The sequence below is a fragment of the Ranitomeya variabilis genome, chromosome 2 (genome assembly GCF_051348905.1).
Source record: "Ranitomeya variabilis isolate aRanVar5 chromosome 2, aRanVar5.hap1, whole genome shotgun sequence".
Lineage (NCBI taxonomy): Eukaryota > Metazoa > Chordata > Amphibia > Anura > Dendrobatidae > Ranitomeya > Ranitomeya variabilis.
Window position 1 is genome coordinate 644477932 of NC_135233.1, and position 72089 is coordinate 644550020.

At 44.5% G+C, this 72089-nt stretch overlaps 1 protein-coding gene across 2 annotated transcripts; it reads left to right on the forward strand.

The window, feature by feature from the left end:
* The first annotated feature begins 19699 nt into the window (after positions 1-19699).
* MPC1 (mitochondrial pyruvate carrier 1) lies at positions 19700-50818 on the forward strand. Of its 2 annotated transcripts, XM_077289145.1 has the most exons (4): positions 19700-19881; positions 35756-35759; positions 37214-37310; positions 45130-45266. In XM_077289145.1, the coding sequence occupies exons 1-4, from the start codon at positions 19811-19813 to the stop codon at positions 45264-45266; spliced, it is 309 nt and encodes a 102-aa protein (XP_077145260.1). In that variant the 5' UTR covers positions 19700-19810. The 2 variants fall into 2 exon arrangements, with proteins under 2 accessions (XP_077145260.1, XP_077145258.1); XM_077289143.1 differs by lacking the exons at positions 19700-19881; positions 35756-35759 and adding an exon at positions 50420-50818 and having other exon boundaries at positions 37160-37310; positions 45130-45262.
* The last annotated feature ends 21271 nt before the right edge of the window (positions 50819-72089 follow it).

Genomic DNA, 72089 nt, shown 5'->3' on the forward strand with positions numbered 1-72089 from the left:
TGAAAACCCTATCAAAAACACCATCCAGAAATTACTTTAAAACTCTGGCATTAACTCATAACACCAGAGTGGCAATTCCTGTTCACAAGAGCTTTCCAGACACAGTAACGAAACTACAGCTGTGAACTGGAACAAAATGCAAAAACAAACATGGACAAGAGTCCAACTTATCTAGTAGTTGTCTAGGAGCAGGAACAAGCACAGAGAGGCTTCTGATAACATTGTTGACCGGCAAGCAACTAACAGAGCAGCAAGGTTATATAGCGACTCCCACATCTTGATGGGAACAGGTGAACAGAGAAGATGAAGACACCAGTTCAATTCCACCAGTAGCCACCGGGGGAGCCCAGAATCCAAATTCACAACAGGCCACTGTGCTCTGCCTGGGGCCCCATATGCTGCCTGGGGCCCCTGTGCTCTGCCTGGGGCCCCATATGCTGCCTGGGGCCCCTGTGCTCTGCCTGGGGCCCCATATGCTGCCTGGGGCCCCTGTGCTCTACCTGGGACCACTGTGCTCTGCCTGGGGCCCCATATGCTGCCTGGGGCCCCTGTGCTCTGCCTGGGGCCACTGTGCTCTGCCTGGGGCCCCATGTTCTGCCTGGGGCCACTGTGCTCTGCCTGGGGCCCCATAGGCTGCCTGGGGCCCCTGTGCTCTGCCTGGGACCACTGTGCTCTGCCTGGGGCCCCATATGCTGCCTGGGGCCCCTGTGCTCTGCCTGGGGCCACTGTGCTCTGCCTGGGGCCCCTGTGCTCTGCCTGGGGCCCCTGTGCTCTGCCTGGGGCCCCTGTGCTCTACCTGGGGCCCCATGTTCTGCCTGGGGCCCCTGTGCTCTGCCTGGGGCCACTGTGCTCTGCCTGGGGCCCCATGTTCTGCCTGGGGCCACTGTGCTCTGCCTGGGGCCCCATAAGCTGCCTGGGGCCCCTGTGCTCTGCCTGGGACCACTGTGCTCTGCCTGGGGCCCCATATGCTGCCTGGGGCCCCTGTGCTCTGCCTGGGGCCACTGTGCTCTGCCTGGGGCCCCATATGCTGCCTGGGGCCACTGTGCTCTGCCTGGGGCCCCATATGCTGCCTGGGGCCCCTGTGCTCTGCCTGGGGCCCCATATGCTGCCTGGGGCCCCTGTGCTCTGCCTGGGGCCCCTGTGCTCTGCCTGGGGCCCCATGTTCTGCCTGGGGCCCCTGTGCTCTGCCTGGGGCCACTGTGCTCTGCCTGGGGCCCCATATGCTGCCTGGGGCCCCTGTGCTCTGCCTGGGGCCCCATATGCTGCCTGGGGCCCCTGTGCTCTGCCTGGGGCCCCATATGCTGCCTGGGGCCCCTGTGCTCTGCCTGGGGCCCCTGTGCTCTGCCTGGGGCCCCATGTTCTGCCTGGGGCCCCTGTGCTCTGCCTGGGGCTACTGTGCTCTGCCTGGGGCCCCATATGCTGCCTGGGGCCCCTGTGCTCTGCCTGGGGCCCCATATGCTGCCTGGGGCCCCTGTGCTCTGCCTGGGGCCACTGTGCTCTGCCTGGGGCCCCATATGCTGCCTGGGGCCCCTGTGCTCTGCCTGGGTGTAGGACACTGGTGACGTCACTTATCTCCGGACATTAGCTCCGGACATTATCTCCGGACATTAGCTCCGGACATTATCTCCGGACATTAGCTCCGGACAAAGCCACGGAAGTTGGCACAAATTGCAGGAAGTAGTATTCTAGGCAATTATATATTAGATGGGCATTTCCTGAAGGAAATACATGGTGCTTGAACAGCGCTACCAGCTTTACAGCAGCACTTTTCACACACGGGACTGGGGGGCGCGCTTACTTTTGCACCCGGGGTCGGGGGCGCGCTTACTTTTGCACCCGGGGGCGCACTTACTTTTGCACCCGGAGGCGCACTTACTTTTGCACCCGGGGGCGCACTTACTTTTGCACCCGGGGGCGCACTTACTTTTGCACCCGGGGGCGCACTTACTTTTGCACCCGGGGGCGCACTTACTTTTGCACCCGGGGGCGCACTTACTTTTGCACCCGGGGGCACACTTACTTTTGGGGCCGCACTTACTTTTGGTGGGCGGGGCTCCTCGGCCTCCGATTTGGTTGGTGGGGCCCCTCGTCCTCCGATTTGGTGGGTGGGGACTCTCGGCCTCCGATTTGGTGGGCGGGGACCCTCGGCCTCCGATTTGGTGGGCGGGGTCCCTCTGCCTCCGATTTGGTGGGCGGGGACCCTCGGCCTCCGCTTTGGTTGGCGGGGCCCCACGGCCTCCAATTTGGTGGGCGGGGTCCCTCTGCCTCCGCTTTGGTGGGCGGGGTCGCTCGGCCTTCGATTTGGTGGGCGGGGACCCTCGGCCTCCAATTTGGTGGGCGGGGACCCTCGGCCTCCGATTTGGTCGGCGGGGACCCTCGGCCTCCGATTTGGTGGGCGGGGACCCTCGGCCTCCGATTTGGTGGGCGGGGCCCCTCGGCCTCCGATTTGGTGGGCGGGGACCCTCGGCCTCCAATTTGGTGGGCGGGGACCCTCGGCCTCCGATTTGGTGGGCGGGGACCCTCGGCCTCCGATTTGGTGGGCGGGGACCCTCGGCCTCCGATTTGGTGGGCGGGGCCCCTCGGCCTCCGATTTGGTGGGCGGGGCCCCTTGGCCTCCGATGTGGTGGTCGGGGCCCCTCGGCCTCCGCTTTGGTGGGCGGGGTCGGGCCCCTCGGCCTCCGCTTTGGTGGGCGGGGCCGCTCGGCCTTCGATTTGTTGGGCGGGGCTCCTCGGCCTCCGATTTGGTTGGCGGGGCCCCTCGGCCTCCGATTTGGTTGGCGGGGCCCCTTATCCTCCGATTTGGTGGGCGGGGACTCTCAGCCTCCGATTTGGTGGGCGGGGACCCTCAGCCTCCGATTTGGTGGGCGGGGCCCCTCGGCCTCCGATTTGGTTGGCGGGGCCCCTCGGCCTCCGATTTGGTGGGTGGGGACCCTCGGCCTCCGATTTGGTTGGTGGGGCCCCTCGGCCTCCGATTTGGTGGGCGGGGACCCTCGGCCTCCGATTTGGTGGGCGGGGACCCTCAGCCTCCGATTTGGTGGGCGGGGACCCTCGGCCTCCGATTTGGTGGGCGGGGACTCTCAGCCTCCGATTTGGTGGGCGGGGACCCTCAGCCTCCGATTTGGTGGGCGGGGCCCCTCGGCCTCCGATTTGGTTGGCGGGGCCCCTCGGCCTCCGATTTGGTGGGCGGGGCCCCTCGGCCTCCGATTTGGTTGGTGGGGCCCCTCGGCCTCCGATTTGGTGGGCGGGGACCCTCGGCCTCCGATTTGGTGGGCGGGGACCCTCGGCCTCCGATTTGGTGGGAGGGGCCCCTCGGCCTCCGATTTGGTGGGCGGGGACCCTCGGCCTCCGATTTGGTGGGCGGGGACCCTCGGCCTCCGATGTGGTGGGCGGGGCCCCTCGGCCTCCGATGTGGTGGGCGGGGCCAGGCCCCTCGGCCTCCGCTTTGGTGGGCGGGGCCGCTCGGCCTTCGATTTGGTGGGCGGGGCCCCTCGGCCTCCGATGTGGTGGTCGGGGCCCCTCGGCCTCCGCTTTGGTGGGCGGGGCCGCTCGGCCTTCGATTTGGTGGGCGGGGCTCCTCGGCCTCCGATTTGGTTGGCGGGGCCCCTCGGCCTCCGATTTGGTGTGTGCTCTGCCTGGGGCCACTGTGCTCTGCCTGGGGCCCCATATGCTGCCTGGGGCCCCTGTGCTCTGCCTGGGGCCCCATATGCTGCCTGGGGCCCCTGTGCTCTGCCTGGGGCCCCTGTGCTCTGCCTGGGGCCCCTGTGCTCTGCCTGGGGCCCCATGTTCTGCCTGGGGCCCCTGTGCTCTGCCTGGGGCCACTGTGCTCTGCCTGGGTTTAGGACACTGGTGACGTCACTTAGCTCCGGACATTAGCTACGGACATTAGCTCCGGATAATAGCTCCGGACAATAGCTCCGGACAAAGCCACGGAAGTTGGCACAAATTGCAGGAAGTAGTATTCTAGGCAATTATATATTAGATATCAAAAAACCTTAAAAACAGAGAGTAAGGGAAAGAATGTAAATAGCCTCCATCAATGGCAAAAACCTGCCATGGAGAGAAACAGAAACAGCAGCTTACACAAAGTTTAGATCAGCAAACCTGTTGGAATATTTGTACAGCCAAAGAAAAATCACAATATGATAATTAAATGAAAGCCCAGGTTTGACCATAAAGCAGGAGGTCAAAGCAGGCTCATAGTGCTGACTAAACGGGTAAATGGCTGTAGTTGAATCTTATAAGGCAAAAGTGAGGGCAGCCGATGGAGCACACATGGTAATAGGGAGGGCAGGAAAAAATACCCGACGTGTGTCGCCTCTCAAGGAGGCTTCGTCAGGGGTAGCCATTTCCTGTGTAGTGTACCTATTTATACTATAGATCTATTAATATAAGATGAATTGCAGCTGTGCTGCTTTACCAAAGAAGTGTGGCGTCCGTCAGGCCGGAAGTTCCCTGATGATCTGCACGCTGTGTTGCTATGTGCCGTGCGTAAACAAAATTCATGCGCAGTGTCGTCAGAGTCAACCATACCGCCCACATTTGTTTTATTGAATGCCGATACCTTAAGCGATGTTAAACCCAGTAACGTGAGGCAGTGGCTGAAGCACATGCGCCAGTACAACAAAGCAACCTATACAATGGCATGCAGACGATACATATAGTCTATCCCAGAATTAAAAAGACAAGCGAGGAATGCTGTGTAATATATATAAAGTATATTGCAGCAATGCTGCTTTGCCCAAGAAACTTGAAGCCCATCGGATCGAAGGTTCCTTGATGGTCTATATTCTAAGTTGCTATGAGCTGTACATACAAAAAAATCATGCGCATGCGCAATGTAATCAAAGGCGCAACAGATGCCCACTTTTGCATTAACCCGCATCAAAGAATGCACAGAGCCATATTAAGCCCAATGGCATAAAGTAGCAGCAGAGGCACACGCATCAATAACAGCAATTTCGCCTATATATTGGCATATAAGTGATGCACGTGCCCTTCCCAGTATTTCCAGGACCAAAGGCAACGCGTGAAAATAGTTGCACAGAGAAATATTTATTTATAAGAGTCACCAAAAGAAAGTGGTGCCATATTGCCTCATTCATATGGGGTCTGGCAATATTGTTCAAAGCCATGTTACCCAATATACCCACTAACTACATCTCATATAAATGCACAAAGCATAGTGGTGTTTCTAAGGGGTATACAGACGTCAACAGTGACAATCTGTGAACCCACAGAAAGTACAACAACAACATATGAAGATCTCAAAGAGGGAGCTATTGAATACTAGCCTATCGATCAGAGTAGTTCATTCAAAATGCAGATATGTCTATGTGTGGCCATCAAATATACATAAATGAAAAACTCAAATAAGATCTCTATTATAGGTATCAAATACACCTGATAGCTAAGATCGCACAGCATAGGACAATAAGTTGGAGTTATAACACAATAAGGTATGATGAATACATGGTAATACAGTATCAGAACAGCAACAACCTTGCCATACACATATGCCGAAAAGGTTTATACTGGAGTGGAGTGCGAGGCCGTGTGTGGATATGATTATGAAACAAAGGAAGATTCGCTAAAGGCAAGGAAAAAATTATAATAGTGACCCTATATTGCTGTATCGTGCATGAAGGAAAATATTGCAAAAGCAAATGAAAACCCAAAGCATAACATGAAGATAACTACGGAAAAGAGATGGTATGCTTTCTATATGGCAGAATGGCATAACAGAACCAATAGAACCAAGCCCAAGCAGAATCCACCAAGTAGAATCTTCTTACGTTTGTTTGTAAAGCCCAGTGAACAATAAATCCTCATTTAAACCAGACGGAGTTAAACTATTGAGCTTGAAAATCCATTTAGACTCACGTCTAAGCAATTCAAAGGTAATATTACCACTCCTAATGTCCGGATTCACACCATCCAGGTAGGCCTATTGTGTCCGGTATTGGTGGGCTGCTGGAACGCCCTTGCATCTATCTTGACTTCTTCTTTCAATTCAGTGGTCTTCACTCTTAGGTCTTATGTGAAGGATTCCACTTACTGTATATACTCGAGTATAAGCCGACCCCCCTAATTTTGCCACAAAAAACTGGGAAAACTTAATGACTCGAGTATAAGCCTAGGGTGGGAAATGCAGCAGGTACTGGTAAATGTCAAAAATAAAAATAGATAACCAATAAAAGTAAAATTAATTGAGACATCAGTAGGTTAAGTGTTTTTGAATATCCATATTGAATCAGGAGCCCCATATAATGTTCCATAAGGTTTATGATGGGCCCCATAAGATGCTCCATATTAAAATATGCCCCATATAATGCTGCACAAATGCAGATTATGGCCCCATAAGATGCTCCATACAGACATTTGCCCCATATACAGTAATGCTGCACAAACATTGATTATGGCCCCATAAGATGCTCTATAAAGATATTTGCCCCATATAAAGCTCCACAAATGTTGATAATGGCCCCATAAGAAGCTCCATAAAGATATTTGCCCCATATAAAGCTGCACAAATATTGATTATGCCCCATAAGATTCTCCATGTAGACATTTGCCCCATATGCTGTTGCTGCGATAAAAAAAAAAATCACATACTCACCTCTCGTCGCTCAGGCCCCCGGCATTTGATATATTCACTTGCTCCCTGTTCCACCGCCGCTGCGTCTTCCCCGTCCTCTGCACTGACTGTTCAGGCAGAGGGTGGCGCGCGCACTAATTGCGTCATCGCGCCCTCTGACCTGAGCGCCAGTGCAGAGGACGGGGAAGTCATAGCGGTGGCTGGCAGCGGTGGAATGCGGACAGGTGAATATCATATACTAGCGAAAAGAGGAGCATAGATACTCAGCTTTGTAAGAAAATACTAAATTTTATTTGAATATACAAAAAATTATATCATAATTATATCATCAGGTGAATATCGCGCACTGCGTTATACTCACCTGCTCCAAGCACGGTCCCTGGTTCCCCGGCAGCTTCTTCCTGTATTGAGCGGTCACATGGTACCGCTCATTACAGTAATGAATATACAGCTCCACCCCTATGGGAGTGGAGTGGGGTCCATATTCATTACTGTAATGAGCGGAACCATGTGACCGCTCACTACAGGAAGAAGTTGCAGGCGCCGGGGAACCAGGGACTGCGCCAGGGGCAGGTGAGTATGATTACACAGCTGTTGCTCCATCTCCCCTGCCGACCCCTGGGTATGACTCGAGTATAAGCCGAGAGGGGCAATTTCAGCCTAAAAAAATGGGCTGAAATTCTCGGCTTATACTCGAGTATATACGGTACCTTATCCAGCAGCTAGAGGATCTGATTTTGCCCCCTAACACTTGATTGGTTACTTTGGATGTAGAGTCATTGTGTACATGTATCCGTCATGACTTGGGTATTCAAGCTGTCTCCTTTTTTGTAGATCAACAATCGACTGGTGACAGAAAGCATGACTCTTTCCTTTTGGACCTCTTACTGTTTGTGTTAGATAATAACCACTTTGTGTTTGACCGAGTCCATTACAGACAGGCCACAGGTACCGCAGTGGGTGCACTGTGTGTGCCCTCGTATGCAAATTTGTTTATGGGGTGGTGGGAGATTACCCGGGTGTACTGTCTGGAGGTGTTCTCCACTCATGTTGTCAGATGGTTTCGTTACATTGATGACACTTTGTTTTTTTGGAAAGGCACCCTGGGAGATTACCCGGAAGAAGGCTCATTCAGCCGAAACGTACGTAGGGATTCTTTGGCGCCACAGCAGGTCATAGGTAATTACTTTACTTCACTGGCATTTCCCTGTCTCTGTTTTGTGACTATTCACTTGACTGATTGCTACTTTTTTGATACTTTTCACCTTTAGTAATTATTTCAGTCACATCACAGTTAACAGGATTTTTTTCATTTCAATTCCTTCTACAAATACCTTGTGACATTGTTGTTGGTGCCATCTTGTGGCTAACTCTGGTATACACATATACTGTATTTTTACCTTTTGTTTTTGGTATTTATCTAATTTACCTCAATAAAAATATTCTTTTAATACATTCTATTTGTAATTTGGTTTATTCACACCTCTTTTTTTTATATGATTTCTGTAGAGATGCTGAACGCCAATCCTTTGAATATACGACTTACAGCACAATTTTCTGCTACTATGGTGGAATTTCTTGATCTTAGGCTTTCTCTCAGCAATTCCCGTATCTCCACCACCCTATATCGCAAACCTACGGCTACAAATAGTTTGCTACAATTTTCAAGTTTTCATCCATCACACTTGAAGACCGGTATCCCCAAGGGACAATTTTTTCGCTTGAAGAGGAATGGCAGCACTCAGGATGAATTTTTGGTACAGGCCAAGGACCTCACTCAACGTTTTAGGAACAGGGACTACCCCAATAAGGTAATCTCACGGGCCTTTATGGCAGCTACAGAGGCAGATAGGACACAACTTCTACAACCCGGCGAATAAAACCCCTCAAACCCTTGGGTGTTGTCACAACTTACAACAATCAATGGGGGGATGTACATAGTATTCTATCTAGACATTGGGGCATTTTGCTCAGTGAGCCTAGACTCAAGCCCCATATTTCCTCACAACCTAGTCTGGTGGCCAGGAGAGCCAGAAGCTTGAAGGATCATTTGAGTCACAGCCATTTTAAACGACCCACTATAAGATTAAATAGGGGCGTACGTCCCCTGAGTACATTTCCCTGTGATGGTTGCAATATCTGTCCTTTCACCATAGGCTGCAATACACTCACACTTCCAATTTTTCCTTTTCAGATTGATTCCAAATCCTATTTTAACTGTAAATCTCGGGACCTGATATATGCTCTTGTTTGCCCTTGTCCCAAGATTTATGTCGGACAGACGACACAGAAGTTGAGAAGTAGGATACAGCAATATTTTTCGAATATATCCACAGCAAAGAAGGACAAGGATAAAGGCAAAACACTTTCATCTGTGGCCATACATTTTTTGTCAACGCACAATTGCCTTTTTGGAGGAACCAGGATCATGGGACTTGAGTGTGTGAATCCGGACATTAGGGGTGGTAATATTACCTTTGAATTGCTTAGACGTGAGTTTAAATGGATTTTCAACCTCAATAGTTTAACTCCGCCTGGATTAAATGAGGATTTATTGTTCACTGGGTAAGAAGATTCTCTACTTGGTGGATTCTGCTTGGGCTGGGTTCTATTGGTTCTGTTATGCCATTCTGCCATATAGAAAGCATACCATCTCTTTTCCGTAGTTATCTTCATGTTATGTTTTAGGTTTTTATTTGCTTTTGCAATATTTTCCTTCATGCACGATACAGCAATATAGGGTCACTATTATAATTTTTTCCTTGCCTTTAGCGAATCTTCCTTTGTTTCATAATCATATCCACACACGGCCTCGCACTGCACTCCAGTATAAGCCTTTTTGGCATATGTGTATAGCAAGTTTGCTGCTGTTCCGATATTGTATTACCATGTATTCATCATACCTTATTGTGTTATAACTCCGACTTATTGTCCTATGCTGCGCGATCTTAGCTGTTAGGTGTATTTGATACCTATAATAGAGAACTTATTTGATTTTTTCATCTACAGTTAGGTCCATATATATTTGGGCAGAGACAACATTTTTCTAATTTTGGTTATAGACATTACCACAATGAACTTTAAACAAAACAATTAAGATGCAGTTGAAGTTCAGACTTTCAGCTTTCATTTGAGAGTATCCACATTAAAATTGGATGAAGGGTTTAGGAGTTTCATCTCCTTAACATGTGCCACCCTGTTTTTAAAGGGACCAAAAGTAATTGGACAATTGGCTCCAAGGCTATTTCATGGACAGGTGTGGGCAATCCCTTCCTTATGTCATTCTCAATTAAGCAGATAAAAGGCCTGGAGTTGATTTGAGGTGTGGTGCTTGCATTTGGAAGGTTTTGCTGTGAAGTAAACACGCGGTCAAAGGAACTCTCCATGCAGGTGAAACAAGCCATCCTTAAGCTGCGAAAACAGAAAAAACCCGTCCGAGAAATTGCAACAATGTTAGGAGTGGCAAAATCTACAGTTTGGTACATCCTGAGAAAGAAAGAAAGCACTGGTGAACTCATCAATGCAAAAAGACCTGAGCGCCCACGGAAGACATGCGCATGCGCTTCAGCCACTGCCTCACGTTACTGGGTTGAACATCGCTTAAGGTATCGGCATTCATTAAAACAAATGTGGGTGGTATGGTTGACTCTGACGACACTGCGCATGAATTTTGTTTACGCACGACACATAGCAACACAGCGTGCAGATCATCAGGGAACTTCCGGCCTGACGGACGCCAAGCTACTTTGGTAAAGCAGCACAGCTGCAATTTATCTTATATTTATAGTTCTATAGTATACTGTAAATAGGTACACTACACAGGAAATGGCTACCCCTGACGAAGCCTTCTTGAGAGGTGACACGCGTCAGGTATTTTTTCCTGCCCTCCCTACTACCATGTGTGCTCCATCGGCTGCCCTCACTTTTGCCTTATAAGATTCAACTACGGCCATTTACCTGTTTAGTCAGCACTATGAGTCTGCTTTGACCTCCTGCTTTATGGTGCAACCTTGGCTTTCATTTAATTACCGTATTGTGGTTTTTCTATGGCTGTACAAATATTCCAACAGGTTTGCTGATCTAAACTTTGGGTAAGCCGCTGTTTCTATTTCGCTCCATGGCAGGTTTTTGCCATTGAGGGGGGTTATTTACATTCTTTCCCTTACTCTCTGTCTTTAAGGTTTTTTGATATGTACAGTACAGACCAAAAGCTTCAAGAGGTAGTCACCGGAAATGGTCTTCCAACAATCTTGAAGGAGTTCCCAGAGAAGCTTAGCACTTGTTGGCCCTTTTGCCTTCACTCTGCGGTCCAGCTCACCCCAAACCATCTTGATTGGTTTCAGGTCTGGTGACTGTGGAGGCCAGGTCATCTGGCATAGCACCCCATCACTCTCCTTCTTGGTCAAATAGCCCTTACACAGCCTGGAGGTGTGTTTGGGGTCATTATCCTGTTGAAAAATAAATGGTCCAACTAAAAGCAAACCGGATGGAATAGCATGCCGCTGCAAGATGCTGTGGTAGCCATGCTGGTTCAGTATTCCTTCAATTTTGAATAAATCCCCAACAGTTTCACCAGCAAAGCACCCCCACACCATCACACCTCCTCCTCCATGCTTCACGGTGGGAACCAGGCATGTAGAGTCCATCCGTTCACCTTTTCTGCGTCGCACAAAGACACGGTGGTTGGAACCAAAGATCTCAAATTTGGACTGATCAGACCAAAGCACAGATTTCCACTGGTCTAATGTCCATTCCTTGTGTTCTTTAGCCCAAACAAGTCTCCTCTGCTTGTTGCCTCTCCTTAGCAGTGGTTTCCTAGCAGCTATTTTACCATGAAGGCCTGCTGCACAAAGTCTCCTCTCAACATTTGTTGTAGAGATGTGTCTGCTTTTAGAACTCTGTGTGGCATTGACCTGGTCTCTAATCTGAGCTGCTGTTAACCTGCAATTTCTGAGGCTGGTGACTCTGATAAACTTATCCTCAGAAGAAGAGGTGACTCTTGGTCTTCCTTTCCTGGGGCGGTCATCATGTGAGCCAGTTTCTTTGTAGCACTTGATGGTTTTTGCCACTGCACTTGGGGACACTTTCACAGTTTTCCCAATTTTTCGGACTGACTGACCTTCATTTCTTAAAGTAATCATGGCCACTCATTTTTCTTTACTTAGCTGCTTTTTTCTTGCCATAATTCAAGTTTTAACAGTCTATTCAGTAGGACTATCAGCTGTGTATCCACCAGACTTCTGCACAACACAACTGATGGTCCCAAGCCCATTTATAAGGCAAGAAATCCCACTTTTTAAACCTGACAGGGCACACCTGTGAAGTGAAAACCATTCCCGGTGACTACCTCTTGAACTCATCAAGAGAATGCCAAGAGTGTGCAAAGCAGTCATCAAAGCAAAAGAAGGCTACTTTGAAGAACCTAGAATATAAGATATAATTTCAGTTGTTTCACACTTTTTTGTTAAGTATATACAGGTCCTTCTCAAAAAATTAGCATATAGTGTTAAATTTCATTATTTACCATAATGTAATGATTACAATTAAACTTTCATATATTATAGATTCATTATCCACCAACTGAAATTTGTCAGGTCTTTTATTGTTTTAATACTGATGATTTTGGCCTACAACTCCTGATAACCCAAAAAACCTGTCTCAATAAATTAGCATATCAAGAAAAGGTTCTCTAAACGACCTATTACCCTAATCTTCTGAATCAACTAATTAACTCGAAACACATGCAAAAGATACCTGAGGCTTTTAAAAACTCCCTGCCTGGTTCATTACTCAAAACCCCCATCATGGGTAAGACTAGCGACCTGACAGATGTCAAGAAGGCCATCATTGACACCCTCAAGCAAGAGGGTAAGACCCAGAAAGAAATTTCTCAACAAATAGGCTGTTCCCAGAGTGCTGTATCAAGGCACCTCAATGGTAAGTCTGTTGGAAGGAAACAATGTGGCAGAAAACGCTGTACAACGAGAAGAGGTGACCGGACCCTGAGGAAGATTGTGGAGAAGGACCGATTCCAGACCTTGGGGAACCTGAGGAAGCAGTGGACTGAGTCTGGTGTGGAAACATCCAGAGCCACCGTGCACAGGCGTGTGCAGGAAATGGGCTACAGGTGCCGCATTCCCCAGGTAAAGCCACTTTTGAACCATAAACAGCGGCAGAAGCGCCTGACCTGGGCTACAGAGAAGCAGCACTGGACTGTTGCCAAGTGGTCCCAAGTACTTTTTTCTGATGAAAGCAAATTTTGCATGTCATTCGGAAATCAAGGTGCCAGAGTCTGGAGGAAGACTGGGGAGAAGGAAATGCCAAAATGCCTGAAGTCCAGTGTCAAGTACCCACAGTCAGTGATGGTGTGGGGTGCCATGTCAGCTGCTGGTGTTGGTCCACTGTGTTTCATCAAGGGCAGGGTCAATGCAGCTAGCTATCAGGAGATTTTGGAGCACTTCATGCTTCCATCGGCTGAAATGCTTTATGGAGATGAAGATTTCATTTTTCAGCATGACCTGGCACCTGCTCACAGTGCCAAAACCACTGGTAAATGGTTTACTGACCATGGTATTACTGTGCTCAATTGGCCTGCCAACTCTCCTGACCTGAACCCCATAGAGAATCTGTGGGATATTGTGAAGAGAAAGTTGAGAGACGCAAGACCCAACACTCTGGATGAGCTTAAGGCCGCTATTGAAGCATCCTGGGCCTCCATAACATCTCAGCAGTGTCACAGGCTGATTGCCTCCATGCCACGCCGCATTGAAGCAGTCATTTCTGCCAAAGGATTCCCGAGCAAGTATTGAGTGCATAACTGAACATTATTATTTGATGGTTTTTTTGTTTGTTATTAAAAAACACTTTTATTTGATTGGACGGTTGAAATATGCTAATTTATTGAGACAGGTTTTTTGGGTTATCAGGAGTTGTAGGCCAAAATCATCAGTATTAAAACAATAAAAGACCTGACAAATTTCAGTTGGTGGATAATGAATCTATAATATATGAAAGTTTAATTGTAATCATTACATTATGGTAAATAATGAAATTTAACAATATATGCTAATTTTTTGAGAAGGACCTGTAATTCCACATGTATTAATTCATAGTTTTGATGCCTTCAGTTTGAATGTACAATTTTCATAGTCATGAAAATACAGAAAAATCTTTAAATGAGAAGGTGTGTACAAACTTTTGGTCTGTACTGTATATATATTTTTATTGATTTTATGCTGTTTATTTAATTAGTGACATGTTTATTTGTGGGCACACTTGTGTAACAGGTTTTGTGGGTACAGCTTTATTGTAAGCTGATTTGTTCTATGGGTATGTCACATGAGTGACTTTTTTAATGTTTTTAAAGTTTTTGTGTGTTTTTGTACCTAATAAAATTTGATGTTATGTATATTGTTGTATGGTGATCCTTCCTCTATGGCCTACATCTTTTTCTTTTGGTTTACAAAGGGATAAACATTTTCCCATCCAACCACTCAGAAAATATATAGTATGGAACATTATCTTACATGCAATTCCGATTATGTTGTTTATATGTTACAGTGTCCATGCTTGCTACTCTACGTGGGGGAAACTACGTGTGATTTTAAGACCCGTATTAATCACCACCCCTATACAACACGAAAGAAAAGATTAGACCTCCCTGTGTCAAAACACTTTGTAGAAAAGGGCCATTCTGAAAAACAACTAAAATTTAGAATTATTGATGCAGTCCCTCCACAGAGGAGGGGAGGAGATAGGGTCGTCTCTTGAAGCGTAAAGAATTAGAGTGGATATATAGACAAAATAAATACATTAAAAACAGCGGGATTAAACGTGGAATATAAAATAAACCCAATATTATAAAAAATATAAGGGAGTCTTTTTCCACTATGATCGTCCCCCTAACCCTCAATGGTGTAATGGGGAAATTTTTCAGTACGAAAAAATCCCCAAGAAATGTATATTATTGTTTTGTTTACATGTTTTTAACCCCTTAATGACCGCCAATACATCTTTTTACTGACCTGAGATATAAGAGAATAGCCTCCCCATACAGGTGACAATCCAGCAGCTGTCAGCTGTACACTATAGCTGGCAACTTGCTGCATTAGCCACAATCAGTGTTTGCACCATCCATATCTGTTTAACCCCTTAGATGCTGCTGTCAATAGTGACTACATCATATAAATGGTTAACAGAGTGTGGGGGCTCCCTCTTTATCCCAGTCGGTGCCCTCAGATCATGATTTTGTGGTCCTGATGTTTGCCATGGCAATTCATGGCCAAATATCGGCCTTAGAGTCTGACGGCTGTTGTAACCTGTTCAGCAGTTAGCGGCATTTATACAGGAACAGAGGCTGCCCCCAGAAATTTCATAAAATTTGGGAAAGGTGGTGCGATTCACCCCTGACACACCTAGCCCCTGGTGCTGTGATTTCTTCAACCGCGAGATATAATCCCCGAGGTTTCTCTTTTTCAGTGCATGAACGTGATGCTCTATGTGGACTCAGGAATATTTGCTTATTATAACCTGAACTGTTACATACTCAGAACCTTGATAAAGAACTTCTTGGTTGACGGTGCAATGCTGCTGAGAATACATTAATGCTCTCTTTTACTTATATTATTTGTTTGCTTTGTCATTGAAAGTATGATTTTATCATTGACATTGTGAATGAAGATTTGATGGATTACTCTGATTTTACACTGCAATGTCACATGCCTGTTATATTATTTTGTGGAATCTTTCAATAAAAAGAGTTTAAAAAAAACAACACACTTTTTCATTTCTTTCATGCCACTTTGCATTAATTCCTGAAAATCACCTGAAGGGTTTATAAACTACCTGACTGCAGTTTTCAATATGCCAGGGGGTGCTATTTTTAAAATGGTATCACTTTTGGGGGTTCCCAATATATGGGACCCCTAAAGTCACTTCAAACATGCATAGGTCCCTAAAAAAGTAAATTTTGTAAATTTCCTTGAAAAAATGAAAAATTGCTGCTACATTTTTAAACCTCCTAAAATGCTAACAAAATAAAAGAACATTTTATAAATGGTGCTGATGTAAAGCAGACCTGTGGGAAATATTATTTATTAATGGTTTGCTGTGGTATGACTATCTGGATTAAAGGGGTAATCATTCAAAGTTTAAAAATTGCTATTTTTTTACATTTTTCTCAAATTTCTGATATTTTTTATAAATAAACACAAAACATATCGACCTAAGTTTACCATTATCATAAAGTATAATGTGTCACGAAAATACAGTCTAAAATTTGGGGGCGTGATATGGTTGTGCCACACTCAATATGGCGCTGAAATCTGTCTGACCTTCTGTGCCGCGCACGTGCGGATAGTACTCTGCTATTGGCTTACTTACAAGTGATGTAAGAATGACGTGCTGTACATGCGCAGTAGGATACAAGGAACGCCGAGAATGGCGTGTACATACAAACAATGTGACCAAAAAGCAATGCACGTCTTGGGTGAGTTACTCACTATTAACATAAAACACATGATGGCACTAAGAATTGTTTATTAGCACTATGCACTTAAAAGAGAATGTATTGCAATAATAAGGTATTCAATAGCACATGCACTTTCAGATGGATATATTGAGGATATATAAGATGTGATTATGTATAAATTATATTTGGAATTCACTGTATAAATGAATTTGTATGGATTGCAAATTACTGACTGTGACCTATATATGTACATGCATTTGATTGTTTTACTGCTTGAAAAAGGCTTGGAGCCGAAACGTCGCTACACCATGTGGACCCAATAAAGTCCACCTTATTTTGAAACTATTTTGGAGTGCTGCTTTCCGTTTTTTGTCTACTACATATTGGCAAGTATGGATTGATTGCTGGGAGGCTTTGCACCCATCCAATATTAATGCTGTTCCATTTTTTTCTAACTATATATATCTATAGATAGATGTATAGATCTATAGATAGATCTATATATAAATAGATACAGGGGTTGGACAAAATAATGGAAACACCTAACGTTTTGGCATCAGAATCTTCGAACATGTTATAAACATGCAAACCGTGACATATGGTAATGTTTTGTAGTGGATTATTTGTGTTATGTGATATGTGTATGTAAATTAACTGTTTGTTTTGCATAATTGTAAGAACATTGATGAGAACCCGATACCAATGGCAAACCTCTCGGATTTTCAAAGAGGCCAAATTGTTGGTGCTCGTATGGCAGGCGCTAGTGTAACAGAAAGTGCCCGAATGCTTGGCATGTCAAGAGGTACTGTCTCCAAAGTGATGACTGCGTTTGAAAGAGAAGGAAAAACGTGGGCAGCAAAGCACAGGTCCGGCCAAAAGTCAAATTTGACTGAGAGAGACCGTCGGACTCTAAAGCAAATTGTGTGAGAGGATCGCAAGACCACGGCTCCGAAAATCACTGCTGAGCTCAATGAACACCTACAGAACCCAGTTTCCACGAAAACTGTTTGTCGGGAGCTGCACAAATCTGGATTCCACTGAAGAGCTGCAATTAGAAAACCGCTGCTCTCAATGACAAATGTTTCCGTGCGTTTAGAGTGGTGTAGAAACCTCCAGAATTGTTCCCTCGAGCAGTGGAAACATGTGATATGCTCAGACGAATCATCGTTTACCCTATTTCCGACCTCCGGCCGAGTGTACGTTTGGAGACAGCCGAAAGAAGCATTCCATCCAGACTGCCTTCTCCCAACTATAAATCATGGCGGAGGTTCTGTGATGATCTGGGGTGCTATTTCATGGAGATCCGCCGGGCCAATGATATCCCTTCATGGAAGAATTAACAGCCGAGATTATTTAGGCATTTTGGGCGACCAAGTGCATCCATTGGTTCAAGCACTGTTCCCGGTGGGGAATGCCATCTTTCAGGATGATAATGCACCAATTCATACAGCTAGAATCGTTAAAGCATGGCACGAGGAACATCTAATGAAGTTGAGCATCTCATCTGGCCCCCACAATCCCCAGACCTCAACATTATTGAGCATTTATGGTCGATTTTAGAGATTCAAGTTAGACGTCGATTTCCGCCGCCATCGTCACTCAAAGAACTGGAGGGTGTTTTTACTGCAGAATGGGCTAAAATTCCTTTGGAAACAATTCACATCTTGTATGAATCCATACCTTGGAGAATTGAGGCTGTAATCCCTGCAAAAGGTGGACCTACACCAGATTAAACTAACTTTTGTTGATGTTTCCAGGTGTTTCCATTATTTGGTCCAACCCCTGTATATCTATAAATAGATAGATCTATCTATGGATAGATCTATCTATTATCTATAGATAGATCTATTATCTATCTATCTATCTATCATCTGTGGGTAAACATTAATCTTCAATGGAGTATGTAAATGAAGAGGTTGGCCAAGAAATGAAATCACAATTTTTTTTTTGTTCAATAATAGATCTTTATTTAGCTTTCAAAAACGCATGCAAAAACGCATCAAATAACGCATCAAATCTGCACCTCGGTTTTCTGGTGAGAGGAAGAATCTGCACAGAAAATTCCACAGGCAAATCTGCAACGTGGTGCACATACCCTGAGCATTGGTTATTGATTTCTTTGTTTTGATTCTTTGCATATTCTTTTGTATTTGTATATGCAGGTTGTTTTCTCATCTTTATCTTTATATATATTCATATACCTTTTTTGATGGATGATTCAAAATTGTACATTTACCCCACTGTATGTACATAGATTAGCCATTGATCCTAAATGAAGTTATCATTTGATTCCCCGAGCCCATTTCAGTAAGCAAAATGTCCACTAGTGCTCATTCACTTTTCCTACTTCTGTATTTCTTGCTGATTTGCATTTTGTGTGAAAATGTTGAACACGTTCACTAAGGATACTTTCACACTAGTGTCGTGCTTGCAGGATGCGTTTTTTCTCCATTGACTTGCATTAGCGACGCAGTGTGACGCAGTGCCACACGTCGCAACCGTCGCCACCAAAAAACATTGCTTCAACGTTTTTTGGTGCATCGCTCCCGTCTTTTCCAACTTCGCATGCGCGGCCAAACTCCGCCCCCTCCTCCCCGCACCTCACAATGGGGCAGCGGATGCGTTGGAAAAGTGCATCCACTGCCCCCGTTGTGCGGCGCATTCACTGCTAGTGTCGGTACGTCGCATAGCGACATGCAATGCACGACGCTAGTGTGAAAGTAGCCTTAGCTGCCATAGACCAGCATGCATGCGCGCCCCATATGCCGCGGACGCCGACGGGCATCCCAGGTGCCATGGTTGTGCATGCATCACTTCCAATCAGCGATGCTACGTGACTGGTTTGGGTTAGATCATCATTTTTGTCCTTTATTAAGATTTCATTGACAATAACGCCCCAATATCCTGGCTAGTGCTCCCACAGTGCCATATATTCACAATGACGCATAGAGCCAGCCATATTGCCTCATAGCGCCCCACCACAATGCAACCATACACATTAGGCCGCCTGCCGAACCTATGTGCGGGTCCAGCCACAGTGCTCTCATGTGCAGGGGTCACCCTCTGTGGCTGTATCTCATAGTGACAGCTGAGACCCCCTTGCTTCATTACCCAATGGTAGGCAGGCAGCCATTGGAGACCATCACCAGCCTACGCTGGAGTATCCGGACTTCTTTGTGTATGGTTTCCCTAGACTGACACAAGAGGGCGCTCGCAAGGCGTTCACACAGAACAGGGGCCGCCCAGAGCAGAGGTCGCACAACACAAGGTGACACGAGCGGCATCGTCCAACCCCACAATGTCATGCGCATCGGGCGCCTCAGAGGGGGCGGAGCCCTGAGGAAACGTAGGAAGCTGCGCAGACAACCAATTAAAAACAGGAATCCAGGCAAGCCCCCAAACCGCCTGGGGAGGCGCCGGTGCGGTCACCTTGCCGCCATGCTTCCCTAGCCAGGGCCGCGCGGGCTTTATCTCACTCATTGCCTGTAATCTCCATGTTGTTATGTTTGCACGCGTTCACAAATCCTTCCACACACAGAGCCAACTAATAAGGACATTTTATCACTGAGCATGTAATCAGCTGTACGCTCTAGTTTGCCAGGATCCAAAATGGCCGCGCATGCCCATGGTGACGTCAGGTCATGTGATGTAAGCGCGCTCCCGAGAGGCTGCCCGATTTGTTGTATGGTCGGGAGTGCGCGCAGCTGTGTTGCGGTAGCTGGCGGAGGTCAGTGTGATCGGTCATCATGGCTGGAGTCTTGGCGCGCAAAGCAGTGGACTATGTCAAGAGCAAAGAGTTCCGCGAGTATCTCATGAGGTGAATCCTGGGGACCGGCCGTGTTATCCTGGTAGAGGGCATGGCAGAGGTGTAGTGCGGCTGGGCACCGTGGTAATGGGTCTCCAGCACTGGAGGACACAGGGGGCGCAGCAGTCTCCTGTCACTGCTCTATGTGGGCACGGGGGGCGCAGCAGTCTCCTGTCATTACACTATGTGGACACTGGGGGCGCAGCAGTCTCCTGTCACTGCACTATGTGGGCACAGGGGGCGCAGCAGTCTCCTGTCACTGCTCTATGTGGGCACGGGGGGCGCAGCAGTCTCCTGTCACTGCTCTATGTGGGCACAGGGGGCAGCAGTCTCCTGTCACTGCTCTATGTGGGCACGGGGGGCGCAGCAGTCTCCTGTCACTGCTCTATGTGGGCACGGGGGGCGCAGCAGTCTCCTGTCACTGCTCTATGTGGGCACAGGGGGCAGCAGTCTCCTGTCACTGCTCTATGTGGGCACAGGGGGCAGCAGTCTCCTGTCACTGCTCTATGTGGGCACGGGGGGCGCAGCAGTCTCCTGTCACTGCTCTATGTGGGCACAGGGGGCAGCAGTCTCCTGTCACTGCTCTATGTGGGCACAGGGGGCAGCAGTCTCCTGTCACTGCTCTATGTGGGCACGGGGGGCGCAGCAGTCTCCTGTCACTGCTCTATGTGGGCACAGGGGGCAGCAGTCTCCTGTCACTGCTCTGTGGGCACAGGGGGCAGCAGTCTCCTGTCACTGCTCTATGTGGGCACAGGGGGCAGCAGTCTCCTGTCACTGCTCTATGTGGGCACGGGGGGCGCAGCAGTCTCCTGTCACTGCTCTATGTGGGCACAGGGGGCAGCAGTCTCCTGTCATTGCACTATGTGGGCACAGGGGGCAGCAGTCTCCTGTCATTGCACTATGTGGACACGGGGCGCAGCAGTCTCCTGTCACTGCTCTATGTGGACACGGGGGGCGCAGCAGTCTCCTGTCACTGCTCTATGTGGGCACAGGGGGCAGCAGTCTCCTGTCATTGCACTATGTGGGCACAGGGGGCAGCAATCTCCTGTCACTGCTCTATGTGGGCACAGGGGGCGCAGCAGTCTCCTGTCACTGCTCTATGTGGACACGGGGGGGCGCAGCAGTCTCCTGTCACTGCTCTATGTGGGCACAGGGGGCAGCAGTCTCCTGTCATTGCACTATGTGGACACGGGGCGCAGCAGTCTCCTGTCACTGCTCTATGTGGACACGGGGGGCGCAGCAGTCTCCTGTCACTGCTCTATGTGGACACGGGGGGCGCAGCAGTCTCCTGTCACTGCTCTATGTGGGCACGGGGGGGGCGCAGCAGTCTCCTGTCATTGCACTATGTGGACACAGGGGGCGCAGCAGTCTCCTGTCACTGCACTATGTGGACACGGGGGGGCACAGCAGTCTCCTGTCACTGCACTATGTGGACACGGGGGCGCAGCAGTCCCCTGTCACTGCACTATGTGGGCACAGGGGGCGCAGCAGTCTCCTGTCACTGCACTATGTGGACACGGGGGGCGCAGCAGTCTCCTGTCACTGCACTATGTGGACACGGGGGGCGCAGCAGTCTCCTGTCACTGCTCTATGTGGGCACGGGGGGCGCAGCAGTCTCCTGTCACTGCTCTATGTGGGCACGGGGGGCGCAGCAGTCCCCTGTCACTGCACTATGTGGACACGGGGGGGGGCGCAGCAGTCTCCTGTCACTGCACTATGTGGACACGGGGGGGGGGGGGGGGGGCGCAGCAGTCTCCTGTCACTGCACTATGTGGACACAGGGGGCGCAGCAGTCTCCTGTCACTGCACTATGTGGACACGGGGGGGCGCAGCAGTCTCCTGTCACTGCACTATGTGGACACGGGGGGGCGCAGCAGTCTCCTGTCACTGCAGTATGTGGACACAAGGGGCGCAGCTGAGCCTCCTGTCACTGCTCTGTGTGGACACGGGGCGCACCCGAGTCTCCTGCACTGGGGGGTGTAAGGCCGGGGTCACACTTGCGAGCGCAATGCGAGAAACTCGCACATCAATACCCGGCATTGCCGCCGGCACGCAAAACTGGAACGTTTAGTTACATAGAAATACATGCAGCTGCACGGTCTTGAGTGCCGGGTATTGATACGAGAGACTGGCGTGAGTTTCTCGCATCGGACTCACAAGTGTGACCCCCGCCTTACACCCCCCAATGCCCTTCCAGCCTGATTTGCATACAGCTTCACATTAGATTTCTCATAACTGACACATCGGACCTGTACAGTAATCTTTATTTTTTATATAGCGCTAACATATTCCGCAGCGCTTTACAGTTTGCACACATTATCATCACTGTCCCCGATGGGGCTCACAATCTAAATTCCCTATCAGTATGTCTTTGGAGTGTGGGAGGAAACCGGAGTACCCGGAGGAAACCCACGCAAACACGGGGAGAACATACAAACTCCTTGCAGATGTTGTCCTTGGAGGATGAGAGCGGACACACGGCTCCTTCTACGTGTAACCCTGCGCTGACAGTTCCCTGAGCCTCCCTGAACCTTGTGTCTTTCACCGTTCAGTGTTAATAGTTGGCCCCTTATTCCGCAGGTCAGTAAGATCATGGCGGCTGTTGCACAGTAAATGCTAATCAGAAAGGGGTTTTGTGTCGCCGCGACCCGTAGCGTTTATCTTTTGTATTGGTGATTTGTTTTTGGTGTCAAGCCAATTTTCTTTGATCCCATTCTAACCTTTTGATCACCCTTTATGTATCTTCTGGCAAACAACTCTAACAAAAGCAGCAATTCTGGTGTTTTATTTTATAGGATTGCCAGTGTGGTATAATAGTATATGAAAGGGTTTGTTCCCATTTACATAAATGCGTATGGTCATGTAGTGCTCATAAAAACTAATCTTGTGATTTATTGTTTTTTTTCGGTCATTCCTTTGATATTAAAGCGGTGTCCACTAATGATTAAAATGTATTATTTCTATAGCGCCAACATATTCTGCAGCAGTTTATATTTTAGAGGGGACTTGTACAGACAATAAAGACTTTACACAATAACACGTAACTCAACAGATACCGAGAATAGTGACTGCCATGCTTGCAATCGTATATTCTATGAGGAAATAGGGGAGACACAAAAGGTGAAAGGTAAAAACAAAGCTTGTACTGTACGGTCCGCCAATCAATAAAATACATAGGCGATTCACAATGCTGCATCAACCGGTCAACAGCCAGTATCAGTACGGATACAGAGGGCTAATTAGTGATGGAGGGTGTGAATAGATGCTACAAGGGCCCAGATTTTGAAGAAAGTTTTGAATGGGCAAAGCAGATAGTTGGATAAGTGTGATGAGTCGATAGGCCAGTCTAAAGAAATGCATTTTAGGCCACGCTTAAAACTGTGGGTATTGAGGATTAATTAAATTATCCTGGGTAGTGCATTCCAATGTATTGGCGCAGCAAAAGAGTAGTCTTGGAGACAGGAGTGGGAGGTTCTGATTATTGAGGATGTTAGTCTTGGTTCATTAGCAAAATGGAGGGCACAGGTAGACTGAGATGAAGAAGGAGATGTAGGGTCGTGCTGAACCGTGGAGCATTTTCTGGGTGTGAGTGATAAGTTTGTTTTGGACCCTGTAGTGGATGGGCAACCAGTGCAGTGACTGGTACAGGGTAGATACATCGGTGTAGCAGTTGGAAAGGATCACTGTAAACAATGTTTTTCACTCTCACCCCTATAATCCTTCACTTTCTGCTAACCCCCCCTAATCCCTACAACTAGTAAGGAACTGTTCATCTTTTCAATCCTCCCCATCCATTTCACCTCCTTCTCAGAACCTTTCCTCAACATACAATCCTCTGTCTCCAAACACAGCCAGCCACCTCATGCCCTCTCCTGCTCCCACCTGCTAATACGTTCTCTGCTCCTCCTCACTGCTGGTGATATTGCTCCAAATCCTGGTCCTCACCACATTCCCACAGTCATTGCTACCTCCCATCCACGCTCTATCACAACTTTCTGTAACCTCTCTAACCTTATACCCATTCAAACAGTCCCTCTAACAGGAGCTCTATGGAACGTTCGCTCTGTCTGCAACAAACTTTCCTTCATCCATGATCTTTTCATTACTCACAATCTTTCCTTCTTCGCCATCACCGATACCTGGCTCACAGCCTCTCCTGCTGCACTCTTATGGTGAATTCAACCTTTCCCACACCCCCCGCCCCAGCAGCAAGCATTGCGGGAGAAGTTGGTTTTCTCCAGTCAGGTAACTACTCCTTTACTCCAATCCCACTGCCACCCTCTGTTACCCTCCCTTCCTTTGAGGTGCACTCTGTGTGCATCTGCTTCCCCTTTAACCTCCAACTGGCTGTCGTTTACCACCCCCAGGGCTAGTCACCACCTTCTTTCATCACTACACCACCTGACTACTTCATTTCCTCTCCGCTGACATCCCCACAATCATCTTGGGCGACTTCATCATCCCCATTGACACTCTCCTCTCAGCTTCCGCTAAATTTCTATCTCTCACTTCCTTCTTTTGTCCTCAATCAATGGTCTTCTGCAGCCACTCACAAAGATGGCCACACACTGGACCTCATCTTCACCCGCCTCTGCTCCCTATCTAACCTCTCTAACTTACCTCTCCCTCTTTCTGACCACAACCTACATTCTCTTCCCTCTCCGCTCCAGGTCCACAATCCCCACCCCACAAACTTGCACACCCTCGCAGAAATCTTAAACGACTCGATCTACACTCACTGTCTGAATCCCTCCTCCCTCTTACAGACAGAAGTTCCCTACGCAATGTGGATGCTGCTGCCGCTTTGTATAACACCACAATCGCTGCAGCTCTGGAATCGGTTGCCCCTCTCACACATACCAAAGCTCGCAAAATCAACAGACAGTCCTGGCACACCAGCCTGACCAAAGAACTGAGACGGGCTTCCAGGGTTGCTGAGAGGAGATGGAAAAGATCCCACTCAAACGCAGACTTGATCGCATTCCCTCACTACTTTCAAGGCCACACTTGCTGCAGCAAAACAAACCTACTTCTCATCTCTCATATCCTCCCTGTCTCACAACCCTAAACAGTTATTCAACGCTTTCAATACTCTCCTCCGTCCCCAGCACCTCCTCCATCTCCAAACATCTTAGCTGAAGACTTTGCCTCATTTTTCAAGCAGAAGATTGATAACATCAGAGACAGTTTTGGTTGGCAACCCCCAGAGCCCTTCCTCCTAACTGCTCAGCTCTCCTCCTACAAGACCAACTTCTCCACTATTACAGAAGATGAACTCTCCACTCTACTTTCAAGATCACATCTCACCACCTGTGCACTTGACCCGATTTCATCCTACTTTATCCAAAACCTTACCACAGTCTTCAGCCCAACCCTATCCCATCTCTTCAACCTACCACTAACAACTGGTGTTTTCCCCTCTTTAATCTTTAACCGCTTTCTGCCATCGGACAGAAAAGTATGTCCGATGGCAGAATCCCTGCTTTGATGCGGGCTCTGGTGGTCAGCTGTCTTGAACTGTGCCCGCGCCTATTAACTAATTAAATGCCGCTGTCAAACTCTGACAGCGGCATTTAACAAGTGCTTTCAGCCATCGGGCTGGAAATGCGCGCACCGCTGACCCCCGTCACATGCTCGGGGGTCATAGGTGAGTTGGCATAACAACCAGAGGTCTCCTGAAGTGACACTTTTTACTGTGCTCCTGGCTGCAAGCACGCCATGCATGCCGATTCATCTTGTGACACAGACATCAATGATAAAGGCCTGAGAGCCGAAACATCAGAAATTTTTGTCTTGTCATATATCGGCTGTAAATACAGATGCTTTTGTTACACAGAATATTCTCAAGAATTATCCCTTTTTTGAGTGCCGGAGGTGTTTTCTACTACTGAAAAATAAAAAAGTTATGGCTCTGGGAAGAAGGGGAGCGAAAAACGAAAATGCAAAACCGAAAAAAGCTCCAGAGGTTTAAGGGGTTAAACATGCCTCAATCACACCTATCCTTAAAAAACCCTCTTGACCCATTCTCTGTATCTAGCAATCGGCTTATATCACTTCTCCCCTGTGCCTCAAAACTACTGTAACAACACGTCCATCTTGAACTGTCCGCCCACCACTCTTCTTGCTCCCTCTTCTACTGCTTACATTCTGGCTTCCGGCCGCACCACTCCACTGAAACTGCCTTAAATAAGGTCACCAATGACCTATTAACCGCCAAGACCAAGAGACACTACTCTCCTCCTCCTCCTGGACCTGTCCTCTGCCTTTGACACAGTGGACCATTCCCTATTACTACAGACCCTCTCATGTCTTGGATTTCACTGACTTGGCCCTATCTTGGATCTCGTCATACCTAACAGACCGGACGATCAGTGCCTCCCATTCGCACACCCACCTCCTCACCTCGCCCCCTATCTGTCAGAGTCTCGCAAGATTCAGTCCTAGTGCCCCTGCTCTTCTCCATTTAAACCTTCGGGCTTGGACAGCTCATTGCTTTCAGTATCACCTTTATGCTGAGGACACACAGATCTACATCTCTGGACCTGATATCACCTCTAGTGATGAGCGAATATTCTCATTACTCAAGATTTCCCGAGCATGCTCGGGTGACCTCCGAGTATTTTTTAGTGCTCGGAGATTTCGTTTTCATCGCCGCAGCTGAATGATTTACATCTGTCAGCCAGCATAAGTACATGTGGGTGTTGCCTGGTTGCTAGGGAATTCCCACATGTAATCAAGCTGGCTAAGAGATGTAAATCATTCAGCTGAGGTGAGGAAAACTAAATCTCTGAGCACTAAAAAATACAGGATGGGAGGAGTCAGGGGTCACGTGATCAGGAGGACCTCCGTGTACAGGACTCTGCTGGTTGTCATGGCGCTGGAGGAGGGTAAGCGTATGTGTGAGGTCAGGAGGTGTTTACAGTGTGGATGTAGCAGAGCCGTGTGTGTACGAGGTGTATGGATCGGAGCAGCGTGTGAAAGGTGTATGGAGCAGTCGTGTGTGTAAGAGGTGTACGGAGCCGTGTGTACGAGGTATACGGAGCGGAGCAGCGTGTGAAAGGTGTATGGAGCAGAGTCGTGTGTGTAAGGCCGGCGTCACACTAGCGAGTTTTACGGACGTATGAGCGCATAAACTACGTCCGAAAAATGCGCATTGCACACGGCCCAATGAATCTCTATGGCCCAGCTCCTATCTGCCGTATATTACACATCCGTAATATACGGTCTTGTACGGCCGTAGAAAATCGCAGCACGCTGCGTTTGTCACCGTATTGCGCAAAAAAATCGCCAATGAAAGTCTATGGGGGCGAGAAAAATACGGATTACACACGGACCATGCGTGTGACTTGCGAGAAATACGCACTGGTGTTAGAGAAAAGCCGGTAATTCAGTTGCCGGCTTTTCATTTCTCCTTCCCAAACCCAACAGGATATGAGACATGGTTTCATACAGTAAACCCTCTCATATCCATTTTTTTTACATATTCCACACTACTAATGTTAGTAGTGTGTATGTGCAAAATTTGGGCGCTGTAGCTTGTAAAATAAAGGGTTAAATGGCGGAAAAAATTGGCGTGGGCTCCCGTGCAATTTTCTCTGCCAGAGTGGTAAAGCCAGTGACTTAGGGCAGATATTAATAGCCTAGAGAGGGTCCATAGTTATTGGGCCCCCCCTGGCTACAAACATCTGCCCCCAGCCACCCCAGAAAAGGCACATCTGGAAGATGCGCCTGTTCTGGCACTTGGCCACTCTCTTCCCACTCCCGTGTAGCGGTGGGATATGGGGTAATGAAGAGTTAATGCCACCTTGCTATTGTAAGGTGACATTAAGCCAGATTAATAATAGAGAGGCGACAATTATGACACCTATCCATTATTAATCCAATAGTACGAAATGGTTAATAAAACACACACACACACACATTATTACAAAGTATTTTAATGAAATAAAGACACAGGTTGTTGTAATATTTTATTATACTGGTAATCCACATGAAGACCCTCGTTCTGTAACAAAGGAAAAAAAAAAAACAACAATATCTCATACTTTCCGTCGCTCAGGTCAAGTCCCACGAAGTAAATCCATCTGAAGGGGTTAAATCATTTTACAGCCAGGAGCTCTGCTAAAGCAGTGCTCGTGCCTGTAAAACCCCCGGGAATGAATGGATTGCAGGGTAATGTCCTGTAGTTACCTTGAGTCGCGGTGATGCGCCCTCTGCTGGATGTCCTCATATGAACTCGAGCGTGGGAACTTTTCCAAGGCTCCAGTTCATGAGGACATCCAGCAGAGGGCGCATCAAATAAAAATTTGAGGGGCTAAAAAAACATTTTTGTGGGGAAAAAAATTATTTTTTATTTTCACGTCTCTGCGTTATAAACTAGTGAAACACTTGGAGGTTCAAAGTTCTCACAGCACATCTAGATAAGTTCCTTGGGAGGTCTAGTTTCCAATATGGGGTCACTTGTGGGGGGTTTCTACTGTTTAGGTACATCAGGGGCTCTGCAAATGCAACATGACCCCTGCAGACCAATCCATCTAAGTCTGCATTCCAAATGGCGCTCTTTCCCTTCCGAGCTCTGCCATGCGCCCAAACGGTGGTTCTCCCCCACATATTGGGTATCTGCGTACTCAGGATAAATTGGACAACAACTATTGGGGTCCAATTTCTCCTGTTACCCTTGGGAAAATACAAAACTGGGGACTGAAAAATAATTTTTGTGGAAAAAAAAAAAAAAATTATTTTCCCGGTTCTGCGTTATAAACTGTAGTGAAACACTTGGGGGTTCAAAGCTCTCACAACACATCTAGATGAGTTCCTTAGGGGTCTAGTTTCCAAAATGGTGTCACTTGTGGGGGGGTTTCAATGTTTAGGCACATCAGGGGCTCTCCAAACGCAACATGGCGTCCCATCTCAATTCCAGTCAATTTTGCATTGAAAAGTCAAATGGCGCTCCTTTCCTTCTGAGCTCTGCCATGCGCCCAAACAGTGGTTTACCCCCACATATGGGGTATCGGCGTACTCAGGACAAATTGTACAACAACTTTTGGGGTCAGGTTTCTCCTGTTACCCTTGGTAAAATAAAACAAATTGGAGCTGAAGTAAAATGTTTTGTGAAAAAAAAGTTAAATGTTCATTTTTTTTTTATACATTCCAAAAATTCCTGTGAACCACCTGAAGGGTTAATAAACTTCTTGAATGTGGTTTTGAGCACCTAGAGGGGTGAAGTTTTTAGAATGGTGTCACACTTGGGTATTTTCTATCATATAGACCCCTCAAAATGACTTCAAATGTGATGTGGTCCCTAAAAAAAAAAAAAACAAAAAAAAAAACTGTGTTGTAAAAATGAGAAATTGCTGGTCAACTTTTCACCCTTAAACTCCCTAACAAAAAAGAATTTTGGTTACAAAATTGTGCTGATGTAAAGTAGACATGTGGGAAATGTTACTTATTAAGTATTTGTGTAACATATCTCTGTGATTTAAGGGCATAAAAATTCAAAGTTGGAAAATTGCAAAATTTTCTCCAAACTTCCGTTTTTTTCACAAATAAATGCAGGTAATATCAAAGAAATTTTATCACTATCATGAAGTACAATATGTCACGACAAAACATTGTCAGAATCACCAGGATCCGTTGAAGCGTTCGAGTTATAACCTCATAAAGGGACAGTGGTCAGAATTGTAAAAATTGGCTCGGTCATTAAAGTGCAAACCACCCTTGGGGCTTAAGGGGTTAAAGACTGGTATTTTGTACTCCATCCTTATTGATGGGAGTGCTGGTGTATGATTTGCCAAATTTACGAACAGGCATGTGCCTCTAAATGAATTTGGCACATCTTGCAGCTGCTGTGTGCCCCCAATGCACACCAGCCAAGATCTAGCGCACATTTTTTATTTATTTTTTTATACCATCTTTTTAGTGAAAGTTTTGACAAGTTTGTTAGATGCCTTTGTCCACGCCCTGTCCTACCTGAGCTCCACCCACTTTGCTTAAAAAAAAAAAAAAAGCTGTACAATTATCAGTGACTGGATAAAAAAAAATCCCGCTAATTTTTTTTTTTTCTTTTTTCTTTTTTTTATCAGTAAGCTCCTGTAAATGTTCTGCAGTGTACACTTAAGGTACCTTCACACTAAACGATATCGCTAGCGATCCGTGACGTTGCAGCATCCTGGATAGCGATATCGTTTAGTTTGACACGCAGCAGCAATCAGGATCCTGCTGTGATATCGCTGGTCGTTGAACAAAGTTCAGAACTTTATTTGGTCGTCAGTCGGCGTGTATCGTCGTGTTTGACACCAAAAGCAACGATACCAGTGATGTTTTACAATTGTAACCAGGGTAAATATCGGGTTACTAAGCGCAGGGCTGCGCTTAGTAACCCGATGTTTACCCTGGTTACCAGTGTAAAATGTAAAAAAACAAACACTACATACTCACCTTCGCGTCCCCCGGCATCCGCTTCCCACACTGACTGAGCGCCGTAAAGTGAAAGTACAGCACAGCGGTGACGTCACCGCTCTGCTGTTGGGGCCGGCGCTCAGTCAGTGCAGGAAGCGGACGCCGGGGGACGCGAATGTAAGTATGTAGTGTTTGTTTTTTTTTTTACATTTTACGCTGGTAACCAGGGTAAACATCGGGTTACTAAGCGCGGCCCTGCGCTTAGCAACCTGATGTTTACCCTGGTTACCCGGGGACCTCGGCATCGTTGGTCGCTGGAGAGCGGTCTGTGTGACAGCTCTCCAGCGATCAAACAGCAACGCTGCAGCGATCGGCATCGTTGTCGCTATCGCTGCAGCGTCGCTTAATGTGAAGGTACCTTTAGGCTAAGTTCACACTTTGCATTTTTGCTGCTTTTTTTAATGCAAATTTTAAGCTGAGTTTTGTTTTACAATTAACAGCAACAGCAATGAGATTTCAGAAACCTCATGTACACACACTATTGTTCCTCTCACGGAGTTGGAAAACTGCAGCATTTCACTTTTCAGTGTTTTAGCAGGTTTTTGTTTTCACCCATAGAAGGCAATGAGTTAGTGCAAAACACGCAGGTATCAGGATTTGCTACGTTTTTGGTGCAAAAACCCTTAAAGGGAACCTGTCAGCAGGATTGTGCACAGCAACCTACAGACAGTGTCAGGTTGGCGCCGTTATACTGAATAAAATGATACCTTGGTTGATGAAATCCATCTTGTGATTGTTGTTTAATCTTTATTTTCAGTTTTGAGCTATGGATATGCTCATACTTCGGGGCGGCCTGTGTGGGGGGTCTTGATGTGGTGCTCTGATTACATATTCATCTCTATGGCTTCTGACAGGTCACTGATCTCTTAGACCTGCCCCCTATGTTACATACTGAATATTATATGTATTGGAAAAAAAAAAACACATTCAGCAGGCAGGCGCCGGTGCAGCATGATCGCATGTATAATGTGCATCTAATTATTTTATTTGCTGATATAAATAAATTCAGAAAAATAAAGAAGTTCTGTCTCAATATGGTGCCGGTCGTGCCTGCAATGTAGCATCTATCAGCAATCCGATAGATTCTAATGCTCAGGCGCTGGTGGAGGCAATTGTTTTTTCTCTAGCAAGATGGCGCTGTCTGCTCCTGCTCAGGTGTGGCCGGTACCATTTTGAGACAGATTTTTTTTTTTTTTTAATTTATTTACCGTATTTATACCAGCAAATAAAATAATTAAATGCACATTATGCATGTGATCATGCTGCAGCCCCGGCACCTGCCTGCTGAAGGTGATTTATTTTTATTTTTTTTCCAATACATATAATATTCATTATAACGCGCGTAGGGGCTGGCGTTTCCACAGGTTCACACTGCGTCTAACATGGGTAAGGCCCGGTCTCTTATTTATTGTTAGTCTTTCACCTTATATATACTGTTGGTGGGACTGGTAAGCTGGTAGTGCCACTTACTTACTGTGTTCACCTGGGCTTTCAAGGCGTACATTTTAGATGTGACCTGTGGTCTCTGTTTACCCTTTTCCATGATTCACAGTACTATGCTATTTTGACTCTGAGTATATATTTTATATATTGGCATTTTTAATGGATGTTAATACACAATAAAGTTGTTACTTTTCTATACCTCTTAAAGACAATTCGATGACTCCTTTTTTCGGATTAGTATACATATAATATTCAGTATGTAAAATGGGGGGGCAGGTCATTGAATGATCAGAGACCAGTCAGAAGCCATCAGTATGAATTCCTAATCAGAGCACTACATGAAGACCAGAGATGAGCGAATGTTCGGCTCCCTCCTTGTTCGGCAAGCTATAGCACTTACTGAATAAGCTGCATCGGGAATACCTGGATCGCTCCTCCTGATCAGCTGTTCGGCTGTAGATAAGCCCTGAAAGGCGGTGACCGTAAAGGCCCCGTCTCACATAGCGATTTACCAACGATCACGACCAGCGATACGACCTGGCCGTGATCGTTGGTAAGTCGTTGTGTGGTCGCTGGGGAGCTGTCACACAGACAGCTCTCTCCAGCGACCAACGATCAGGGGAACGACTTCGGCATCGTTGAAACTGTCTTCAACGATGCCGAAGTCCCCCTGCAGCACCCGGGTAACCAGGGTAAACATCGGGTTACTAAGCGCAGGGCCGCGCTTAGTAACCCGATGTTTACCCTGGTTACCAAAAAAAACAAACAGTACATACTCGCCTTTCGGTGTCCGTCAGGTCCCTTGCCGTCTGCTTCCTGCTCTGACTGAGCCGCCGTACAGTGAGAGCAGAGCGCAGCGGTGACGTCACTGCTGTGCTGTGCTCTCACTGTACGGCGGCACTCAGAGCAGGAAGCAGACGGCAAGGGACCTGACGGACACCGAAAGGCGAGTATGTACTGTTTTTTTTTTTTTACATTTACGCTGGTAACCAGGGTAAACATCGAGTTACTAAGCGCGGCCCTGCGCTTAGTAACCCGATGTTTACCCTGGTTACCAGTGAAGACATCGCTGGATCGGTGTCACACACACCGATTCAGCGATGTCAGCGGGACCTCAACGACCAAAAAAAAGGTCCAGGCCATTCCGACACGACCAGCGATCTCGCAGCAGGGGCCTGGTCGCTGGTACGTGTCACACAACACATAGCGAGATCGCTACTGAGGTCGCTATTGCGTCACAAAACTTGTGACTCAGCAGCGATCTCGCTAGCGATCTCGCTATGTGTGACGGGGGCTTAACTCGGATCAGCCCAACCTGGTGACAGATTCCCTTTAATCTTGAGCCACCCATACACATTAGATAGCTGTCAGCCATTGATTGTTCATCCAGCAGACATCGGAGCCATCTCTCCCTTCAAGGAGCGCTTATTCTGGTGAGCGCTGCTCCTGTGTTCTGAGAGCTGCCTCTGAACTCCTGTGCGCTGGCTGGTCATTTGGAGAATGAACAAATTGTCAATCTGTATTCGGGCAAGCCGATACTTGTCTCTCCTGACAATCACCTGTCTGTGGCCCCAATACACATTAGAGTGTTCTCGGAACCTGGCAATATTGTCTTGTTCAGACAAGGTTCTTCTATGGTGTGTGGCGGAGTTGAGTCCATTAGATGTTGGATTACATTCACAGGCATTTTATTAAATCAATCAAAACAGATAATTAAGCTGAAAAAGGCTTCTGTCTAAACATAAAACCATTCAGATGCCTATAATCGAGCATTTGATGTTGATTATTAATGAGAGATTATTTAGATCGATATTAGTCTAATATCTATATTAGTAAAGGCACTTGGGTGTTTCTCTACGATGCGCTGCAGATAGGTGAGTTTTCTGCTTAGGTCATGTATGCAAATATCTGAATGGCCCATACACTATGTTGTAAAGCCCCAAGTCCCTGTGCACTTTGCTGTGGTCATGATGGAATGTATCACATGCTCAGGCTGCAGTGACTATTATTGGAATAATAACCCTGCAAACACTGTGTGACTGTTCAAGGACATCAGGGTGACGCTGCAGTAGGAACAAATCCCACATTCAAATGAAACTGAAGTGCTTGTACCAAGTTATTCAGCTGCCCCCTGTCTTATTGATGGGGGATAACTTTCTGTGATGTGCTAGTCTAAATCTGACTTTCTTGAGAATGAAAGCGCTTGCTTTACCTCTGCGCCATTCAGACTGCCTTTCTTGGGACCTTTGGTGCCTGCAGTCAGAATCATTGAACTTTAGAGTTGGAAGGGACCTCCAGGATCATCGTGTCCTACCATCTGCTCAATGCAGGATTCACTAAACCATCTCACAGATATCTGTCCAGCCTCTGTTTAAAGACTTCCATTGAAGCAGAACACGCAACCTCTCGTGGCCGCCTGTTCCACTCATTGATTACCCTCAAAAAGTTTTTTCTAATCTCTATCTTCTCCCTTTCAATTTCATTTCATCTCTGGTTTCCATGTGTTAATGAGAATTAGGATGATCACGCTACACGGTTACATCCGCTCAAATATTTGTAGACGGCTATTAAAAGTTTCCTCTTAGGCTAAACATTCTCCAATGCTTTAACCGCTTCTCGTAGGACATACTTTGCAGTCCGCTCACTATCTTGGTAGCTCTTCTCTGAGCTTGCTCCAGTTTTTCAGTGTCTTTGTGGGTTTTTTTTTAACCCCTTCACCCCCGGAGCTTTTTTCGGTGTTGCGTTTTGTTTTTTGCTCCTCTCCTTCCCGGAACCATAACTTTTTTAATTTTTTGTCAATATGGCCATGTGAGGGCTTATTTTTTGTGGGACGAGTTGTACTTTTGAACGACACCATTGGTTTTACCATGTCTTTTACTAGAATACGGAAAACAAAATTCCAAGTGCGGTGAAATTGCATAAAAAGTGCAATGCCACACTTGTTTTTTGCTTAAACTGACCTTCTATTATGATTTTCCAGGTCGTTACGAATTCATAGACACCAAACATGTCTAGGTTCTTTTTTATCTATGTGGTGAAAAAAAATTCCAAACTTTGCCAAAAAAAAAAAACATAGCGCAATATTCCGATACCCGTAGCGTCTCCATTTTTCGTGATCTCGGATCGGGTGAGGGCTTATTTTTTGCGTGCCGAGCTGACGTTTTTAATGATACCATTTTGGTGCAGATACAGTCTTTTGATCGCCCGTTATTTTATTTTAATGCGATGTTGCTGTGACCTAAAAAATGTAGTTCTGGCGTTTTGACGTTATCACTATGCCGTTTAGCGATCAGGTTAATCTTCTTTTTTTTTTTTTTCTTTTTTTAATCGGGCGATTCTGAATGCAGTGATACCAAATATGTCTATTTTTTATTTTTTTTTTTTTAAATCATTTTATTTTGAATGGGGCAAAAGGGGGGTGATTTGAACTTTTTTTTTTTTTAAACATTTTTCTTTAACTTAGTATGCTTCAATAGCCTCCGTGAGAGACTAGAAGCTGCCATAGCCCGATCGGCTCAGCTACATAGAGGCGATGATCAGTTCTGGAACACTTCTTGGTGTGTATGGTGAATTCACAGGATAGGTAGTAACTTGCTAATTTTTGGAGGTCTACACTCAAGACAGGGACTTCTTATCTGCATTTGGAACTTATATCATTTAGAATGGCGTGGGAGTGGGCATACCTGACTGCCGCTCCATTCATTCTCATTAGGTTTGCCATAAAATGCTGGGCACATTGCTAGGCAGCCCTATATAAATGGATGCGATCAGGCATCTGCTGCTCCATTTTACCAGGATAAAAGTTTCATGTCCTGCGGACCCCAGCTTTCAGACCCCCATGACCGGCAAATTATCACTTGGTAGGTGATAACTAGTTTTTACTGGTCAACCCCTTTAAATTGAGGTGTACTAAACTTGCCAAATCATGTGATGGCCAGAGACGCCTTTGTTCTTTTATTTTCATTCAATGGCTTCAAGCATGAAGCACAGTGGTGAGTAGATTGAGTGACAGTGCTCAGTTTCCAGCAACGACTGATCAGCGTTCTTGAAAGCTCACGGGCCTGGATAAGTAGATAATTTTATCAGTGACTTTGTTACTCCTGTGCACTAGTATTTAGGTGTTAATTAGAAGTCAGAGGACTGTGTGTCGGGGCCTGTGGGAATGGTGTATCAACGTTGTGTGTTTCTGCTGCAATAATGTGCTAATTTTTTTTTTTTTCTCATTTCTTGTCTTTCCTACTGCGTCTTATGGATTTCTGAAACAATGGCTGTTAAACCCACAGTACGGTAAGAAAATTTGCTGAGTATTTTTGTTCCTATAAAATTATACTGTCACTGTTGTGTGACAATGCTGTCATAACTGCACTTAAAAGGGAAGGAAAAAAGCCATTTTGCACAAGCTATTTGCAGTATATAAGCTCATTTGGCTCTGAAGCTAACCATAGGTCTGCACAGCAGTACTAACATGGCAGTGACGGTGGCCTTCGGAAGCCAACCCATTTGCACTTGGCTATCACATTAGGCAGAAGAGAAGGGTGATGGATGCCCAAGCAGGATCTCATTGCTTAAGTGCCCCTGTAATGAATGGCAGTACTATTTGAGGTGTTAATAGTAGCAATTGGACCTGTTAGAGGCAGATGCCAGCTTTGTAGCACAGCTGTCCTCTATTGTGTGTGGAGCATGCTCGACTCCAGAACCCCCTTCACACACCCCAATATAGGCTGCATGGGGCGTTAAGGGGTTAACAGAGAAGGATCATCTATTTAAAATGCTCATCTTTTAGCAAGAGCGGAGACAAATCTCAAAGAGCATCTGTCTCTCTAGAGAACTTGTTCTGCATTACTGGGACAGTGGGTTCTCTAGCACTACTCGATTCTGCATTTTGAGGTTTGCGGCACTGATACCAGTAGGCAGATATTGTGCATGTATTCTGATCCAACTGGATTTTGGGGGTCCAGTAGACCTTTTGTGAACAACATTAGGCCAGGATGAGAAGGCCGTATTTCACAGTTCGTATACGGACCACTGTAATCGGGCTGATCGCTGGTCTCTTGATCAGGCCGTAAGTTCACATCAGGAGACTAACGTAAAGTCTGGGCATGGGATCCATAAGTGGGCCATGAAATACAGTATTAGAGTACACTCATAAAAAGTATAGGTGGTCACCTATGTCCATCACGCGATCCAGACTGATTTGCATCTACTAAACGTAAACCATGCAGAACTGCATGCGGAAATCTTAGTGGGAGATGTTGATACACAAGGTGTCTTTGGAAAAATGTATTCCTTTTCATTCTACTATATATAAACATAATTCTATAATTTGTAACATGTTGTAGAGTCTGTTCACGGTTGTGCGTAGCACTACTAGCTAGTAAAAACGCATTTAAGTATGTACTCGTTTATTATGAATATTCACTTATTGATATTATGATCTCTATAGCACTTCTGGGGACCAGTCGCAAACTGGGGGCTCCCAATTGCTGCGTTGAATGACATGAAAAAATCACCCGAGATCATTAGTGGCCGTATGACATTTGGTAAGTAGTTTTTTTTTTTCTATGAAGTTGAAATTCTATTTTTTGTTAGAGAAGCAACTCTGAGGCATTTATGTCTAAAATGAAACCGCTTTTGACCACACTTTGTATATGCTCCATTTCTGGACTTGTACAGTTGAAACTAGACTAGACACATTATGCATGTTTTTCTCTATTTGATATGAAATCAGAATAAACCTTTCCCGCTTTAGGTCAATTAGGATTACCATAATTATTAATATTTGACAAATGCCAGAATAATTGGAGAGCGAGAATGTAGTAAGTAATAAAAATGCCTTAAAACAAAGTCAAAAGTTTACATACACTAAGATTACTATGCCTTAAAACAATTCTGGACTGCCCATATAATAATGTCATGTGTTTTTAAGCTTCGTTTTTTGGTAACATCTGAGTTAGAGACACACCTGTGGATGTATTTTAATGCTCACCTGAAACACACTGCTTATTTGTGTAGCATCATGGGAAAGTCTAAAGAAATCAGCCAAGATATCAGGAAGAGAATTGTGGACTTGCGGAAGCCTAGCTCATCCTTGGGTACAATTTCAAGTTACCTGAAGGTGCCGAATTCATCTGTACAAATAATTATACGCAACTACAAACAAGATGGAAATGTCCAGCCATCATTCTGCTCAGGAAGCAGACACGTTCCCAGAGATGAACGTGCTTTGGTCTGACGTGTATATCAACCCAAGGACAAAAGCAAAAGACCTTGTTAAGATGATGGCGGAAGCTGGTAAGATTGTGTCAATGTCCACAGTGAAACAAATACTGTATCAACATGGGCTGAAAGGCCACTCTGCCAGGAAGAAGCCATTACTCCAAAAGAAACATAAAAAATCCAGATTAATGTTTGCAAATGCACACAGGAACAAAGACCTTAATTTTTGGAGACATGTCTTGTGGTCTGATGAAACTAAAATTGAAGTTTTTGGGCATAATGACCATTATTACTTTTGTAGGAAAAAGGGAGAAGCTTGAAAGCCTAAGAACACCATCCCCGCTATGAAACACCGTTGTGGCAGCATCCTGTTGTGGGGCTGTTTTTCTGCAAGACGGACTGGTGCACTTCACAAAATTATTGGCATCATGAGAAAAGAAGATTGTCGCAATACTGAAGCAACATCTCAAGACCTCAGCCAGGAAGTTTAAGCTTGGGCTGAAATGGGTCTTCCAAATGGACAGTGACCCAAAGCATACTGCCAAAAGGGTAACAAAGTGGCTTAAGGATAACAAAATCAATGTTTTGGAGTGGCCATCACAAAGCCCTGATCTCAATTCTATTGAAAATTTATGGGCAAAGCTGAAAAGGCAGGTGCGACCAAGGTGACCTACAAATCTGGATCAGTTACACCAGTTTTGTCAGGAGGAATGGGCCCAAATTCCAACCAACAATTGTGAGAAGCTTTTGGAAGGATATCCCAAACATTTGACCCAAGTCATTCTGTTTTAAGTGCTATAGTACCAAATACTAATGAAGTGTATGTAAACTTTTGACTTTGCAGTAAGTAATAAAAATGCCTTAAAACATTCTCTCTCATTATTCTGGCATTTGGCAAATATTAATAATTATGGTAATCCTAATTGACCTAAAACCGGAAAGGTTTATTCTCATTTCATGTCAGGTATTGAGAAAAACATGCATATGTGACTTTTTATGTATCGTATGTAAACTTCTGGTTACACCTCTATACGTTAATCATGTCCTGTTTATCTGAAGACTACATAAATGTAAATATTTTTAATATTGTCTCATAACCAAGATATTCCATGTCACATCAATTTGTTGGCCGATTTTTTCACCTTTTCTAGCGTTGGGGCATCCTTTATATGAACTGGTGCCTAGAACTGAACTGCATACAGTGGGGCAAAAGAGTATTTGATACACTACCGATTTTGCAAGTTTTCCCACCTACAAAGAATGGAGAGGTCTGTAATTTTTATCATAGGTACACTTCAACTGTGAGAGACAGAATCTTTGAAAAAAACAAAACTTAGAATTTGGTACAGAAAGTTTGGTACACAAAATTTGCTCACTCTGCAGCAAGGATTGTGTTCTACTCCTCCATACAGATCTTTCATTTTTTGTGCTGTCACTGGGCAACATTGAGTTTCAGCTTTTCTATTGGGTTCAGGTAAGGAGACTTGCTAGACCACTCCAGGACCTTGAAATGCTTCTTACAAAGCCACTTCTTAGTTGCCCTAGCTGTGTGTTTCAGGTCATTGTTATTCTGGAAGACACAGCCACGACCCATTTTCAATGCTCTTACTGAGGGAAGGAGGTTGTTGGCCAAAATTTTGCCATACATGACCCGATCCATTCTGCCTTCAGTATGGGTTGTACTCATCTTACTTTTTCCTCCAAACACAGCGAGTGGAGTTGATACCAAAAAGTTCTATTTTGGTCTCCACTGACCACAGGACTTTCTCCCATGCCTCTGTATCATCCAGATCGTGACTGGTGAACTTTAAACGGGCCTGGACATGTGCTGGCGTGAGTAGGTTGACCTTTCATGCCCTGCAGGGCTTTAATAAATGATGGTGTATTGTGTTACTAATGGTAATGTTTGAGACTGTGGTCCCAGATCTCTTCAGGTCATTGACTAGGTCCTCCTGTATAGTTCTGGGCTAATTTCAGAATCAACCTTGCCCCCACGAGGTGAGATCCTGCATGGAACCCCAGACTGAGGAAGATTGGCAGTTATCTTGTGTTTCTTCCATTTTCTAATAATTGCGCCAACAGTTGTTGCCTTCTTTCCAAGCTGCTTGCCTATTGTCCTGTAGCCCATCCCAGCCTTGTGCAGGTCTACAGTTTGTCCATGTGTCCTTAGACAGCACTTTAGTCTTGGCCTTGGAGAAGAGGTTGGAGTGTGATTTTGATTGGACAGGTGTCTTTTATACAGGTAACAAGTTCAAACGTGCAATAATACAGGTAATGAGTGCAGAGTAGGAGGGCTTCTTAAATAGAAACTAACAGGTCTGGGAGAACCAGAATTCTTGGTGGTTGGTAGGTGATCAAATGCTTATTTAATACAATTTAATTAGATAAAAATCATGCAATGTGATCTTCTGCTTTTTAGTTTTAGATTCTGTCTCTTTTAGTGGAAGTGTACCTACTGTGATGCAGCGGTAGGACCATACGCAGTGAATCAGCAGTGACCCAAGCAAGTTCAAACAAAACGTTTATTGTGTTACTTCCCAGAGTCATTTAGCAATACATAGTAAACGGCTTCTTCATCCAGGCCAAAGGAAAATATACAGTGCACGGCTTCTTCACATAGTCCATCAGAAATACACAGTAACCGGCTTTACCTTTGCAGTCCCTACACAGGCCAGACTTGCATTTGTCCAGTTTCCCTGAGGAGACCGCCCGCCGATACCAAGTCTACTCACGCCATGCACCACACGCTATCCTCCGGATGGTAGCCTGGCAACACAAGACAGCCTAGGACGCAGGGTATCAGTTCCTTTTGCCCATGTGTTGCTCTGCAGACAACTTGTCTGTCTGTTTCCAAACCAACACTGTCACACCTCCCCCTCTACTACAGGGCTTTTAATCACTCACTGCTTTACTATTCTAATTACAGCTACACTTTTGTCTGCAGTACGCCCTCATGGCCTCACTACGCTTCCATGCACATTCTGGAGAGCACATACAGCGCCCCCTAGCTGTAACGGGGGTCACTGCCTCACACTACGATAAAAATTACAGACCTCTCCATTCTTTGTAGTTTGGAAAACTTGCAAAATTGGACAAAGTATGAAATACTTTTTTTCCCCGCTGTATTTCAGATAAGGTCACACTAATGCTTTGTAAGATGGTTGTTTTTTTATCTCCCTGTCCTGTGAGTCCCAATATACTGCTGGCCTTAGAAGCTACTGATTGACATTGCATGCTGATATTTAGTCTGTGATCTTCAAATACTCAGTTCCTTACTTACAAGTGACTCTCTTAGGGTACCGTCACACAGTGCCATTTTCATCGCTACGACGGCACGATTCGTGACGTTGCAGCGTCGTATAAGTATCGCTCCAGCGTCGTATACTGCGGTCACACGTTGCAATACACGGCGCTGGAGCGATAATTTCATGACGTATTTGCGATGTAGAAGCCGTTGGTTACTGTGCGCACATCGTATACAACCTGTGTCACACAATGCAATCATGCCGCCACAGCGGGACACTAGACGACAAAAGAAAGTTTCAAACGATCTGCTACGACGTACGATTCTCAGTGTGGATCCGGATCGCAGTAGCGTGTCATACACAGCGATATCGTAAATGCATCGCTGGAACGTCACGAATCGTGCCGTTGTAGCGATCAAAATTGCACTGTGTGACGGTACCCTTAGTATTATCCCTCTAGAACAAATATGTGCCCTGAGATTAGTGCCCAGATGTATAACTTAGCAAATGATGTTCAATGTGAAGTAATGCAAAGTGGATGCTCAAGCATTCAGTGTATCCAATTCAGCTTGTAACTTGGCAACATATTCCATAGACTGCACTGTACTGCATGGTTGTGGTGTCAAGTGCAAACATTAGAAACAACACTTATTCCCATCTTCTATATCACTGATAAATAAGTTGAATCATAGAAGACTCTGCCCTGAACTTTGGGGTATACTACATTACTGGGGGGATCATTTAAATTTATGTCATTCACCACAACTGTCCGGGTATGGTCTTTCAGCCAGTTTTTGATCACAATTACAAACCTTACTTTTTAATCCTATAGACCAGTGTTCCCCCAACCGTTCCCGCCTTGAGACCCACATTCAGCACTGAGGGTCATGTGCCACATCCTGACACCCCTTTCCCATAGTAATCACTTTGAGGCAGTTTACCAAGGTTACCAGCTAACCCCATTCAATATTTGTGCCTCAAGTGCTCTCACCACATTGTCACATCCAGCTCTAAGGACCTCTTCTGACGAATAGTATCAACCTATCTCCAGTTTACCATACTAAAATTATCTCTAAACCCCCAAGGACAGCACATGTGCATCCAGATGTACTTTTTTGGGTTTAGCTATTTAGAAAAGTCTGGAGACCTACTCTTCATATTAGTTCGCTAAACCTAGTGCTAAAATATCAAGCTGGCACAGTCAAAAGCCATATCAAAGTGTTTTTTTTTTTACTACCACCTCAAGCTCTCCCCTTTTGGTTGTTGGACACCTGGTATTTGTCAAACTTGGTGGGCGTGTTTGTCTTCACTGTTTTGTACACGTGGATCTCCCTAGCCACTGACCTAATCCACCACCACCACCTCTTCTTAGGGTACCGTCACACATTGAAATTTCCATCGCTACGACGTTACGATTCGTGACGTTCTAGCGATATCGTTACGATATCGCTGTGTCTGACACGCTACTGCGATCAGGGATCCTGCTGAGAATCGTACATCGTAGCAGATCGTTTGGAACTTTCTTTCGTCGCTTGATCACCCGCTGACATCGCTGGATCGTTGTGTGTGACAGCGATCCAGCGATGTCTTCGCTTGTAACCAGGGTAAACATCGGGTAACTAAGCGCAGGGCCGCGCTCTGCTCTCACTGTACGGCTGCACTCAGAGCAGGAAGCAGACGGCAAGGGACCTGAAGGACACCGACGGGTGAGTATGTACTGTTTGTTTTTTTACGTTTACGCTGGTAACCAGGGTAAACATCGGGTTACTAAGCGCGGCCCTACGCTTAGTTACCCGATGTTTACCCTGGTTACCCGGGGACTTCGACATCGCTCCAGCGCCGTGATTGCAACGTGTGACCGCAGTCTACGACGCTGGAGCGATGATCATACGACGCTGCGACGTCACGAATCGTGCCGTCGCAGCGATGAAAATTTCAATGTGTGACGGTACCCTTAGTTCAAGTATTCTGTCTCTCCTTCTAGAATTTTCTGCCCCTGAAAAGCAATTCTCCTGCACTCTAGAAACCAAAATCATTCTACTCTACACCAAGATATTAAAAGCAATCTGTCAGTAGGATCTACCCTCCTAAGCGGTCTACATGGGAATGCAGGTCATAGAAAGTGTAATAAACCTATGCCATAATATCTGCCATTCGATGTCTTAAGAAAAATGTGGCTTTCTCTGGAATATGTGAATGAGCTGTTAAGATCTATGATCCAGTCATAGATCTCCCTGAGAATCTGCCTCCAGTACATATTTTAAATGAAAGGGGAAGTTACCAGTGTGATGGAGAGCAGACTGTCAGTCATTATGTCTCACACTGGTAACACCCTCTTTAATGTAAAATAATCTCTGGAGAAAGATTCTCATCATAAATCTAAATCGCTCATTTACATGTAAGAAAAACATGAGCTTCTCTGGACTAAGACATCGGATATCTCTTATATCAAGGTATCGTAGGTTTTTTGTTTATTAATAATTCCGCTTCCTGTGACCTGCATGCCTATATAGACGGCTTAGGAGGATTCATCCTACTAATAGTCTCTTTGAGCGAGGATTCCTAGGAATAATCTTTTCCTGATAATTACAAAATATAAACAGGTTTTTGATCACCCTACAAACATGCACAAAGCTTATTTGCTTGGTGAAATTATCTTTTTTTTAATTTTGCACCCAAAAAATCTTTTTTCTCGGCATCATATAGTCCTGCCCTGCCAGGAACAAAACCAATCTATGCGCACTGAGCGATATATTACACATCGTTCAGTGCCACTGGTTAGCTAGTATAAATAGGTCCTCTTTAAGGTCCTTCACCAAAAATTACACCTTTTTTTTTTTTTTTTTTTTTTTTTTTAAAACATACTACTGGTAATAGAAAAACTAAATTTTAAATATAATATATTCTTAATATATTGTTAATAAATTAGCAAGGAAATGGCTTTTATTAATATGGGGAAAATATACAAATTAGTGTTCTATGCTAATCTGACTATAAGTAAAAAAAGTTGCGCCATTTCTTAATATACCTAGTGGCGCTATGTCACTCAGAGCATATACCACCTTCAGTGTTGTGTAGTGAGTGTGCGTTGCTCCTTGGTCCATACTACTACTTTATTACAAGACTTTTCCCTGCCTGTCTGCAGCTTCACCTATCTATCATTGTCACACTGGTTTTCTGTGCTGATCGGAGTGAAAACGCTCCTTCCTAAGCAAAGACCAGTGTGATGGATAATGAACTTACTGACAGGCGGGAACAACTGTACCATAGATATTGCTTCTGGATCGGCGGTGATTGGTCTTCTTAGCAAGTCCCTGGGAGCTACGTGTATGGTAACATATCCTCCATAGCCTGCTTTGCTGAGATGTCAGCCGCAGACCGGGTATGGATTGCATAGGGAGCATCAGCGGACTCTCCTGCCTCCATCATTGCTTTCAACTGTATTGGCATCTAGGATGCTTATAGTAGTTGAAAGTGCGATTCCGGACTAGCCAAATATACTCAAGGGACCCACCTATCATCGCGGGCTAAATATACTCCCCTTGCAGGCCAGATTTGGCCCATGGGCCAGAATTTGACATGCATTAGAGACCTCATCCGCATCCATCAAAGGAAGGCCGTCTGAACGTCAAGTCTTACAGAAGATGCTGAGGCTGGACCTTAACTGCTCATTGGGTTACCGAACAGTCATTCACATATGACGTTGGAGGATGAAGAGGTAGGTCTAGCACCTAACGGTTAATAAAAACCGATTGGGAAGCCCATTGTATTATGTCCGGGTGTATTTTTCCTAGCTGTGTTTACCTGTTTTGAAATATAGAAATCTATTTCTGTAAGAAAATGTTAGTGCATTTTTTATGCTAGTGATACCTTTTTTTTTTTTTTTTGTCTTTATTAGCCCTCACTTGCTATTCATTGCTGTTCATGCGGTTTGCCTACAAAGTGCAGCCCCGAAACTGGTTATTGTTTGCATGTCATTTTACCAATGAGGGTGCACAACTTGTTCAAGGATCTCGGCTGATCAAGTACAAGTAAGTTCACTTCTCAACAGAAGAGCTTTGTTTTCTTGCACAATGACAAAAATAAATGTGTGTGTGTGTGTGTGTGTGTGTGTGTGTGTGTGTGTGTGTGTGTGTGTGTGTGTGTGTGTGTGTGTATAATTATTATTTTTTTTTATTAAACATAGAGGATAAAATAAGTATTGAACACATCACCAATTTTCTAAGTAATTATATTTCTAAAGGTGGTATTGACATGAAATTCTCACCAGATGTCGATAGCAACCCATCCAATGCACACAGGCAAAGAAGTCAAACCATAGATGTCCATAAAGTTGTGTGTAATGAGATATGGCACAGGGAAAAAGTATTGAACACATGATGAAACACAGCGCACAAATCCATGGAAAGGCATGACTCCAGCTGAAATGTATCAGTAATTAGGAAACAATACTGCCACTTAGTGAAAAATATCAGCTGGTTCAACTGAAGATGGCCTATGAAAGGTGTCTCATTACCTAGGTACCACACATAAAACATGATGGATAAAACCAGTAAGCTGTCTCAAGACCTTTGCAGACAGAGGAGTGAAAAGAATTAACAGAAGAGATGTTCAAGAGTCAAGGACCATCTGTGGAGAGCTACTGAAAGATCTGAAATAGGCAGGTACAATTGTTTCAAAGAACACCATATGTAATGCACTCAAACTTCATAGCCTGTATGCACGCTCACCATGCAATACTCAATTACTGAACAAAAGCATGTTCAAGGGTATTTAAAGTTTGCACAACAACATTTGAACAAGCCTGTGGAATACTGTGAGAATATAATCTTGTCAGATGAGACCAAACTTGAACTCTTTGAATTCAATATTACATACCATGTTTGAAGGACAAAAGCCACTGCATATCTCCCCAAAACACCATACCAACATTGAAGTTTGGAGGTGGGAACATTATGGTGCAGGGCTGTTCAGCAAACGGCACTGGCACACTTCATATAATTGAAGGAAAGGCGAATGGTCAAATGTACCGAGACGTACTTGATAAAACTCTGCCATCTACCAGGATGATGGTGAAATGGGGGTTTACATTTCAGCAAGAAAATGATCCCAAACACACAGCCAAGGAAACTCTCTCAATTGGTTTCAGAGAATGGCCCAGCCAATCACCTGACTTGAATCCAATAAAAAAATTTATGGAAGGAATTAAAGCTCTGCGTTTATAGGAATCCACGGCACCTTACGGATTTGAATAGGGTTTTGTGTGGAAGAATGAGCCAAAATCACACCTGAGCAATGCTTGCAACTAGTTTCTCCATACAGGAGGCGTCTTGAAGATGTCATCACGAACAAAGGCTTTTCATACAAAGTATTACATTTCGGTAAGCATGTTCTATACTTTTTTCCCTGTGTCATCTCATTATGTGTGGATTGGATGGGTTGTTACTGACATCTAGTCAAATAAAAATATATTTAGAAAATTGGTGACATGTTGGCACATATTTGGACTAGAAAACAGGCTATAAGTCAATAACCTGCATTTTCTAACCGGTTTCTGTGTATCCATTTCTATCTCCTTTCTCCTCTTTCCCCCTACATAGACTTCTATATGCAACAACTCTAATACAATGCTTCAGTGAGCTGAAAACCTGAATCAAAATGGGCCGTTTGAAAGATCTGGGGGGAGGGCATCTTTATTAACCCATTCCCAGCATATGACATATCGGTAGATCGTATTTAGCAGTGATTTGCGGCCATATGACGTATCTGTACGTCATTGGCTTTTGGAGGGGCTCAGGAACACTGCCAAACACGATCACCCCCCCCCCCCAGGAGCTCTGCATAAGTCTAGCTGAGCTTTGTCTGTCACAGCCAGGTCGGTGCCTGCACTGCCCCCAGCTGTTTAACCCTTGTATGCCAAGATCAATAGTGATCTCCTAGCCTTTTAAATGCTGCGAGGGAAGGTTCCCGACCTTAGACGTATGGACATGTCCTGGAGACTGCGGGCACAAGAGCTGTACCCACACGATCAGTGCTGGGTGTTCAGCTAACATGACGGCTAACCTCCGACACTCACAGCCAGGAGCGGTTTTCCTGTAAATCTCTGAAATATGTAATTCAGACAGAACCTCTTGCAGGAGATTCACTATAATGAGGCAGATGGAGACACTGTGAATGCAGTCTGGCTCATGATCTGGCGATGTCAGTCTTTTTGGGCACAACAGTTTTGTACAGTACTGAAAAGGACAATGCTGAGCACAGGCCAGACGGAGTCCTTAATAACTCTGATGCTTCATTATAGTGAATGGATCCCTCTTTTTGTTTGTTTGTTTTTTTTCTTTTTCTTTTTTTGCCAAAATCGGACTAATAAAACAAAATCACAGCATGTTGTGATTGTTCTCATATATCGAACAAAACTCTCCGATTTAAAGTCAAGGGGTGCGAGAAAAAATTGCACGGCACTTGGACCATGCGAGTGCTGTCCGATTTTTACACACCCACTATGTATTTGAAAGCCCGACATTTCATCAGCGGCGTACAGTAAAATCACAACATGATACGACAGTATAGAATAGATAAATTACATACTGTGTACACACATAGAATAGATAGATATTGCAGCAGCAGCAGCTGTAAATACACATAACATCCAGACTTAAAGCCCTTTAAGGGTGGTTACCTTCTCTGGTTCACACAGGAAATATTATATTGAATAAATCTGTTATACTGTGGGGGGCAAAAACCTGAATGACAGTATATAAACAAAAGGGGAGAAAATATTGCGTTGCAATAATTAAATTAAATTTGCTCTCCAGTTGATGGGGCACGATAACTTATAGTTTATCACAAGTTATTAGATTGTCTAACATCTGTGCTGAAATCGCAGATGTCAATAAAGATATCACTGGAATATTGCGGTTGACCGGCACTTTTGTGTGTTTTTAATAATAGTAAAACAAAAAATTTACATCATTTGTCATTAAAAGTTATGTTTTATTAGTTCTTCTTCACTCCAATTAGATTAGTCAGTGAAAAATTTAAAATTTATTCTTTTTGGAGAAATTGCAAATATTAGTTCCCTGTGAAATTATAATGTTTCGGCGCACTACAACGTACTGAGCACTAGAATAGCAGATTTGCAATGTTTATTTAGCAACAAGTAGTTTGTAAAATGGGGTCACGTGTGCCTAATAAAAAAAAAACAAAAAAAAAACACAACATAAGCTCTGCAAACACGTCATGGTGTCCCCTATCTATTCCAGACAATTTGGCGCTCCAAAGCTCAAATGGCACTTCTTCCCTTAGAAGCTCTGCCGTGCGCCCAAACAGTAATTTTTCACTACATATGGGGTATCTGTACGCAGGAGAAAAAGAACCATATTATTTGGTGTGCAATTTCTCCTGTTACCCTTGCCTTGTGAAAATTTTAAATTTGCTTTAATCTCTGTAAAGCATCTAAAGGGTTAATAAACTTCTTGAATGCGGTTTCGAGCACTTTAAGGTTTGCAGTTTTTAAAACTGTCATTTGGGATACTTTCTGTCATAGGCCCCTCAGTCACTTCAACTGTGATGTGCCTCCCAACCCCCCACAAAAAAAATTGTTTTTATAAAAAAAAATTGTTGTAAAATGAAAAATGCTTTGCTGATTAACTTTTAACCCTTAACTTCCTAACAAACTGTTTAAAAATAAAAACTGCTGATGTAAAGTAGACATGAGGTAAATGTTTATTAATGATTTCATGTAGTCTAGTTTAAGGGCATAAAAATTCAATGTTTGACATTTTCTATTTTTTTTTTGTCATTTTTGATATTTTCATAAACAAGCGGTAATCCTATTGGCAAAAAATGTTCTGCTAATCCTGAAGTGCAATATGTCACGAAAAAACACTCTCAATCAGTGGCAGCCGTTGAAGCGTAAAAGAGTTATTACCGCGTAAAAGAGTTATTACCACATAAAGTAACAGTGGTTAGAATGGTAAAAACTGGCCTGGTCATGAAGGTGAAACAGGCTTAGGGAGTAAATGGGTTAAGATATATTAAATCAATATTACAAGAAAAGATATTTTAACAAAAGAAAACAAAAATATTTCCCAGGATACATTTTAGAATTGAATGGTCATGAGTTGGGCAGTGAATGATGTATATAGCATTAGAATTGATTCAACATATGTTATTTTAGGAATGTTAGCTGTTACTATTAAAGGGAACCTGTCACCATGTTTTTGGAAGATGGGATAAAAATAGCGTTAAATAGGGGCAGAGGTGGGCGTTACATTAGTGTGTTTGTTATGCGTTTATTACCCACCTAAGTTGCCGAAATACCTTTGCAAAGTCTCCGTTTTCGCCTGTCAATCAGGCTAGTCTGGTCAGATGGGCGTTGTCTTCCCCCAGATTTTGCGTAGTTTTCCGTTGGTGGCGTAGTGGTGTGCGCATGCCCAAGGTCCCGAATCCTCTGCCAGGGGATTTCAAAGAGCGCGGTGTCCGTTATTGCATTGGTGATCGGTGGGCGCGGCCATCTTCCTTTGGCCGCGCGTGCGCAGAAGCGGCGCTCTGCTGGCCGCGGCATCAGGAAAATGGCCGCGGGATGCCGCGCGTGCGCAGATGGATATCGCGGCGGCCATTTTCCTGAAGCCGCGGCCAGCAGAGCGCCGCGGCAAGCAGAGCGCCGCTTCTGCGCACGCGCGGCCAAAGGAAGATGGCCGCGCCCACCGATCACCAATGCAATAACGGACACCGCGCTCTTTGAAATCCCCTGGCAGAGGATTCGGGACCTTGGGCATGCGCACACCACTACGCCACCAACGGAAAACTAAACAAGATCTGGGGGAAGACACCACGCCCATCTGACCAGACTAGCCTGATTGACAGGCGAAAACGGAGACTTTGCAAAGGTATTTCGGCAACTTAGGTGGGTAATAAACGCATAACAAACACACTAATGTAACGCCCACCTCTGCCCCTATTTAACGCTATTTTTATCCCATCTTCCAAAAACGTGGTGACAGGTTCCCTTTAACTGTAGCATCCACTACATGTGTACATGTAGTCTATGATGCCCTGTTTGGTGCTATAAACATGCCTGTGCCCTTTTATTGTGCATGATTTTTTCCAACCCTTTTGAATTTTTTTTACTTTTCGTAACATCAATCCTTTTTTTTTTTTTTTTTTTTTTTTTTTTTTTATTCTAGAATGTCAAAAAAGGCAACAGAACAAAAATGAACAGCTTGTCTTCATCCTTGAATACCTCCAACCGAACAATAGGATCTTGCCAACAGTTTATTTGCACTGTGCATAATTTCTAATACTTTAGAACTCAACATCTACCACTACACCTTTAAAATAGTAGTTTTTATTTATAGTAATATGTGCTCTTTAGTATAATCATGCACACACTGGTTTTCTGTACTTGTTGACAAAGATTCAGGCTAGGTTTGGAGAGAACAGATTGGTGCTTGAATTTTAATTCAGCGATATTCAGAAACTAAAGCAATCTTACTAATGAAGTTGAAGCCTTTATAAATAGTTCAGGGTATTCATATTATGTTATGAAGTTTTAAGTGAACATTAATAAAAAATATAAAAATCTTTCTATGACTGCTTAATGTGTTTTTTTGTTATACCACTCGTTTCCCCTCTCTTTCGGGCGCTTTGAAAGTTTGTAGCATTGGAAAAGTTGTAGATATCTTGCAGTCTTAACACTAAAGGTAAAACAAACCGACTAATAACAGATAACCTGCATATACAAACTTTTATTTTTTTTTTATTAACTTTGCTACCAAAAATAGATAACCATGTCTGTTGTTTTTTTTTCTAAATAGGTTGACCACTACTCATACAACTCCTTCTCAATATCTGTTTATTATTATTAATTTATATAGCACCATTAATTCCATGGTGCTGTACGAGAGGGGGTTACATACAAAGTTATAGATATCGTTTATAGTAAACAAATTATACCAATTTTATAGATATGGTTTACCGTAAGCAAATTTATGATGACACTTTACCAGATGAGTCTGGTACCCTTACAAAATAATAATCTCTATACTTTCCTCCAACGTGGGAGCTGTTACATAATCATTGAGAAACAGTTGTCCAAGTAGTAGACAACCCTTTAAAAAATTCACTTTTGCACTAAAATATTAAGAGGCTTTTCAAGCCTTTATAAAGGGGGGAAAAAGGACCTTTCTGTACCTTTTGTGTCTAAATGTTCACAAGATAATTCCTCTGTAGGTCAGAAGTGGTGCTTTTCATTATCTTGTGCAGTGGATTTGGTGGCCAATGTAAGGGAATACTGTCTGTTCTCACACAACTTCTATCCATGCATTATATACACCAGGGGTGGGCAATTAATTTTTCCCTTCACCATGACTGCATCGTACCGAGAGAGTATCCACCCCAAAAAACAGGAAACCTACCAAAATAAAAGGGGTGTACCTCTCCACTTCCTGGTAATAGTGCAGACCTGGCAGCTAGAGTCCTGGTCCTGACAGCCGGAGGGCACTTATCTCCAGAGGACCTCTCTATCCGGAGCACCTGTTCTGATTCTAGCGGACTGCTTCCGGATTCAGAAGGCTGGTCCAAGAGGAGCAAGATGTGCTGTGTGCGCAAATTTAAAAATGGAGCCAGATTGAATGAGGGCGCATGCGTGGGCCCGGCAGCTTCTGGGTCGGAGGGAAGGCATGGTTGATGACGAATGAATTTACCCGCCACTTCTAGGTTTGGAATATGGGACTGCAGGCAAGCGCTTAGAATCTTTAAAGAAAACCAGGCAGCATGATGCAATAGTTCAGAGGTGAGGGTGAGTTTTCTTTTAAACACATGCTGATTGGTGTTACCAGTTTCTGGATAGGCCCAAGAAAGCAGTGAGCAAGACAAAAAAACAAGGAATGTCTTGTGCAGAGAATCATTGTCAAAATCCTATGCTAAAAAAAACTTTGCCGTTCTTGTATAGAAAAAATAGTAATTGAGGAATCTCCTTCACATTTTAGGAAATTAAAAGTTTGGCTAGGTTAAGCGTACAGTAAAAAGAGAAATTGGGCATACCAGAGGCCCTTCCACCTGCGGATACACAGCATACACAATCTGAAGTTGGGTCAGAGAAAGAGGAATCCTGGGAAATTGACTCGGGACAGCTCAGAATAATCTCATTTGATGGTGAATATAGTCAACCATGTTTTCTGGTGAAAAACAGGGAAACTACTAAAAATTATCAGGTCTGCTATCAGTGTAGAGACCCTGAAAAAGCGTACATCTGTGCAAGATTCCATGTTTAGTAACCTGGAGGAGCACAAACATCAGGTGTTTCCAGTGCATACGAATTCATTTTTCCAGATCAAAAAAGAATGGAAGAGACCAGTTAAGGCTACTTTCACATTTCCCTCGGTAGTCGCCCATCACAAAGCGTCAGCGCGACGTACCGACGGAAGTGTATGCTTTCACATTTCCGTCTGCAGTCCCGGGCAGGAAAGAGACAGAGTGAGATTTCCTGCTGGGCATGCGCAGATGGAAAAACAGGATGCCACGCACAGAAAAATGTTCCCTTAAACGTTTTTTCCAGACGAAGGGCTGCCAAAATCCAACGCAACCAGTGCATGACAGACGCAACGTGTGGCCATACGTCGCGATCCGTCGGCAATACAAGTCTATGGGAAAAAAACGCATCCTGCCGGCAAATTTGCAGGATGCGTTTTTTCCTAAAATGACACATTGTGACGGATACAAAACAACGTAAGTGTGAAAGTAGCCTTAGAAGGTTTTGATTCCTAGTACCCTTTAAAAAGAAAAAAAAAAAAAAGAAGATCCTAAAAATTGATATTGCCAGGTTTTCTAAAAGTGTGGCCCTTCACTTTTGAGCTGATGCCGGTTCATTTAAGCCAAATATAGCCGCTACTTGTATGGCCACATCCCTGATTAAATGGCTTCAAGAGTTGGATTCCCAGATAAGGAATTGTCTATTCAAAAAGCAGCTGACTTTCTACCAGCCACATCAGTGGAAAATGTTAGATCAGTTGCCCAGGCCTGTTGTCTTTCAGACTCTGCTGACCAATTTTCAAGCCAGAGGACTCTGTGCAGAATTCCAGTAAAAATGAAACTGTGCCATTCCTTGCCATGGTGAATATTTGGTATGGTCCTTGATGAGGTCCTTGAGAAGGCCGAAGATGAAAAAGGGAATTAGACCTACCGGTAATTCGGTTTCCAGGTAGTCCCTCAGGACAGCACCATGGAGGACGTCATTCCTTGACCTATAGCGGGACAGGATCATAGAGAGGTTAAAAGGACCCTCCCACCTCCACCCTCCAGTGTTTTTTCAAAGTACCACAGAAGGATGGAAATAAATAGTCTAAACATACCCTTACAAACATGTCTGTAATAACCATTTAACGGCTTCATCTTAATTTCGAGCCATGGTGACCCAAAGGACGAACGATCTGCCGGTAGATTAATCCCGTACAAGCCTAAAAAGAGAAACATAAGGGAGGGAACTAAGGGTGCTGTCCTGAGGGACTACCTGGAAACCGAATTACCGGTAGGTCGAATTCCTTTTTTCCATTACGTCCCTCAGGACAGCACCATGGAGAATACCATAGAAACTCTTCCAGGGTGGGTACAGAAGCCCAGGAATCAAAGTCCCAGGCAAAAACCAGACTAGATATATAAATGATCTGAAGGATCAGAAAAACTATAGATATCTAAAGAGATCCGCAAAGAAAATCACCGTAGTGAGTGTCTGCTATACATCTATAATGGCCGATTTCAGTATGAATGTGGTAAATGAAATAAGCATCAGAAGCAGAGAGTGAGATACACCCATTGTACTCCAATACCAATAATGAACCAAGCAAGTTATTTATTGTGATAGAGATATCGCAGCCCCAGAATAGGGTTAGAAAACCTTATTGCCCAGCAAAATATAGTGAAAGTCACAGCCACCAAACAATGAGGACTGTACCGACCAATAAGCTGCATGTGCTTATAACTCAGGACTGTTCCTTCATCGGACCTTCTGGGTTCAGGTTAAGCCTTGGTTACAGACCAGCTTAACGTACTACAAGGAGACCTGCAGGACAGAGGTCCTGGACTGGGAAAGATCAAACCAATAACAGTTAGTACATGGATAATGGCAGAGCATTGGGATGTACACACATTACTCATCCAGGAGATCACGTCTATTCCAAATCCTTAGATGTCTAAACCCAAGTAAGGGTTGGATATTATTGAAACTAAGGAATACACCATCCGGCAGGTAATATCTCCTGTCATTACCAATGTCGGGCTTCTCATTAGAAGCGCTGAAAGAGAAACGTGGATCATCACTCCTGTTTTACTGATGTTAGACACAGGGAGTCTGGACTCTGAATCAATGAAGGTGGTGGTGGTGGTGCTAGTAAAAAATCTTCCTACACTTGAAATTATTCGAAACTGCATTTATACGAGTCATTAGTCCAGACATTATAAGTATGTCAACTTATTTGTCCATATATGCATATTACGCTCATACATATCCCAAGAGGCAATCTTCTCAGGGATCTTTATACACTCAGACTGCCATTGTGGGAGTAACCATATTCCATGGCTAGAGACAAGTAGGTTTCTTCCTCATCACAGCGGGAGATTATCTACTGTGAGGCAGTGAGACTATGGGGTCTTAACAGTAAGGCCATGTGCACACGTTCAGGATTTTTAGCGTTTTTTTCGCGTTTTTTCGCTATAAAAACGTGATAAAAACGCAAAAAAAAAGCTAACATATGCCTCCTATTATTTACAGTGTATTCCGCATTTTTTGTGCAAATGTTGCGATTTTTTCCGCGAAAAAAATCGCATCGCGGAAAAAAAAGCAACATGTTCATTAAAAATGCGGAATTGCAGGGATTCCGCACACCTAGGAGTCCATTGATCTGCTTACTTCCCGCACGGGGCTGTGCCCACCATGCGGGAAGTAAGCAGATTATGTGCGGTTGGTACCCAGGGTGGAGGAGAGGAGACTCTCCTCCACGCACTGGGCACCATATAATTGGTCAAAAAATAAGAATTAAAATAAAAAATAGTCCTATACTCACCATCGATGTCCCCCGCAGTGTTCCCGCCTCACCGCTGCACGCTGCCGTTCGGTTCCTGTAGCTGGTGTGCGGTGAAGGACCCTGCCGATGACGTCACGGTCCTGTGATTGGTCGAGACCGGTCATGTGACCGCGACGTCATGGAAGGTCCTGCGCGCACACCATCTATACGGAACGGACGCCGGTGAGGAGATCAGCTGTCTGCGGGTGAGTATAAGCATTTTTTTTATTTTTTTTATTATTTTTAAACATTCTATCTTTTACTATAGATGCTGCAAAAGCAGCATCTATAGTAAAAAGTTGGTCACACTTGTCAAACAGTATGTTTGACAAGTGTGACCAACCTGTCAGTCAGTTTTCCAAGCGATGCTACAGATCGCTTGGAAAACTTTAGCATTCTGCAAGCTAATTACGCTTGCAGAATGCTAAAAAAACGTGAAAAAAACGGAAAAAAAACGCAAAAAAAAAAATGCGGATTTCTTGCAGAAAATTTCCGGTTTTCTTCAGGAAATTTCTGCAAGAAATCCGGACGTGTGCACATACCCTAAGAGCCCTGGATACAGTTTCATTTATCTTAGTAGCCGAGACTGCTGTAAGAGCCGTATGAGCTGTATGGGATCCTCTGTCACACGACACAGTGCTGCTGCTTCACCACAAGGTACAAAAGGCAGTGCTGATGTCCCTGGTAAACACAACGCAACAGACTTATGGGACAAGAATCTGTCTGATTGACGAATGTGGAGTTTGGGAAGGATTAATAATAATAACAACAATAATAAACTTTATATAGCGTCAACATATTCCACAGCGCTTTACAGTTTGACAGTTTCAAACAAAACAGTCATAAGTAACAACCATATAATAATTAAAGCAAAATAAAACGACCCTGCTCGTGAGAGCTCACAATCTACAATGAGGTGGGGAAGATACAATGTACAAGTGGGTATTAACAATGTTGTATTTACAATGATGGCACAGCCATCTTCAGGGGGTGGGGATAGATGGAGATAGTGAATGGGCTACACAAACAAACATAAAATGACTGACTAGGGAACGTGATAGGCCACTCCGAACAAATGTGCCCTGAGGGAGCGCCCAAAACTATGCAAATTGTAGATGGTCCCAATATCCTAGGGCAAAGCATTCCAAGGAGGAAGGAATCCTTCCTTTCAACTCGTGGGATTTTTCCGCTCCCAGGACAGTAGTATGTCCTTTTATAGGAAATAGGATGTACCAAAATGACGTATGTCATCTTTTAAAGCCAATTATGTAATAGACTTGCCTTTAGCACTCAAGGTAGAACCTACCTGAGAGATCTGTTCCAAACAGAAGAAATGCAAATTTTACTAAGCCAATTCAAGCATATCTGTTTGCTTGACTAAGCCCTGTTGTAAAGAATGAAGTAACAAAAGCTGGATCTGGGTCCAAAACACAAGGACTCTATATCCAGAGTTGAGGCCCAAGAGAAAAACATGAAGTGGTAGGCCGATGATACAATGTGTAGCCACACAAGGCACCAGACAGAAGGTCTAACCCAGTGGTTCACCGCCAGAGGCGAAAAAAGCACCACGCCCGACACACTAATGATACCCCCTGAGGCACAGGGCACCGAAACCCTATGATGCAATATGATGCATATAGGAACTATGAAGCAATATAATGCAATATGATGTCCAAAGGCACTATTTAGTAATCTGATTCAATACAATGCAATATGATGCAAAGTCACTATGAAGCGCTATGATGCATATAGCAACTATGAAGAAATATGCACAAAGGCAATCTGAAGCACTATGATGCATACAGGAACAATGAAGCAATATGATGCATATAGGAATAATGAAGCAGTATGATGCATGAAGTAACTATGAAGCGCTATGGTGCATATAGGAACAATGAAACACTATGATGCATATAGGAACTATGAAGCAATATGATGCATGAAGTAACTATGAAGCACTATGGTGCATATAGGAACCATGAAGCAATATGCTGTAATATAATACACAAAGGCAATATGAAGCGCTATGATGCGTATAGGAACCATGAAGCAATATGCTGTAATATAATGCACAGAGGCAATATGAAGCGCTATTATACACAAAGGCAATATGAGCACTATGATGCATATAGGAACCGTGATGCAATATGATGCAGAAAGGCAATATGAAGCACTCTGATGCATAAAGGAACCATGAAGCAATATGATGCACAAAGTAACTATGAAGCGCTATGATGCGTATAGGAACCATGAAGCAATATGCTGTAATATAATGCACAAAGGCAATATGAAGCGCTATGATGCGTATGGGAACCATGAAGCAATATGCTGTAATCTAATGCACAAAGGCAATATGAAGAGCTATGATGCATATAGGAACCATGAAGCAATATGCTGTAATCTAATGCACAAAGGCAATATGAAGCACTATGATGCGTATAGGAACCATGAAGCAATATGCTGTAATATAATGCATAGAGGCAATATGAAGCGCTATGATGCATATAGGAACCATGAAGCAATATGCTGTAATATAATGCACAGAGGCAATATGAAGCGCTATGATGCGTATAGGAACCATGAAACAATATGATACACAAAGGCAATAAAAGCACTATGATGCATATAGGAACCGTGATGCAATATGATGCAGAAAGGCAATATGAAGCACTCTGATGCATAAAGGAACCATGAAGCAATATGATGCACGAAGTAACTATGAAACAGTATGATGCCGTATGAAGCCACAGAGGCAATCAATATGTTGCATAGATGTACTATGATGCAGTATCATGCACAGAGACACTCCATATGATGCATAAAATCAGTATGATGCAGTATTATGCACGGAGTCACTCAATATGATGCCTAGAAGCAGTATGATGCAAAGAGATGCACAGAGAGACTAGGCCATGCTTGAAGGTGCCAAACAAGAGACCAGACTTACACTTTTAAGCAAAAGAGCAATCTATCAGAGTTCCAGATAAATGTCCACTCTGAACAGTACATCTCATTTGTCAGACTGACTGCACCCGAAGGAGCTAATTAATGAGCCGCAGCTGGAGGGCAGTCTTCATGGAGACAATGTGCTGAATTAACACCTTGTGTCCTCCTATGGACGGAGTAGTTAAGTTGCAAAGAAAAGTGAAACACTTGTTTATTGAACCAGAAAATGGAAAGCATGCTTCCAAAAAAATCACTCTGAAGCCCAATCATAAGGCTCTGTGCAGACAAAACCTGCAACTAACTGAAGTCCAGTCATGAGATGTAGCCTGGACATATGGCTCTACCATAGCCTAGAGGTCCAAGGCCTAGCTGCAAATGGGTTCCAGGTACAGCTTTGGCACAAAGGCATGAGACTAGAGTCAGCCCAGAGGCCCAGGCCATCAATGCAACATTTAAACCATGCACTCACCTGTGCTGGCTCCATACCTGCTAGAAGACGGGGAGCTGGTAACGCCGAGAGCCTACCATGGAAGGAAGCGGCGTCCCGTCAGGAATATCGCATTACTGTCAATGATTTCTCCACCTGTGCCCCCTTCTGTGTTCCATCGTGGAACGCATGCCAATCCTATGTGCCGGCGCTCGTCTCTGATGTCACCGGAAGCGCAACGGCCTTCTCCACCACACAACTTTCGGACGTAGTGGTGTTTTGACGGTCGGCGTCCGAGCTGAGAGCCCCCCACCGGGTGGAAGCGGCTCTACCCAGGAGCCCGTCCGCTCGACTGGTCTCTGGGGCTGAGGGACTCCCCACCGGGGAGTTTCCACCCTGGGCTACTTGACAGGGGGGAAGGATTGGACCTGCCGCACGATCCCCCTAAGCCCATTGCACAGGCTGACTGTTGGCTGAGGAACCTCTCAAAGAGGAGTCTATCTTCGCTCTAGGAGCAACCTCTCATACAACCGTCCCCTGTAGGGACAGGAAAAACACTGGAGGGTGGAGGTGGGAGGGTCCTTTTAACCTCTCTATGATCCTGTCCCGCTATAGGTCAAGGAATGACGTCCTCCATGGTGCTGTCCTGAGGGACGTAATGGAAAAGGAATTTTCCCCCACCCATTCATAGATATTAAAAAACCTTTTGGGGTTCATCAACCAAAGGAAGAAGGCAGTGGAAGTGCTCAACGATCCTGGGGAAGAGAACGGTCAAACTAAGGGATTCCTATTTAATAAGGCCATTGCCTATAAAGGAGGACTCAAATAACAATGACGTAAGACTTTCAGTAGGTGGAAGATTAAAAATGTTTTATCAAAGGACTTTGCTTCCTACTACCCAATGGGTAGTATGACAAACACAAAACCCAGTTGCATTTTATATGCGTGAGGGGGATATCACTTAATTGTGGTCCACCCTCAACAATACTAACCCCAACTCCAAACACACGCACAGTAGATAGGAGGACATGGAGTACATAGGATCATAAAAATTCATTTATCCATATCAAACTATATAAAACACTTACAGTATAGAAGACACATTCAGGAATAGACATAGGTTTTGAGGTCACTGTCTTTAGGGCTATAATTTTGCACATATCGCACAGTACCAAAATCAAGTGGGTTTAATAGTGTTATGATAATGCACAACTATAGGACAGGAGCCACTTACAGTGGGGCAAAAAAGTATTTAGTCAGTCAGCAATAGTGCAAGTTCCACCACTTAAAAAGATGAGAGGCGTCTGTAATTTACATCATAGGTAGACCTCAACTATGGGAGACAAACTGAGAAAAAAAAATCCAGAAAATCACATTGTCTGTTTTTTTATCATTTTATTTGCATATTATGGTGGAAAATAATTATTTGGTCAGAAACAAACAATCAAGATTTCTGGCTCTCACAGACCTGTAACTTCTTCTTTAAGAGTCTTCTCTTTCCTCCACTCATTACCTGTAGTAATGGCACCTGTTTAAACTTGTTATCAGTATAAAAAGACACCTGTGCACACCCTCAAACAGTCTGACTCCAAACTCCACTATGGTGAAGACCAAAGAGCTGTCAAAGGACACCAGAAACAAAATTGTAGCCCTGCACCAGGCTGGGAAGACTGAATCTGAAATAGCCAACCAGCTTGGAGTGAAGAAATCAACAGTGGGAGCAATAATTAGAAAATGGAAGACATACAAGACCACTGATAATCTCCCTCGATCTGGGGCTCCACGCAAAATCCCACCCCGTGGGGTCAGAATGATCACAAGAACGGTGAGCAAAAATCCCAGAACCACGCGGGGGGACCTAGTGAATGAACTGCAGAGAGCTGGGACCAATGTAACAAGGCCTACCATAAGTAACACACTACGCCACCATGGACTCAGATCCTGCAGTGCCAGACGTGTCCCACTGCTTAAGCCAGTACATGTCCGGGCCAGTCTGAAGTTTGCTAGAGAGCATTTGGATGATCCAGAGGAGTTTTGGGAGAATGTCCTATGGTCTGATGAAACCAAACTGGAACTGTTTGGTAGAAACACAACTTGTTGTGTTTGGAGGAAAAAGAATACTGAGTTGCATCCATCAAACACCATACCTACTGTAAAGCATGGTGGTGGAAACATCATGCTTTGGGGCTGTTTCTCTGCAAAGGGGCCAGGATGACTGATCCAGGTACATGAAAGAATGAATGGGGCCATGTTTCGTGAGATTTTGAGTGCAAACCTCCTTCCATCAGCAAGGGCATTGAAGATGAAACGTGGCTGGGTCTTTCAACATGACAATGATCCAAAGCACACCGCCAGGGCAATGAAGGAGTGGCTTCGTAAGAAGCATTTCAAGGTCCTGGAGTGGCCTAGCCAGTCTCCAGATCTCAACCCTATAGAAAACCTTTGGAGGGAGTTGAAAGTCCGTGTTGCCAAGCGAAAAGCCAAAAACATCACTGCTCTAGAGGAGATCTGCATGGAGGAATGGGCCAACATACCAACAACAGTGTGTGGCAACCTTGTGAAGACTTACAGAAAACGTTTGACCTATGTCATTGCCAACAAAGGATAGATTACAAAGTATTGAGATGAAATTTTGTTTCTGACCAAATACTTATTTTCCACCATAAAATGGAAATAAAATGATAAAAAAACAGACAATGTGATTTCCTGGATTTTTTTTTCTCAGTTTGTCTCCCATAGTTGAGGTCTACCTATGATGTAAATTACAGACGCCTCTCATCTTTTTAAGTGGTGGAACTTGCACTATTGCTGACTGACTAAATACTTTTTTGCCCCACTGTATATCATAGAATCATAAATATATACTTGACTCATACCAGATAGAATTTAACCCACAAGAGGCAGGAAAGCACTGAAATCAGTGCCTCTAATAAAACTGCAGATGCCCCACATAGTCCCAACAGGAAAACAAGTGCTATAGTGCAGTTTTATCGAGGAAGGACATAGTTTCCACAGAACCAACATTATTGTATCTAGGCAAATAAATGGCAAGCCTATTTCTAGCGGGTCCTTGCCAACATGTAAAGCCGTGATACCCCAGATCAGATCAGGTAAGTGTCTCTAAGCACCAAGAATCTTTACCAAGATAGTGGTGAAGATGACATCTACTATAAGAAAAAGAGACATCTTAATAGTGCCATATCTAGTTGACTTTATAGTTGTAGGAGACTTAAGATACCGTTACACTAAACGACTTACCAACGATCACGACCAGCAATACGACCTGGCCGTGATCGTTGGTAAGTCGTGTGGTCGCTGGGGAGCTGTCAGACAGCTCTCTCCAGTGACCAACGATCAGGGGAACTACTTCGGCATCGTTGAAACTCTTCAACGATGCCGAAGTCCCCCTGCAGCACCCGGGTAACCAGGGTAAACATCGGGTTACTAAGTGCAGGGCCGCGCTTAGTAACCCGATATTTACCTGGTTACCATTGTAAAAGTAAAAAAAAAAACACTACATACTCACATTCTGATGTCTGTCACGTCCCCCAGGGTCCACAGGGTTAAAACTGCTTTCGGCAAGAGCGCTGCTAAAGCACGCGCTGCTGCCGAGAGCTTCCCTGCACTGAATGTGTCAGCGCCGGCAGTAACAGCGGTGACGTCACCGCTGTGCTCTGCTTTATGGCCGGCGCTGACACAGTCAGTGCAGGGAAGCTCTCGGCAGCAGCGCGTTCGCAGCGCTCCTCCCGAAAGCAGTTTTAACCCTGTGGACGCCGGGGGACGTGACAGACATCAGAATGTGAGTATGTACTGGGTTTTTTTAACTTTTACAATGGTAACCAGGGTAAATATCGGGTTACTAAGCGCGGCCCTGCGCTTAGTAACCCGATATTTACCCTGGTTACAAGTGAACACATCGCTGGATCGGCGTCACACACGCCGATCCAGCCATGACAGCGGGTGATCAGCGACCAAAAAATGGTCCTGATCATTCCCCAACGACCAACAATCTCCCAGCAGGGGCCTGATCGTTGGTCGCTGTCACACATAACGAGATCATTAGCGGGATCGTTGCTACGTCACCAAAAGCGTGACGTTGCAACGATATCGTTAACGATATCGTTATGTGTGACTCAGCCTTTAGAATAAGCCTGTTCAGTAGCTGTCAAACAAGTTTTTTCCATCCTGACAAGATTAGGGTGAATAGTTAACAGAAAAGTCAAAACTGGAGCCATGTCAGGTTCAGGTTTTTAGAGCATCAGCTAGGACGCTATTCACCAGCGATGTTTTCTCCCATCAGAGAAAATTCAAAAGATTAGACTAAAGATCCTAAAAGTTCAGAAAAAACAAGTCCTCTCCATAAGAGATACCATGTCCTTGTTAAGATCCCTAATTGCCACAATTTTAGTGGGCTCAGTTCCACAGATCCTGGCAATACAGGCCAAGAGAGGAGATCAGCTGGATTATAAATTTTGACCATCTACGAGGGTTCAAAACTTACTAAGATATTGGATGGACATTGAAATCCTCTTTAAAAGGGTTCCATGTATCGTTCATGAAGCAGTAGTAATTACCACTGATGCAAGCCCAGTAGGTTGAGGTGCCCACCTAAAGGGGCTTTAATTTCAGGAAATCTTAGAATGGAGTACAGGATAGAATTACCACATTCTATCAGACAGCAGTGGCCGATTTTAAATCACTAAGGGGGAACCAGGTCAGATCCATTGTCAGAGGTAGAATTAATTTTTTTGCATAGCAGAGCAAAAGTTTTTATCCCTATCGGGCTGACCATATCCCTATCCCCTTAAGGAAAAAACATAATTGGCAACTACCTGAGTTTCCATTTGCTGAATCAAGGGGAAAGGGCCCTAAACTTGAGAAATTTCTCCAAAATTTGTTTGGCACAGGGTCTTTCGGAAGTAGATTTATTTACTACCCCAAAAAATCACCAGGTAGAAACTTTTTTTTTCTCTAAGCTGGAGAGAGTTGTCAAATGGGGTAGATGCACATATACAGAAATGGGATTTTCAGCTGGTCTATGCCTTTTCTCCCTTTCCCCGAATTCTAATGGTATTGAAAAAATACCCAAAGACAAAACCGGGATAATAATTGCCCGTTCTGGCTGAAAGGGGTCTGGTTTACTTGGCTAAGGATCATGTCCGTCTCGGACCCCTGGATTCTACCTGATGATCCAGACCTCCTTTCCAAGGGTCCAGTGATCCACCCTCCGGTTCCCAGCTTATACCTGATGACCTGGAAATTGAAAGGGGATCATCAGCCATGAGGTTCTCACAAAATTTAGTTTCCACTCTCCTGCTAAGTACAAAGAAAGTTAACTCCATTAAATACACAAAATATGGAATAAATTTATAGAATTTTCCGGTCAGGTTAGTACCACCCAAAATCGGCTAGTTCCCATTTCGGAAATACTAGAATTCTATCAGAAAGGGCTGGAATGGGGCTCTCCAATAGCTCTTTAAAAGTTTAAGTATCAGCCTTGGGAGCATTATTTGAACCCAAGAGTGCTAATGATCCCCAATGGGTACATAGGTTTATTAAAGCATCTTTTTCACCAATATCAGTAGCCGGTCCTCTGGTAGACCACTGGGACCTAAATTTAGATTTGAATGTTTTTACAAAAGCTCCTCTCAAAGCTACAGTATGTCAGCTACTACTATTAGGATGCTTACATTAAAAACATTACTTCTTGGTAGCACTAACCTCAGCCAGGCGAGTGAGCAAATTACAGGCTATTTCAACCCCCTTTTTAGAAACATCTTGGAAGATAGGGTAATATTGAAGCCAAAACAAGCATTCCTCTCAAAAGTAAGTTCTAGGTTTCACAGAAGTCAGGAAATAGTTCTTCCTTCATTTCGTGATAAACCAAAAACCCAAGGGGAAATAGCTTTTCACTTGCTGGATGTCAGAAGATGTATCCTGAGATACCTTAAGGTAACAAGTCTCTGGAGTAAAGCTAAGTTCACATTAGCGTTTGGGAGCTTTGCACGTCCTCCGTTAAGCCCCGCCTACTTCCGCATACTTCTGCACGTGTCCTGCGTACCTATCTTTAACATTGGGTATGCAGGACATGCGGATGTATGCAGACGCATTTTGACGCGGATGCGTTGTTTTGACGTGCCCGCTGACGCATCAAAATGACGCATCCGCATACATCCGCATACAGCTGCATGTCCTGCGTACCCAATGTTAAAGATAGGTACGCAGGATGCATGCAGGGGCCAAATAAGGATAAAAAGGCTACTAAATCCATGATCGCTAGATGGGTTAGGATTAGTGATGAGCGAGTGTACTCGTTGCTCTGGTTTTCCCAAGCACACTCGGGTGACCTCCGAGTATTTATGACTGCTTGGAGATTTAGTTTTCATCGCAGCAGCTGAATAATTTACAGCTACTTGCCAGGCTGAGTACATGTGGGGGTTGCCTGGTTGCTAGGGAATCCCCATATGTAATCAAGCAGGCTAGTAGCTGTAAATCATTCAGCTGCCGTGATGAAAACTAAATCTCCGAGCAGTCATAAATACTCAGAGGTCACCCGAGCAACGAGTACACTCGCTCATCACTAGTTAGGATGGCAATAACCTTGGCCTATACTTCCTCTGACCAGGATCCCCCTCAGTGCGCTCTCTACAAGGGCCATAGCTGTCTCTTAGACAGAAAGAGCGAATGCTTAAATTGATCAAATCTTCAAGGCATCAGTCTGGCCACCTCCTTTCACCTTTTTTAGGCTGGTTTCACACTAGCGTTGCTGTGTGCTGCGGATGGCAGCCTACTTCCTCATTGCTTCCTCCGTGAAGCTCTGCCCGACTCCGCCTACTGCCACCTGTGTCCTGCTTCCTTAACTTTAACATTGGGTACGCAGGGACATGCCCTATATACCATATGAGCCCAAACACAGCTCTCCTATAAACCATAAGAGTCCACACCCCTCGCACCTTATATACCATAAGAGCCCCCACATAGCCTCTCTATGTACGGTATGTATCCTCACAGCCTCCCTAAATACAGCATGAGCCCTACATAGCTTCCTATATCCATGTAAACATACCATACACATGAAAAAAAAAATACCTCACTCCTGTTCTACCAGCGCTCTGCCACTGCTCTTTCCGGTGCACTGACTCTCCGCAGTGCACAGCTAATGCAATGAAATTACGTCATCATTACTAATGTCTCACACAATTGGTGGAAGATTGAGCCGGTGCCCGTGTATTCCACCAATGTATTCACCACTGTCTGGATCTCGAGGATGCGGATAGCGGTGGCAACGGGCGAGGGCATGTTGGAGCCCATGGGACACTGTTTCAGCTTTTTGGCTGTCTCTGTCCACGGGCCAGACTGGAGCAACCAAGGGGCCAGATGTTGCCCACAGGCCGCAGTTTGCCCAAGTCTGATATAGGCCATGCTCCAATCAACTTGCCTTAATAGTTTAGTCACTATTTGCTTTCTATGCACTTGCTCACCTTTATCATTCAATCTATATCATTTTATCTTTATGGTGGGGGTTCCCAGCTTTCAGATGCCCAGGAATTACACATTTTTAACCTATTCTGAAGATAATTGATACAGGAAATTTCATAGACTGACAACTTTAGTGATGGCAAATCCTTGGGGCTAATTTAGACAGGCAAAAATTTGGGAATTATTTGACATTTAACTGCATTCATATGGAGGGAGAGGAAGCTTGTCAGCCTAAAACCCACTGAACCATGAGTCTATTTAGACATGCTGGTAATCAGGAACGAGCGTTTGCATCTTAAAGTTTTTTTTTTTTTTTTCCCGAGTTGATGAAATGCATGTACAGAACACATCAGGTGTGGATAGCTATCTGAATCCCAGGTTTAGGGTTCGCTCACATTAGCGTATAAATTGGACAGGTGAAATGCAAGAAAAAATCAAAGCAGAGCAGATCTGCAAGTTTTTCCTCAGCTGGAATCAGGCTGAAGAAAAAATCCCAGCATGCTGTGAATGGCCGCGTATATTGGACAAGGCTCTCCAATGCAAGTTGATGGGTGCGAGAAAAAAAAATGGATGGCACACAAACCAGCCTTATGACGTCCAATATTTACGCCGACAATTCTAAAAAACACAAAATTTCATCAGCCAAGCACAGAAAGTTCACAGCCAGAACCTTGAGAATAGATTGATATAATATATAAATATCCTGCAGATATGTAATTTTACAAGCCCCCCTTCATGTACTAAACTTGCACCCTTTAGTGCCTTTCATGTGACAGTAAAGGGTGTTTTGTCTTGCGTAACTTAATAAATAAAAAAATACTATGTGTTGGTCCACCCCACTTTTTTGTAATCAACTTAATAATATTATCAACTTATCAGCAATAAATCTTGCAAACCAGACAGCTGTAAGCTCATATTATCAGGCTAGGAAGGTCCGTGGTTATTGGGCCCTTCCCAGCCTAAAAATACCAGGCCGCAGACTCGCCAAGTGTCCCTTCACATTACATGTGCCAGTTCTGGTGTTTTGCCTTTGCTCTTCATGATTGCCCTGGTGCATTGGAAATCGTGATCATTGGGTGCATTTGTTAAATCAAAGCTGGCATCAAGACGTGGTGTTAGTAATAGAGAGTAGTGATGAGCGAATATACTCGTTACTCGAGATTTCTCGAGCATGCTCGGGGGTCCCCCGAGTATTTTTTAGTGCTCGGAGTTTTAGTTTTTATTGCCGCAGCTGAATGATTTACATCTGTTAGCCAGCATAAGTACATGTGGGGGTTGCCTGGTTGCTAGGGAATCCCCACATGTACTTATGCTGGCTAACCGATGTAAATCATTCAGCTGCGGCAAAAAAAACTAAAACTCCGAGCACTAAAAAAATACTCGGAGGACACCCGAGCGTGCTCGAGAAATCTCGAGTAATGAGTATATTCGCTCATCACTAATAGAGGTGTCTATCTGACACCCTCATTACTAACCCAGTAAAGGTATGTTTCCACGGTCAGGAATGACTCAGTATTTGCTCATGATTTGACGCAGGTAAAATCTGCACCAAATCTGCATCTGAGGTCACTGGCAGGTCACCTGCGTTTTTTGTTTTCCATGCGTTTTTTCATTTTGCATGCTTTTTTTTTGTCACTTGAAATAAAGCTAATTGAAAGTTGTCTTCTGGGAAGGAAAAAAAAGGGATTTCCTGTTTGCAGTTATATTGGGATATGTTCCCATAGTCTGTAAATGCTGCAGGTTGGACGCTGCATACATCCGCAATATCCAACCTGCAGTGTCCTGCTGTTACAGCATAGTGGATGGGATTTCAAGAAATCTCATGTTCACTATGCGTGCACCGATGCCGGCAGAGATGGACATGTGGTGCGTCTTTCCAGACCGCAGCATGTCAATTTATGTATTCGAAATGTTCTGTTTCCGCTGCGTAAATTACCTATACACTTTCATTAGATGTGGTAAAACCACATTATCTTCCTAGCCACATGTGTATTAAGTGCGGTAACGCAGCTTACTACGCATGTGTACTAATTTACAGAACGGTGAATCTGGTGACACAGCCGGACGTACATGACACACGAAGTGGAGGAAAGTGCAGAAAGAGGTCCCCTCATTTTTAAGAAATAATTAAAAAAAAAATTGTGTGGGGTTCCCCCATATTTGTTAACCAGCCAGAGTAAAGCAGACTACACTATGTTCCAAATTATTATGCAAATGACATTTTTATCGGATTTTCCTAAATGGTTGGTGCAAATGACAGTCAGTCTAATAAAAGTAATCACCCGTTAGAGTATACATCAAATTTTATTGAAGAAACCTCCCAATGATAACAGTGTAATCTCCAAAATGAATAAAAACTTAAAATGCACTGTTCCAAATTATTAGGCACAGTAGAATTTCTAAACATTTGATATGTTTTATAGAAATGAAAATGCTCATTTGTTGAATTTGCAGCATTAGGAGGTCACATTCACTGAACAAAAAAGCTATTTAACTCCAAAACATCCTAACAGGCCAAGTTACATGTTAACATAGGAATCCTTCTTTGATATCACCTTCACAATTCTTGCATCCATTGAACTTGTGAGTTTTTGGAGAGTTTCTGCTTGTATTTCTTTGCATGAAGTCAGAATAGCCTCCCAGAGATGCTGTCTTGATGTGAACTGCCTCCCACCCTCATAGACCTTTTGCTTGATAATACTCCAGAGGTTCTCTATAGGGTTGAGGTCAGGGTTTTATGCCCATAGCAGCCAATGACTCAGAGGTATTTTTGCAGCATGAGATGGTGCATTGTCATGCATGAAGATGATGATTTTGCTCCTGAAGGCACGTTTCTGCTTTTTATACCATGGAAGAAAGTTGTCAGTCAGAAACTCTATATACTTTGCAGAGGTCATTTTCACACCTTCAGGAACCTTAAAGGGCCCTACCAGCTGTTTCTCCATGATTCCGGCCCAAAACATGACTCCTCCACCTCCTTGCTGATGTTGCAGCCTTGTTGGGACATGGTGGCCATCCACCAACCATCCACTACTCCATCCATTTGGACCATTCAGGGTTGCTCGACACTCTTCAGTTAACAAGACTGTTTGAAAATTAGTCCTCATGTATGTCTGGGTCCACTGCAACCGTTTCTGCTTGTGAACACTGTTTATGGGTGGCCGAATAGTAGGTTTATGAACCAAAGCAAGCCTTTGAAGGATCCTACACCTTGAGGTTCGAGGGACTCCAGAGGCACCAGCAGCTTCAAATATCTGTTTGCTGGTTTGTAATGGCTTTTTAGCAGCTGCTGTCTAAATCCGATGAACTTGCCTGGCAGAAACCTTCCTCATTATGTCTTTATCAGCACGAACATGTCTGTGCTCAGATTCAGCCACAAATCTCTTACAGTATGATGATCGCTTAAGTTTTCGGGAAATTTCTTATGTTTTCATCCCTTCACCAAGGCATTGCACTATTTGATGCTTTTCGGCAGCAGAGAGATCCTTTTTCTTTCTCATGTTACTTGAAAACTGTGGCCTGCTTAATAATGTGGAACATCATTTTTAAGTAGTTTTCCTTTAATTAGAATCACCTGGAAAACTAATTATCACATGTGTTTAAAATTGATTTCAGTGATCCATTGAGCCCTGAGACACAATACCATCCACGAGTTTATTTGAAAAACAAAACAATTAAATCTTTATGACACTTAAATCCAATTTGCATAATAATTTGGAACATAATGTACTGGGGCTGGTATTTCAGGCTGGTAAGGATCCAATATCCATGAACCTTACCAGCCTGGTAATACCAGGCCGCAGCAGTCTGCTTACCTTGGATGGTTAGCAAAAATAGTGGGATCTCCTCCAAAAAAAACAGCATGGGATCTCCCTATTTTTGTTAACCAGCCAAGGAAAAAGCAGACAGCTGCAGCCTGGCATTCTCAGGCTGGCGAGGCCCATGGATTTTGGACCTCACCAGCCTAAAAATAGCAGCCCACAGCTGACCCTTAATTGGCGCATCCAAAGATGCGCCAATTGTGCACTTAACACAGCTTTTCCCCTGTAGCGGTAGCAAGTGGAGTAATATTTTTGGGGTTGATGTCATCTTTGTATTGTCCGGTGAAATCAAGCCCACGGATCAGTAATGGAGAGTCGTCTATAAGACACCTATCCATTACTAATCTTATAGTTATATGGTCAAGAATAAAGTCGTTTAATAATCTTAATTAACCATACTTACTACATCGCCTAATCCCCGATGCCCTCGATCTCCTGCAAAAGAATAAAATAATAAACCAACACAAATACTCCCTGTCCGATGTAGTCCAATTACTGAGTGTCCCACAACGAGTCCAGCTCTGCTACATCTGGATGCTTTTGGCTGAACAGTGGCAATATGCCACCATCCAGCCTGACATCCAGACACAGCAGAGCTTGTAGATGACCACTGGAGATAACTCGGTCTCCGGCGGTCACCTGCAGTGCAGTTCTCACGATCAGCTGATCAGCTGACCTTGAGAACTTTGCTACTGACCGGATATAACCCTCGCGGTCAGCTGATCTCATCTCAAGAGCTGCAGCGTACACGAACTTCCGGTGGAAACAAGGTAAGACATTATTTAAATTAGTACACATGCGTAGTAAGCTGTGTTTCCGCACTTACTACGCATGTGACTATAAAGATGACATGGTTTTACCGCACCTAATGATAGTCTATGGGAAATTTATGCTGCGGAGACTGAGCGTCTCCGCAACATAAATAGACATGCTGCAGTCTGGAAAGACGCGCCGCATGTCCTTTTATGCAGGGAGCCACGAGCGTCTTTTAATGCATAGTGGAAACACACACCCACACACAAATACACACTCCCCCACACTTTCACTGGTTCTTGAATTTATTGAAAATGTAAAAATCTATGCAGGTCCAACGTAGTCCACAAATAGATACCTGAAAAACATAAAAAGAGAGAAGAAAAACAAGACACTGTCCCTCATTCACCAATTTATTAGAAAATAAGAGTCCCAACAGGTCCAATGTAGTCCAGCGCTTCCCTCAACACTTCCCAATTCCGTTGTCAAAAGCCTATAGAGACTCTTACTGAGGCTGCCGTCACACTAGCAGTATTTGGTCAGTATTTTACATCAGTATTTGTAAGCCAAAACCAGGAGTGGAACAATTAGAGGAAAAGTATAAGGCTATGTGCACACGATGCGGATTTGCTGCGGATCCGCAGCGGATTTTACCGCGCAGAAACGCTGTAGATCCGCACTGTGATGTACAGTATAATGTTAGTCTATGTAAAAAAAAATAAAAAAAAAAAAGCTGTGCAGATGGTGCAGAAAAATCAGTGCGGAATTGCTGCGGATTTCAAAGAAGTGCATGTCACTTCTTTTGTGCGGATCTGCAGCGGTTCTGCACTCCTCCATGTTAAAAGGCCCAAAACCGCTGAAAATCCCCACAAAATTTGCATCAATTCCGCATAAAAACTGCACAAAATCCGCATAAAAACCTCGGCAAATCCGCGGCTGCGGATTCTGCTAGGAGATGTGGATTTTGTGCAGAAAATTCTGCACCTCTTTTCCTACGTGTGCACATACCCTAATAGAAACGTATGCACCACTTCCGCATTTATCACCCACTCCTGGTTTTGGCTTAGGCTACTTTCACACTAGCGTCGTTTGGCCTCCGTCGCAATGCGTCGTTTTGGAGAAAAAACGCATCCTGCAAAAGTGCTTACAGGATGCATTTTTTCTCCAGTGACTTGCATTAGCGACGCATTGCGACGGATTGCCAACACGTCGCATCCGTCGTGTGACGGATGCGTCATGCTTTGGCGGACCGTCGGAACAAAAAAACGCTACATGTAACTTTTTTTGTGCCGACGGTCTGCTATTTTCGACCGCGCATGTGCGGCCGGAACTCCGCCCCCACCTCCCCACAACTCACAATGGGGCAGCGGAT

Coding starts and splice junctions, on each gene's coding strand:
- MPC1 (XM_077289145.1), top strand. CDS start 19,811: ATGGCTGGAGTCTTGGCGCGCAAAGCAGTGGACTATGTCAAGAGCAAA. Junction 37,311..45,129: donor TAGTGGCCGTATGACATTTG/GTAAGTAGTTTT, acceptor TGTCTTTATTAG/CCCTCACTTGCTATTCATTG.